At 36.9% G+C, this 72,089-nt stretch overlaps 1 protein-coding gene across 1 annotated transcript; it reads left to right on the top strand.

Moving 5' to 3' along the window:
• The first annotated feature begins 25,252 nt into the window (after positions 1-25,252).
• On the top strand, positions 25,253-30,529 carry LOC119770761. The gene has a single exon (XM_038266235.1). It carries the CDS (start codon positions 25,253-25,255, stop codon positions 30,527-30,529), a length of 5,277 nt encoding a protein of 1,758 aa, XP_038122163.1.
• The last annotated feature ends 41,560 nt before the right edge of the window (positions 30,530-72,089 follow it).

Below are 72,089 nucleotides of genomic sequence, written 5' to 3'. Positions count from 1 at the left end.
AAGCGTTGATAGCTCAGTTGATTAACGGGTAGCTAAAGAAGTGTCTGCACCTTCCCTGTCATGAGTTCGATTTTATTACTCCTCTAGTTTTCCTTACCTGATATTTTTTGGCTCTCCAAGCAAGACTTCGTTTTCCTGTCTGTTCGAAGGATTTAAATATAGCATCAAAATTCTACCCATTTCTCATTGCAATCTCATTGACCAAATTGAATTCCCGCTGTAATCCGATAGAGAATTCTCATTGTTTTTTGTCCAATGAGATTTATATTTACCCGGAAAGTTGTTATTTGTCTGGTATTAATTTACCCTTGAAATGGCACGTTTTGGTATTGCTTTGGTCTTCCCCATACAGGTTTTTGGTATGATTTCATGGTATTATACTATCTATTGCTGGGCAACCAAGGGCACATTTTTTCCCTTTTTTCAGGATAGCTTTGGAAAAATGGTTCCTGACCACTGGAGATATTTCGGGTTGATGGTTTTGAGGAGCTTTTTGCTGATTAAGGTGCCTGAAACCCGATATTTTGGTTTATTGCAGTCAAGGTTATAAATCTTTGAATGTTTGTAAAAGATGGTTTTACAAGCCTTAAACTAAACCGAATTCATTTAAACCCCTAAACGACTCCTCAAAATCTAGGAGCCAGTAGAGAAACCTGAAGTTGCAGGTTCTCTAGTCGATAGTAATAGTTACAACAGCAATCAGCAAACAACATTCACAGCGTTTGGGAAACAAGTAGAGAACACCACAAGTACAATCTCAAATGTATTGTCTTTCTAATTTGATGGGAGGACCGTCCGGGGCTCGACACTCCAATATTGTTGTTTCTTTTGTCCCTGGGACAAAAAGGGCAAGCAGGCTAAACTACTCGGCGTATTCGGCAATCCTCAGCCAAAGCGAATCTGCACAGAATCATTGCAACCGCGATCGTGCTGGTAAAAGGTCGTCACGGGACGAAGCTTTTCGAGCGCTTGGTGTTAGATAGTTGTTCTCAGTGCAATATTATATCGAAAGCGGTCGCCACCAAGGTCCGTCGGACTAAGACAAACACGGATTTCGCGGGAATAGGCCCAGGTAAAGTGCATAATCGGTCAGTGTGAAGCTTCGAAACATCGGTCGTTTGCTGTTTGTTTGGTTGTCTCCGAAATTCCGTCAATTTTACCAAACCTAAATGTCGATATTCGTGACTGGCCGGTTTCGCATAACTTTAAATTGGTTGATCCAAAGTTTAACAAGTGCGGGTGTGGACACTTTTACTGGAAACTGTGTTTGGACATATCGTGTTAGATCTCTTTCTAAATATTTTATTCGTTGAATAAATGCGCTAGTATTTTCCTATGATCTTATTAAAATAATTGTTTTCGACTGCTGAAATATAAAAAAATGCATTATGTTATTCAATATGCAATCAACTATTAAAATTAGACTAAAATCAGGTCACAGAAATCGAATTTGATGCTTAAAACAAGAAAATTAACAAATTTGAAAAAAAATATATTTTTGTGTGATTCAATTTGTGATTTGCTTAACAATTTTGGACTTGAAATGTATACTTCTTTTATTTAAGAAATTCAGGTATTAAACTCGTTGTTTGCAATATTCTCGAGAACTGCTCCGATCAGGCGCAGAGTAAATAAAAGGCTGCGAGAAAGCTTCGGGTGGTGGTGGTATAGAAAGAATCCGGTTGTGGTTTGGGGGGGCGCACAAGTTTAAGCATTGTGGCTGGGGCTTTTTATCAGCAGCAAAAGCTGTCGAACACCTGTCGTTATTATGCTCCTCTCTCCGCCCCTCTTTAGTACGGAGGGGGTGGTAAAAACTTTTTCTTGTTCTTTGCCCAAACTCAAACGAAAGCTCTGCAATCCGGTGGTGGATGACAAAAGTTAGCATGTGGTCGGTTTTTTTATGGGTGAAAAAGCTGGTTTGACATATTTTGGTTGATTGGTGGGGAGCTTTCTTTTTGTTGTTGTAGCTCCAACGTCGTCACCTTTGCCAGTGAAACCAATGAATCCAATTAGGACTTATTGGGTTTCGTGGTACAAAGGTGATTGGCTGTATGAGAACACTTAAGAGAAGAAAGCGATTAAATTAATTTGGGATTGGTTACACCAAGAAGTCCTTTCGACTTCATAACATATTCTTTTCGGTGTCATAACCCATAAAGCTCTTTCAAAACTTCCCTAAATAACGTATAGCCTTAAATGCTACTTATTTTGACGTGCGTTGAAGAAAGTGAACCTTCTCGTCCTCGCCACTCTTTTTCATTCATCCCTCGAAGGAATAATTAATTTCCATTTCACTTTTCCCTAAGCTCACCACCAACGAGATAGAGAAAGAGAGTGCCTTTTCCGCGTCCGGAAGAGAAAAAAGCTTCTTCCGATTCTGCCAGCCGTGGCTTTGGTAAAAGGAAGCATACATTTGGGGGGAGAGCGAAAACGCTGCTGCATAACAATGAAATCCAATTTGAAAGTACAATAAACAAGCTTTAATTGATTTGCTTTCGCCGAGAACGACGACGGTTTGTGTGATGCTTTGGAGCCAACACGAATCTGGCTCCAACTTCTTTGCTGGCCTCAGATGGAGGAGAGCAAAATTTTCTCAGATCTTAAGTTTGATGTTGTGTTCTCTTGGCAAAATTGGCAAAACACAAAAAAAAAGACCAAAAAGACAAAAATGACAAAAATGAAAAAAATGAAAAAAATGAAAAAAATGAAAAAAATGAAAAAAAAAGAAAAAAAATGACAAAAAATGACAAAAATGACAAAAATGACAAAAATGACAAAAATGACAAAAATGACAAAAATGACAAAAATGACAAAAATGACAAAAATGACAAAAATGACAAAAATGACAAAAATGACAAAAATGACAAAAATGACAAAAATGACAAAAATGACAAAAATGACAAAAGTGACAAAAATGACAAAAATGACAAAAATGACAAAAATGACAAAAATGACAAAAATGACAAAAATTACAAAAATGACAAGAAAAACAAGAAAAACAAGAAAAACAAGAAAAACAAGAAACAAGAAAAACAAGAAAAACAAGAAAAACAAGAAAAACAAGAAAAACAAGAAAAACAAGAAAAACAAGAAAAACAAGAAAAACAAGAAAAACAAAACAAGAAAACAAGAAACAAGAAAACAAGAAAAACAAGAAACAAGAAAAACAAGAAAACAAGAAAAACAAGAAAACAAGAAAAACAAGAAAAACAAGAAAAACAAGAAAAACAAGAAAAACAAGAAAAACAAGAAAAACAAGAAAAACAAGAAAAACAAGAAAAACAAGAAAAACAAGAAAAACAAGAAAAACAAGAAAAACAAGAAAAACAAGAAAAACAAGAAAAACAATAAAAACAAGAAAAACAAGAAAAACAAGAAAAACAAGAAATACAAGAAAAACAAGAAAAACTATAAAAACAAGAAAAACTATAAAAACAAGAAAAACAAGAAAAACAAGAAAAACAAGAAAAACAAGAAATACAAGAAAAACAAGAAAAACTAGAAAAACGACTAAAACGACCAAATTAACCAAAACGACAAAACGACATTTTGTTTAACCAAAATGACCTCTGTGCCAACAGTGCACTTACCCCCCGGCAACAAACAGTTTGTTATTCCGGCACACGAAACTTGAAGCGAGCCTGTTGATGAGGACTCCCGAGGATACGAAATAATGGGGACGACGCCGAACTGCATCCTTCTCACCACCGATGTCTGATGTCCGTCTGTCTGTCGATGGCTCTGCGGGCTGTTTTCGTTCATCTCGGGCCCGAATGTTGATTCAGGCCTTGCACGTGAGTAAACACGCTGTACCCGTTTTGGGGGCGTCCAGACGGAGCCTGCCAACTCTACTTGAGGTGGGTACCGTTGGGTGGTGTGAGTTGCGGTTGAAGCTGATCTTGGAACTGGAAACGATCGATGCAAGGTTTTGTGTATTGTATGACGTTATTTGGCGTTTGAAAGTGTTGAAGTGATCGTTCAATATCACTCCATGAAACTGTATGTTTCATTAATCCTAGTGGCTCTTGTGGAAAATAACTCGGCAAACATCTTGCAACTTTTGGATTGCTCCTTCTTGTTCTTCCTTGAAGACATTTACCGAAAGAAGGTGGGCTGAAGGTATGTATTTCATGAAATCAAGAAATGTTCTACCTTCAATTAATTTGTTGTTGTTCAAACTAAAATGAGAATAAAATGTGATTTAACCAATGTTATAAATTACAACAATTAAATCAAGGTATTTTTTTCGAACGCAGCAATTCCGGAGACATATTTGGCCAGATTTATCGCACCATTAGGTCTCATTTTCCCTGTCCAAAATCCGGACTGATTGCCAGCGACAAATAACACTCGGCGGAACCAATCCTGACGGTGCCATATACAGCTTTGGCGCAAAGTGAATTCGTCTTCTCTTCCCGCCCATTTGTCGTCATCGTAAATCCAGCCATCATTATTGGCACAATTTATTTCCCCCGGAACCGCGCAGTTCCAGATTGCTCCCGGAGGTGTCTTTACAGTGTCCAACGATGACGACACGTTCCAAGGAGTGCCAACTAAGACGTTTTTCTGGGTTGTTTGATTCGGCCACCACAGTGTCTGGCAAAGAAGCTGGTCACGTTTTCAATTAAAAGTATTCGAGTTGGGGATCCTTAAGGTAGGATCCAAAGTGGAAATTCGTTTATTGAAGGTAAATAAGTTATTTTAAGAACTGAGTTTTCATCCGTTGCAAAAATTGTCCCTCTCAGCCTGATTTAATTAAAACATTTGTTTACGAATCGACAGCTTTTTTTGTATTATTTCGATCTCATCATCACCCCTGGGAACAGTTTTCCCAGTCCGTTAATCTTTTAATTTATTTTCCCAGCACCAAAGCCGCAATCAATCCGGGATGCCGGACAAAAACATCCCAATTTAATGGACAACAATTAATCACTGCGCACAGCTTCAATCGAAGTCCCACACAGTTTTTCGCCCCCCGGGTGGAACTTGGATGAGGTATTGAAACGGTAAACAGAGTGATGGAAAAGTGTGGGAAATTCTGTTCAATTCAACGATGATGAAATTCAATTTAAAACGCGTGGGAAACGAGAACCCACTTTGTTTGTTTACAATAACAATCTTATTTAATCAAAATCCGAGAGATTAAATATCAAACATCATATGGATTCTAATATTATTATGTATCTCTACGCTATCTAGTTCTGTAATTTTCCAAAATGAAAAAAAAGTTTAATTCAACCGAATTTTCATCATCTCTTCCTAAAGTATCCTGAAGAAATCCGCAATAAACGTCACAGCCCGACAGAAACAAAGTCACATCTAGACAGACAGCGGAAAAAAAGAGGTCACCAAACTCCAATAAACAGTTCGCCAACAAATCATCGAAACGTGCTGATAAACAGCCCATTATTCTATCGCGAGTGCACCCCGCACAGTGTCCTTCCCCTCCCGTGACAGCACTTTAAGGAGAAAAACTTTTTCCCCCCTGCCCGGCTGGCTGCAACTCTGGGCAAAACTGCACCGAAACTTGGCGCACCCAAACTGACTCGCCCAGAGTCAGTCACTTTTTGCACACACAAATTTTCCGGTCGTTCCCCCAGACCGCAGCACCCGTTTCCACAAAAAAAAGAAGAAAAAAGTTACGGGTGAAAAACAGGCAAAAAGCCGTAAATTGTTTTCTCAACATTTCCACTTGATACCTTCCGCCATTTTGTTCCGACTTTTGGTTGGCTGGCGGGGCCAGTCGCCGCGGGTAAAGGGCTGAAAACTTTTGCAAACTATAAAGATTTATCTTCCAGTTGCTTCCTGGTTCCTCACCATCGGTACCCTCTCTGAATGCGCCCGGACGCATTTGCTCATTTTCACCGGGCACCTCTTTCCCTTGGACGGTGATTGTTGTAGAGCACACTTTAAGAGTGCACCGCAAGAGGGCACTAATGGATTCTTTTCTTTGTCTGGAAAGTGTGGTTTGATCAGGGTTTTCGTGCTGCGGGTTCGCAGCTGTAAATGAAGCATTATTTTACTTGAACTGGTAAATAGATTCAACATGATGGAAAAATAGAACAGAAACAGCAACAGCAACAGCAACAGCAACAGCAACAGCAACAGCAACAGCAACAGCAACAGCAACAGCAACAGCAACAGCAACAGCAACAGCAACAGCAACAGAAAAACTAGCTCTATTTTGTTTACATCTTGGAACAGCTTGCAACGATGCGAGTGACAGATCTCTCGTGGTAGAAGTGTCGCTAGTTTTGTAGTTTTAGATGTCTGTACTTATTGTGCAGTTATGTCTGTAGGCGGTTTATGCATTTGCAGGTCGGGTTCGTTTGTTTGTTTGAAAAGGGAAGAACCTAACAAACTTTTCAACGCCTACTACGTTTTTTAACCTTCTTCAAGTTGGTAAAGACCTCAATCCCAAACCGCCAAAACGCCGAAAAGGTTACATTTGACAGACGCGTCTGCACATTGGGCGGTTGTTTTGAGCTTCTGCTCCTTTTTTTTCGAGGTTAGACGCCCGGCAAGACTTGTCAAGATAAAAGACGTGCTGACAGCTTGAGGGGTTGCCGCGGCGGCGTGGCAGAGGGAGGTGGCGAATGCTTTACCCAATAGACCGCACAAACGTAATAAATTATTTATGGCAGCGGCGTCTCACAAAATGGCTAAAAAATGAATGTCACCCGGGTGGGAGTTGTCACTTGCGGCTGTCGTCGTGTTTGGAATGAAAGAACCAAGGTGGTGGAGGCGTTTGGGTTGTATTTTTTTCTTCTCGGAAATCAAACGATGGAAACAATCAACACCCAAAATTCACAAGCCTGACACACATGCAATCCAAACAATCAATTTATCTCAAACTTCAAATCACGTACTCTCTTCCAGGACAAAACCCCAGATGCAATTATAACCCTCTTCAGTGTAACGAAAACCCAACAAAATTTCATCGGTCAAGCCGGGGCCGGCGCGCCATCATCATTTGCCCAAGATTAGACACCTTCCGGGCATCAATCAGCACACTTTCACTGCAGGCCGCTGACAAGTCCTCCGTCGCCGTACACACAAACGTGGTCCGGACACACTGATTGGAAGCTGCGGCTCAGGGTGCCCCACTCCGATTTGCATAATTTGGACGGAACGCCCTGGGTGTTCCATCGAAGTTGTGGGAGGCACGTTCTTGTCCATTGTGTTGCGTTGGTGAGGAACCTCTAAATTGCAACAGTTGACTGCATTGACTACCGTTCCTTTGAGATGCAGAGGTTCCCTAGCGCTCGGTTCGGCTACCGCTGATGGATGACCCTTGCAAGCCCTTCACACTCCCCTGTAGCTAGTTGGCCAGTTGGCGAAGTGCGTTAATTGAACATCGATCCATCGGTGACACAAGTGCACTGCACGATCCAGAGTGTGAGGGCAACCTTTTTGAGTATAGATACACAAAACAGTTGAGTTGCACTTTGACACATGATGCACTCTGCTGCTGGTATGGTCATCAACCAGTACGGAGGTGTGAGGAGAGTGATACTCCGAAAGAATGGACTCGAAAATCACTTTTGGGATGTTTCCATTTTCGAGGGCTGGTCAATAGTGATGACTTGATGGACGTGTGCAATTGGCTTGATTTGGGGTTTAAATGAAACAGTTTTTGAACAGGGAGTTTCGAATGAGCGGTAATAAAACTGAAATTTAATGGTTTCAATTTAAGACTAGACCGTTTTCCATACAAAGCAAATCTTTGCTGTATGGAACGTGTAACATGGCTATTGCTATTATCTTCTTTTGCTGGGCTGTCAAAGGCACAATTGGCAGCAAACTATCCCACAAGTAAAAGCTGTCAGAAATTAAGAATCAACAATAAAAACAAAAACTTTAAATACAACACATTCCTAAAAAAATAGCATGGCATAGCATTACGGGTCTGCACCACGCCCCCTTCAGCCACTATGGTCAGTTGAATATTCTTAGACAATTTGATTGCGGCCCGGTACAACCAAAATTATCTAAAAACGTAAATTTCAACACTGTGCTCGAAGGCTACACCCAGACAGTCCCGTAGGAATTTGGGGCACACATTTTATTTTGATTCAGAACAGTAACATAAACAATAAGTCTTTGAAAAATAGCCGAAGGCTTTACAACACTTATAATTTCAATGATTATTTTTTTAAATTGGCAAACGATACTTTGTTTCAACTGGAAACGGCAAAAAGTTAAAGATATCTGAATTGAAAATTGTATTCTTAATTTTATTTTACTTTCAATTTAAGAACGCTTCAAACATGATTGCTATTATTATGTTTTTTCAAAGAATTAAAAAAAAGATCTAGGAATTCGTTGAAAAACGGAACTTGGTAAGCCTTATAAATTTTGTAAATTTTGATATTAAATTTTTGAATTATTTTTGGTTTGTCTAGTTGACAGTATTTAATTGCTCTATTTTTTCAATTTAGAAAAATAAAAAAATCAAGCCCTCGACTTTAACGATTTCGTGTCTTTTTGTGGTCTCTATTGCAAGTTTCTGATTGAACTAAGGAGTCCAAAGGCTTGAATGGGGAGAGCACCCAAATTTATGCTAACTCCAAGTAACCTTCTACTCCAGAATAAGAACTGACGACCATTGGATTGCGAGTCCAGCCGCGTGGAGACGACTCTTACACTTGGAATGCCTTAACGGCCTAACAACATCCAAGGCTGGGATCAACGTTTTACTTCCCCATCCGATGGAAGGGTGGAACAGATACTACTAAGTGGACAGTTTAACTATTCGGTCAAGACTGCTGCCAATTTCAATTTAAAATTCAGGTTGATAAGATTCCATGTTTACTACTTATTTATGTGAAATGTTTGAAGAGACATTTTAACATATTTGCAATAACTTAAAAAAAATGAATTTGTTTTTGGCAATTTAAATATTTTTTGCATGATTTCAAATCGAAAACATTCGCTGATTTAGTTTTCGAGAAACAGCCCTTTTAAGATGTTACATCCGATTTTCAACAAGAAAACCAAAACAATCTATTCAATTTTAGCATTTCAAAGAATATGCAATTCGAGATAATGATGTTTTGCCTTCCTCACCTCACTGAGGCAAGGCTATAAAATCACTCGAAAAATGAACTTCTTAAATACGACTCCTAGATATACCTTCACGTATACCTATCGACTCAGAATCAAATTCTGAACAAATGTCTGTGGGGATGTGTGTAGACATGATTTTTTTTTCCACACGATTATCTCAGAACTGGCTGTACCGATTTTGGCAGGATCCGCCTTATTCTGTTCGTTTTGGGGTCCCCTAAGACCCTTTTAAATTTTATTCTGTTTAGTGAAGTACTTTTAAAGTTATGCCAAGAAAAAGTTTTTTTTTGTAGCTACAAAAAAGAGTGATTTTTGCATAACCTAAAAGGCCGGGTCTTTTTGCTTTTTTGAGTTTTTAACCACGCAGGGGATTGGCAGCCACACCCCCTTGCATGCGTATCGCCCGGTTGCCACATCGCTTAAGCAGTGTCTGCGTCTCTTCTGAAAAAAATCTGTATTAATTATGTTGCTGCATCATTTTGTATCGACAAAGATTTACACGAACTTTTTACTAAAATATATAACTCATGAGACTTTTCACCTTTATTTTGAAGAGTTGGTAAAAAAAAGAATTGAAAATTGCTGTTCAAGTAAAATCAATAATTAAAAAAAAAACAAATGAAAAAAATTAAAAAAAAAACTAAAAAAAAACTCTTAAATTAATTTTTAAATACCACCTAAAAAACAACATGAATGCGAGGAAGGCACCAACCACCTTAAGGTGGATAAAGTAACGTTTTTTGCTTCAAAAGACTGTCAAGTATCTCTGGGCCAAGTTTCAGAAGGTTTGCTGATGTAGTTCTCGAGATACAGGCATTTTAAAATGTTATTACCGACATTTTCTAAGAAAATCTATAAAATCAATACAATTTCGAGATAATGATGAATTTCGCGTCATAAGACTGCCAAGTATTTCTTGACCAAGTTTCAGAAGGTTTGCTGATGTAGTTCTCGAAATACAGCCATTTTAAAATGTTATTTCCAACTTTTTCTAAGAAAATCTATAAAAACTATAAAATTTCAGCACTAACATTTTAAAATGGCTGTATCTCGAAAACTACAGCATTGTCTTGGCGTCCTCGATTGAGAGATTCCTACTCAAAACTAGGTGTCCGAAGGCTTGATTGTTGAGGCAATTGCAAACCTCTTTATACACCTTAACTTCCATCCACCCCGGGATGTGAACTGACGACCTTTGGATTGTGTGTCCAACTGCCTACCAGCGACTCCGCCGAGACAGGATCCAGGGACACGACTCCTACACCTAGACTGAACTAACGACCTAACCCTCTAAGTTAGACCGGGGCCAACATTTACTTCCCCGTCTGACGGAAGGCGTGTTCAGACAAATCTCGTCTCGAAAAATGCCACCGGGACCGTCTGTGATCGAACCCAAGCCGACTGGGTGAGAGGCAACCGCGGTCCCGGATCTGAGTCAGATGAATCCAATATTTATTAGGATTTTTATTGTCTCAAATAGCCTTTTCATTCCCAAATAGATTAAAATAGTTAAATTGAACCTTTAATATGAAGTATATTAGTAAAGAAGAATTAAGTGAATTTAATTTGAAAATTTTACAAAATATTACAAAAGTATTCAACTAAGAAAATAATGTTCAAACAAGTATGCTTGGGATTCCCGACTTTTATCCACATTTTGACAAAAAAAATCCAAATTACCCATTTTCCCGATTTCCTGACTTGAGTGGCCACCCTGAGACTGGATTAAGTAAGTCTTTTATTGAAATTTTGTGCCAACCCGAGATCCTTTCGTCGAAAAATCCACCGGCTTCGGAACCGGTTGACCAATTGACTTTTTATTAATGTGATATCTGAACAATTGGCCATTATTATTTTTAAATAATGACTTTCTCATAAAATTTCACTTTTACGTTTTTTTTTTGCTTTTATAATTTCGTATTTTTGCCCGATTGATCAATCATCCTAAAAATCTCGACTCCGGCTTTCTGGGATTAGCCAACTCCGGCTTCGGCTTTTAGATCCAACCGACTCTGACTCCGACTCCAACTCCGGCCCACCAACTCTAGCCGACTCCGACTCCAGCTTTCAAAAAATGGTTGGCTCCGACTCCGACTTCGACTCCACATATTTTTAAATATTTCAAAAGTTAGTTTACTATTATTTCGAAAACATTGATGAATAGGATTATTTAAAAACTCATTAAGTGAAAAAAACGGAAACAAGTTTCTAGTTTTTCAAGTTTAACACGTTATTGAAATAGAAATAAAAAACGCCGGTTTTGAAGGCATTTTCAGAAGAACAGTTTGGTAAAAAATTATTATTTTTTAATGATCATTAAAAGAAAGCTGGCCCTAATGATTGATTTAACATATAAATTCAATTTGCTCACTTTTAAGTTGACATTTATAAGAAGCACATTGACTATCATAGGCACCTTGTATTTTTAAATAACAATTTTAAACGAAACTTTTTTGTAAAGCTCCATTGAAATTTTGAAGACATAGGCTAAAAAAGTTTATTATTACAAATCAATGTATCTAAAAAAATCGTCGTGGCAAGAACTTTTAAAGGGTCCTTTACAAATATCCGTGACCTGGAAAATATCTTACCTCGGAATTTTGGATTTATTTGAATTTTTATTTATTTTTTTTATATATTTAAAGGGAGGCGCGCGATACTTCTTGCACCTTCACCTAAAACGAAGTTTTATGAATGGTCGTGTGCCTCCATGAAAATATATGAAAAAACTTAGAATTGGATAAAAACCAAAACTCCACAGGATAAATATTACGGATATTTTTTTATCTTGAAATCCTGTCCTATCCTGAAATCTTGAGATTTGTTCAACGATAATTTGCAACAATATCAAAATAGTTTGCCTAAGAATCAACATTCTCAGACACTTTTAATTTTTTTGTACAAAGTGATAAACAAAATGTGCATGTTGAGTTCCAAGGAATAGATTGTTATAATCGTTGAATTTTTGTTGGAAGAGTTATCCTGTCATCCTGTTTTGTTTTTGATTTCCATAAGTAGTGATTGTTATTTATATTTTTTGATGTACCTCGTAACTTTTTTCCTGAACATTGATTTACTTTAAACCACCAAGACATTCGCTATCGGGGTATAAGATGACTGTGTGTGTACTTTTTTCAGAAAGAACTAGATTAAGTTTGGTCAAAATTGAGTTTAAAGGGCACATAAATATTGGCAAAAGGATGCAGTCAAAAATCAATTAAATATTTCTGACTACAAAACTAATATTGTTTTTTTTTGAGTTATGATGATACTACAAACTTGGGTAAGAGCTGATTAACTGGTTATCATTTAGTGATCTCTAAAAAAATAAAAAAGAGAACGCAGCGCATGCAACTTGAAAAAAAAATTAAAACATAAAAAGTTTTGTAAATTAATCTGCAAATACTAAAAAATAAAAAATAGAAATATTTTTTGTTGAATTTCAGATCACTCCGACTCCGACTCCAACTCCAGGTAGTCAGAAATTTTCGACTCCGACTCTGACTCCGACTCCAGCTAATAAAATTTTGCCGACTCCGACTCCAGCTGTTCGAGTTTTTACGACTCCGACTCCAGGCTTCCCAAAAAGACCCGACTCCACCGACTCCGGCTCCGACACCGGCTCCGACTCCGTCTCCAACTCCGGCTCCGACTCCGACTCCACAGCCGTGCTAAAAATGACATTTTTCTTTTGATAATTGTGAGAAAGGTTAGGAGGCGGGGGAAGGGTCCAACGCTTTCGTCATTCAATTCATATTCATAGAGCCCGGAAGTTGACAGAGCCGGCCACTTTCTGGTTGTAAACGTATATTCCTTCCATACTCCCTTGTCACAGTGCCAAGTTCCTTTCCCTGATACGTGCAATCACTTCCCTAGTTCTGCTGTACAACCCAGAGGGACCGACTTCCACACTCACCGAGAGGAGTCACTTAACAATGGATCCCGGACGAGGACAAGCTTCCCAGTGTGTCAGAATCGGAACATCTCCCCATCTTGAAAGGGAGCGGGGGGTGTCGAGATTCTTGATGCGATGAAAGGTCTCAATATTTATTAACTTACCGGGGAGGTGGAAAAAAAAGCTGAACTTGGCGGCGACAATAGCTCGACGGGTTGGGCGTGGGGGGGGGGGGTGTGGGGGGGGTACTTACTTTATGGCGCGTGAAGTTTATCGCACCGAAACTAGCAGCCGCCGCTCTTGTGCTTTTACTTCCACGGTGCGCTAGCGATGCTTAAGAGCGGGATAAAGCAACGAACGACGGTGTGACGAGTTGATTGCCGCATTTCAGGAGATAGGATAACGTGTGACGGCAAGGTGTGCACGAAGGATCCAGTGTTGAAGCGAGAGGGGGTTCTTTATTTTGTCAAGTGTGTCAAGGGTAAAATCGGGGATGAGGGTATAAGGCCTGTGTACGTGACAGCAATCGATTATTGATTTCGTGACGCCGAAGCATAACGTGTGATAAGTGGATCAGGGATTCCCCGGCAACCGTTTGGACCAGGCTTGACAAGTGTGTAACTTTTGAGAACGCCTGCAGAACCACTTAACGGCTCTGGGAGTGTCTCGCGGAAGCTACGACGACGGAGAGCAGAACAGAACAGCTGCCGGTCGAGAGTGATGATAACACACGATAACGACACGCGCGCCAGGCCTCTTTTCGCTTTTCGTACACAGCAAAAAATCCGATGGTAAAATCGCATGCAAAAGCATGCACATCACCTTTGTGAGAAAAAGCATGTAATATTGTATGAGAAAACGTGTACACAAAAAGCATGCACCGAAGAAAAAAAATAGGTTTGCTCATCCAAAAAACAACATCAATCCGGCGAGAGTCATATTCAAATTACCAAGTCCGCGCCCCAACCCACTCGGCTATTCCGCCGCTATGAGATAAGACGGATCTTCACCGATGTAGCTCTAGGTTCCCCATACATCGCATTCAGTTAACACAGTATACGACGTACGGAAAACCTACTGTTACATAGGGACGTGGCGTTACATCGTGCTGCCACCTGGTTTTTTTAAGCGCAAGAGTGTAAAAGTGCTGAGTCATCGTCTAAAAATAGACGGCGTCCTATCTCGCCCAGCAAAATTAGGTCGATAAAGTAGTCGGTTTCGATGAGAAAAAGTGGAAAACGTGGTCTAAAAATAGCGACGCCATCTCCCTATTGGCATTGATCCGATTTTTTTCATAGCGGCGAGATAGCCAAGTGGGTTGGGGCGCGGACTTGGTAATCTGAACTTGACTCTCGCCGGATTGATTTTATTTTTGCGGTGAGCAGACCTGATTTTTTTTTCTTCGGTACATGCTTTTTTTGTACACGTTTTCTCATACAATATTACATGCTTTTTCTAACAAAGGTGATGTGCATGCTTTTGCATGCGATTTTACACAGAAATTTTTTGCTGTGTACGACGTCGATGATGATGATGATGACTCAATAGATGGCGCTGGTAATGACTTATTCACGTGGTGGTAGTAGACGAGCAGTTGGTGGGAACTTTAAAAAAGAAGAGAAGAGATGTGGCATTTTCGTGTGAAGTTTTGAACAAACTTGAATAACTAACAACTGTACCTTTAATTTTGTTGCATGTCTCAGCAAAGTAAAATGAACGAGCTGGTTTGTGTCTTAGCTCACCACTGTAGAACATCAGAGCAAGCCAAATTGTCGTTACGATGGATGAGCTCGGTCTATTCGGAACGCGTATCGCTGCGTGCTAGTTCACTGGCTCGATTGAATGAAATTTGGTTGAATTGCGAAATGAGTCAGACTACGTGATTGATTCCATTGTTAGAGTTTGATTGTGCGTTTCATTGCAAGAAGTGGCACGCATCTCGGAATAGATTTTCATCGGGCATATATTCAACAAGATGTTGTGTCTTCATTGTGTCCTCCAAAATTGTAATACTGATGTTCTTTGTATTCGGCAAAATGTAAAAAAAAATATGCTCATCTTATTATCAAATATGTGAGACTCCGACAAACCTGCTGAACAAACGGGCATGTATCCTAATTAATCGCATAGTTTTAAAATGCTTATTTATGTAATCAAAAATGATTGTATGACAAAATCCCATTTCTAAACATTTTTTTATTTGGTGCTATAAACAAATGTAAATATTGAGTGTAACCCGCTTACCCATGAAGTGTAGGAGCGATACACTAAATATTTACATTTGTTTACAGCACCTAATCAAAAACGTTACTAAATCTACCTTTAGGTGGTTGGTGCCTTCCTCACAATCATAAAGTCAATACATTCAGTAAAAATAGCAACATTCCCCCTTAACATGTTTCACAAATCCACTTTATTACGCATTTCTTTTGAAAGGGCTCGCAGACCTCCAATATTTCTGGCTCATCGGCAATATCTGATAAAAAACCTATTCAACGATAGTTCGCATGGCAGATTCAGACAATATTTCTATCACAATATCTGAGATCCGGCCTCCAAAAAGTGTATAAATAACACTTAAGTGCTAATAACTTTTGATAGGGTTGCAGATCTTCGATGTTTTAAACTCATTTGAAAGGTATTTCAATTATCTAACTAACGACGGGTTGCATAAGGGACCCGGACATCATTTTTATTGAAATATCTGAGATCCGGCCTCCAAAAAGTGTATAAATAACTCTTGCTAATAACTTTTGGCAGGGTGATCAGATCTTCAATGTTTTGGGCTCATTAGAAAGGTCTTATTGATACCTTTCTGAAAATGTATAATATGATAAGTTTTCTTGCAAAAAACACACTTTTTACAATCTTTCAGACATACGCCAAAATCGTTTTTTTAGCATAACTTTTGAAGTACTTAACTAAACTTGCTGATTTTAAATAGAGACCTATGGGACCCCAAGACGAATCGAATGAGACTAATACGGTCAAAATCCGTTCATCCAGTCCGGAGATAATCGAGTGACAATTTTTTTGCCCACCCACCTACACACTTCCACACAGACATTTGCTCAGAACATGATTCTGAGTCGATATGTAGACGTGAAGATGGGGTCAAATTAATAAGTTCATTTTTCGAGAGCCTTTCCTCAGTAAGGTGAGGAAGGCAAAAAGAGTCAAAATTTCTATATGAATCGCAAAAAAAGGACTTCAACATCCATCAACCTACACGGAAAGAAATCATGTCGGCGGATCCATTTACATTGTAAACGATATGTTCCAAAATTTGTTTACGAATGTAAACAGTTCGTCGTCCGTTCACATATGCAACAAATTAGAATACAATTGTAAACGGATCTACAAACATAACGCCATTTCGATTTGGTAACGCCTGGCCTGCAGTACGCAGCCACCTCAAATATTTGGGTTTCAAATTGACCGTTACAAAGCAAAACAAAAAGGGTTCGTAAATAAGAAGAAGAAGATTGATTCAAAACATCACATATTTTTGTTTATTTATTTATACAAAAACGCTTTCACTGTGTTATTTTATTATAACTTTCAATAGTAGTCCACTCAATTTCCACTAGTTAAAGTAGCTAATATTGCCGATGTGGTGTGGGTGAGATTATCGCTACAAAAAAAAAACGTTCCGTTTAATGGTACATCAAGATAAAATGTCAGGTTGCGCGCCCAGGAGGAAACTCGACGACCTTCGTGGCATCTTCTGGTGGCACGCCCAGGAGGAAAATAGTCACGGTTGTTCTTCGCCGATCGGGATGGCCGGGCAGATTCCGTCCAACGGTTCTCGCTTTTTCTCCTACGATCGAGATGGCCGGGCAGATTCCGTCCAACGGTTCTCGCCACGCGTGCCGGATACTAACAAACCTCGAAACCTGACTAACGGGATTTTTGTTACGCGTGCCGGATAATGCGGATAATGCTGTACAGATCAATTCTCAATCTTTTCTTATTAAATGTAATGATAATTTCACTCGGACAAGTTTCACGCTTAGCTGCAAAGTGAGGAAAAACCACGTTGTTTTTGACAGCTCGAAATGTAACGAGAAGCAGAGCAAGGTTTGACAGATCGGTAACGCAAAGTACGCATCCTAAAAGCACCCAAAAAAATCTCGTCGGCAAAATCGTGTATTGTTGGCACTTTGGAATACAATTGTTATCAAATCTGATAACATTCGATGTTAACGGTTCCGTTACAAAATGTATTCAAATATGCGGACATGATTTCTGGCGCGCAAAGTCAATTCAACCGATCCCGAACAAGGCTTGCTATGATCGCGCCAGCACAGGTCACAGTCACCACAACCAGGTACTGCAAAAACTGTTGCACCGAAAAACTCACCCTTTCGGATCCTCTCCTTGCCAGTTGAGTCTGCTGGGTTTTTGATACAAGGACGGAGTGGATGAACGCAAACCGATCTAAAAGGGACGATCACATTTTTCAACGCCGCGTAAATACGTGCTCAAACGATATCATCCTGAGATTGGCTGTCATCGAGACAGCTGAGTGTCAACTTGACAGCTTTTTCGTCGAAAGGAGGGTTTTCTGACGAGGGGGGTTAGTTGTGTATACAATCACGAAACAAACACTCCATCCAACAAAGTTATCATCGTATCCCAGATTAAACTGGTTTTGAAGTTCGTGATGGCCAGTTATCTCATAACTTACTTTGCGGTAAAATTTACAGCCGTCTTTGTCGACGATGAACTTGCTTATCGAGATTGATCTTTGCAATGCTATCTGGATAACAATGTAACGAGAAACAGGTCAAGATCTGTGGAGAGGTTGGTTTCCCGCAGCGTGCCGACCAACCTACTCGACGGTTGACTGATGAAAGAGGCCGACCGCTGACTCTGACCCACGAACTGTCAGATCCATTTGGCTGCGTCCATGCACTGTCACTCGAAGGCTGCGTCTGGTGCGCAACCAGATCGAGGGGACTATTCGGGCCCACACATCTTCCCCCTTCTCTAAAATAATCAGTGCCTCAATAAGTTATGATTACGTAGAATGTTGACGTTCATAAACAAACATTTATTTTGACAAGCACCAACTCTTGCTAATCCTGCTACATGTTAATTTCCGTTCCCGGAAACCACTAACAATCCAATAACATTTTTTCTATCTGCCTCAACAGACATGCAAACACTTTTTTTGCCTATATATATTCTGTTAATCAATAAAATCTTTAACATTTGCATATTAAAAAGTAATACAAATTTATATCCTTAACTTATTTCGATGTGTTCTCCATGATGCCAACAACCATTTTTCCCTTTTTTGATACATACTTTCATATTTTGAAAACGTGTTCTTTATCCTTTCTTTCTGCGATTTCATGCCAGGCATATTAAGTGAACATCCACAAGCCTCTTCTTCGCCGGGCCTTTTCAGTGGATATTCACAAGCCATCTCTCCGCCAGGCCTATTCAGTGAACATCCACAAGCCATCTCTCTGCCAGGCCTATTCAGTGGATATTCACAAGCCTCCTTTTCGCCAGGCCTATTCAGTGAACATCCACAAGCCTCCTCTTCGCCAGGCCTATTCAGTGGATATTCACATGCCATCTCTCCGCCAGGCCTATTCAGTGAACATCCACAAGCCTCCTCTTCGTCAGGCCTATTCAGTGAACATCCACAAGCCATCTCTCTGCCAGGCCTATTCAGTGGATATTCACAAGATCTATAAGCTGCAATTACATTTGCCAGTTCTTCCATTCCCGAATTGAAAAGTTGGCATCCTACACAAAGATTTGCCTAAAATTTCAATGTTTTGCCTTTCTTACTAAAGAAAGGTATAGTGTTTGCTTTTGGCTCCGACGCCAAATCAAGCTTCGTTCCCAAATCATTTCTCGAGAAATATTCATTCGAAAAATCTGCAAAAAATCATGGACGATCGATTTTCGACGCCCGATCGATTGACAATGACAGAATTCGTCAACCTCCAATATCCGAATTTTGGCGCTTAATTTACTGTAGTGCACGCGTGACGTCCGTGTGTGGTAAAAAAGTGCTCAATTTTGTGGTAGGGGGTTTCTCAGAACCCACATTATGGATTTAAGCTCTCTTGGGCGCATTTGAAAGGGGATGTGCTGAACCTGAACCAGTTCCATACCAAATTTGAATTTATCCATTTTTTATGGGGACTCGGAGTGTGTTTTCACCAAATCAGGCGGTTTTCAAATGAAAATTCGGTCGAAAATTGAAGTATTGAAATCGTTTATTTGTCCAAAAATTGCATTTTTCCAGCCCTACATCCTCCCAAATTTTCATCCATGTCGGTAATGTGGTTTTGATTTACAGCTTGTGGACTAATTCACTGTGAGGGGAAAACCCCTAAAAAGGTAAAGCCAATTTTCACCAAATGCCAAAACTATTCCTTTGGCATTTTATCTAATTTTTTTTCTCCACATCATAACCTAGACCATACTCGATGTTCTGAAACAAATTTGACCTCATTTGGATTTACCGTTCAGATTTTAGAAAATTTCCATTTTTGCCTTTCTTACTAAAGAAAGGTATAGTGTAGTGCGTCCATCCCGGGAATTCCCGGGACAAAAATCCCGGGATTTTTCCAAAACCGGGAATTCCCGAATCCCGGGATTTTTCATATTTTGTCCCGGGAATTCCCGAAATTGAAAACATATCAAATTTTGGTCTAGAAATTCAGATTTGGTTGTGGAAATTAGTAATCGATAAGCATTTTAAAGCATTAAAATTTTTATTCGGCATATACTTACTTTACTTACTTACTTACTTTTACTGCTAGTACAACCTCCGGGTCATGAGCTGTCTCCAGATGCGTTGCCATCTAACTCGGTCCTGGGCTGCTTCTCTCCAATTCCGCTGCGGAACTCCCACACTTTCCAGATCTTCCTCCACTTGGTTCAACCACCTTGCTCGTTGCGCCCCCCTCCGCCGCGTTCCAACCGGCTCCGAATTGAACACCAACTTCACCGGATTGATAGTCTGGTTCGGTTGGCGCGCATCCAGCGCGTCCGGCATTCTCGCGACGTGTCCGGCCCACCTGATCCGGCCAGCCTTGGCGACCTTCCGAATACTTGGCTTGCCGTAGAGTTGCGCCAGCTCGTGGTTCATCCTTCTCCTCCATACAGTGTTCTCACGCACGCCGCCAAAGATCGTCCTAAGCACTCGCCGTTCGAAAACTTCAAGCGCTTGCAAGTCCTCCTCGAGCATCGTCCACGTCTCGTCACCGTCGTCACCGGTCTTATCAGCGTTTCGTACATGGTGCACTTTGTACGCCGGGAAAGATGACCAGACCGTAGGGTCTTGTGGAGTCCGTAGTAGGCACGACTACCGGTGATGATGCGCCTCCGAATTTCTCTGCTGCAGTTGTTGTCCGACGTTACCAATGATCCGAGGTACACAAACTCCTCCACGACCTCGAACTCGTCGCCGTCGATCGTCACGCTCGGTCCTATTCGGCATATGACAACATTAATTTGGCAGGGAAAATTGTTAAAATTTCTGTTTACAGATCCGCAAAATGCTTTGCGCCTTAGATATTTTCTACTAAATTTTATTTATTTAAAAAAAGACTTATTATTATATTCACGTTCATTTATGACTTTAAACTTGAAAAAAGCATAATATTTTAAAAATTATTTAACTTTTCATCATAAACCGGCATCTGGAGCAAATCAGGAAAAAGTAACGAACTAAGACAGCTGTTTAAGCTAATTTGTTTTTGAATAATGTTCTGATTGTTTTGATTGATTTCGATTACAACAGGAACAGATCAAAACAATTAGTACACAAATTTCCAAATTTATTGCTCTAAAATCTCCTGTACCTATTCAGACTGTAGTCCCGATTATCCCCAGTTGGTAGTTGATTGGTAGTGACTTAAAGATAATTTTTAAAATATGTTTTTAAATATAAAACATAAAATTCGAAACTTATCCAAAGTGTTACATTGTCTGGTATAATTTTATTTCTTGTTGTTTTAGACACTTTCAATGAAATTGTATAAGCTTTTGTAGTTATATTATATAAATAAAAAAATAAAAGAAATATATTCAAAATTCTGGTTCAATTAAATTCCAAAGCACATCAAAGAACACATTTTTTAAATTGTGTTTTACACTATCTAAAGACTGCTGTCCATGTTCAGATTGAAGTGTAGCTTATCACCATTAACAGTTTTGAGCTAATTCTATGATTTAAGCTAGAAAAACGTAACAAATATAATGAAAACATAGATTTTATGACTGCTGCAAAATTTTCCCGGGATCCCGGGAATTCCCGGGATTCAAAAAATATTTTTCCCGTTTCCCGGGAAATTCAAAACCCGGGAAAATTGGACGCCCTAGTATAGTGTTTGCTTTTGGCTCCGACGCTAAATCAAGCTTCGTTCCCAAATCATTTCTCGAGAAGTATTCATTCGAAAAATCTGCAAAAAATCATGGACGATCGATTTTCGACGCCTCGTCGACAAGTTGCCAAGTTGAGCTTCACATGCAGACGCGAGCAATGCTGGCGCGTGATGCTGGCGCGTATAGAGTTTTGATACTAGATTACCCCCTTTTAGTGCAAGTTGCTTTATCGATTGCTCGTTCATCACACATCGCCTATCATTATTTTCTATGCTAAGCTTCAGTTAACGCAAACTAGACGCAAGCAGCTATCTGTTCTGAAGCCTCATTCTCATTCTTTTGCCTTTCTTTTTTGTTTTGCTCATTCTCTGATCGATATCTGGGCGAACGAATTTCTGGGAAGCGTCCAAGCTTCCCATGTGCCGGTGACAATGCACATCGCGGATTTGGTTTTCTAGCTTCGGTACTAGCCTTTTTGTGTATTAGTATTTTTGTTTATCGTACCAGCGCACCAAGGTGGTTTTATTCGGTGTCAGTGCGTTTCTAAAGCTTTCAAGAACATTTTGCGGCATTTATGCGGCTTTACCCATCGTTGTTTACAACACGGCAAATTCTCGGGTGTTGAAACACTTTCTGCCAGTTATTTTGTAACCACTTTAACGCATTGGAGCAAGACGGAATTATTTTGTTTTCTCGTTAATTTTTAATATTTTGAAAAGTGCAAAAACACTCAGAGAATACGAACAATTTAGCGATATGCAGAAAACATTACGAACATCGCAAATTGTGAGCTAATTCTCAAAAACAATGTGTTCTGATTTAAAAAATCGAAAATGCTTGTGTGCGAGCACAGCTTACAACCGGCCATGGCAAATGGGGCAAAAACCAGCGCTTTTCAGTTATATGAAAAAATATGGTTGAGTTTCGAATTGTATTATGAATGGACCATTCTTTATATTGCTATTTCTTTGAAAAAAAAAATAAAAAAAAAATCAACTGCCGTTAACTTCCTTTTGTAAGAAAGGCTCTATCTCACCCCAGGTGGGATTAAATCGGGTTTTTTTTGAACGTGTTGTGATTCTCCAGCCATTTCCCAAATTTCAAAGATCCTTCTCTGTTAAATCCAAATCTTATTTTGTTACTTATGATCACTCGGAAACAACATCCGCTGTCTTTTCCGTATTTTCATTGTCCATATTTCCGTTGTCTTTAAATGCCTTAAAACACACTTTTTATAAATTGCCAAAGACTCGAAAAAAGATGACCAACAAACTCACAATTCAACGTAGGAACCCTTATTCAAACTACAGTTTTAATCTCACTTCTCACAGCGTTCCACTCAATTTGGAAGCGAACAAATCAACATTCCTGAACCACTAGGTGCAATTCACGGGCTTCCCGACTCTGCCACGAAATTGTGCGCCACAATGGTAGACGGCTTCACGGCTGAAAGTTTCCAAATTCGAGCGAAGCTTTCCCCGTCAAATCCGACCTCCCTCCCGCTCGAAAACGACTCAGCTGGGAAATCAACGCACGACCCAACATCAACGGCGAGCGTTTTGCTCGAAACTTTCTCGACGCGCAGAGTATGAAGGGGGTGTGCGTCTTTGCTAAAAATGTTTATTGATCTTTGAGAAGCTCAATTTCTGAATTACAAAAATCATTATGCGAAAATGTGTCAGTCGAGACACACACCTCAACACTGTTTAAAGAAAGCATGTGAAAATTCCCACTTTCAAAAAGCTTCGTCTCTCCTCATTTGACCTGGCCCAACCTGGCAGGTAGCTATGATGAGCGGTTTTTGGAACTAATCCTGCTAAATGGAGTCATTCTCGGTGCTTCGTCGACAGCGGACCGCTTGCAGCCTAGCCTCTTGAAAGTGCCTCCCACTTGAAGCCTTGTGTCAATCGTTCCGGTACTCGGCCGAACAATCCTTGGGATTTGTGAGCACGTTGGTGGTCTTTTGAAAGCTTGGCCATCTCAGGGTGAGTTGAACCTTCAAATTTTTTTGCAGAATTTGACAAATTTCTAAAATTTTGAAGCCAAAAAAATATCTTAAAGTTTCTTATCCAAAACAAGTACCCGGGCAAAAACAAACTTCAACGACCACTAATTGCTTTCAATCTAATCCCTCCTGCGAACCCCCGCAAAAACTTGCTTGCAGCAGATTCCGACAGTATGACCCTACCGTTGGAGGGGCCTGTATTCTTGGGTCGGTGTCGAGTGTTGGGTTGGGCCATTTGGGTTCTCCCATTTCTGGTAGCTGGTATCATGTTTCACCCCACAACCAAAATGGGGTTAAGCTCGGAAGCAGACTTCAGTTAGCCAGCTATTCGCGATTTTGCGGTTTCCTGGACTAATCTCTTTGTAGCTCTGGTAGCGTTGAAGCATCCTCAAACGGACAGAAGGAAGGGAAACGTTTCATTAGTGGCAAAAGGTCGTAAATTAACATTGTTCATGAGGGAGGTCATCGGTTGCAAGGGGTGTGTTGGATGATTTTTGATCCACAGTCAGATTTCCCCGGATTGCACTGCCTCACTAATATTTGCTTTCCATTACAAACAAATGGGTTCATTACATGTTTTTGTTAAACCTTTATCATGCAAATAAGCTAACTTTACAAAATTCTACTTAAAAAGACAAAGCTTTTAAAAATATCTGCAACAGCCGCAGCATTTTAATTTAGAGTCATTCACAGTTCTTCATTCGTATAAATTTAAATTACTAATTTGAAATTTAGGATGGCTACTCAAGACAGGATATAGGGAAATATACCCATTTTAATCAGTCTAAGCCGTTCGACCAATTCTCATCACTTTTGCCGTTTTGCGCTATTAAATCAACATTTTCAGATGTATCAACAACGAAGAGTTGCTTGCTCACTTTTGTTTGAGCTATTTATTACTTTGGAACAGTCAAAAACACTTTATGAAAGCTGTAATTCATGATCAAAGTGCTGATAGGCCGATAATAGAAATAGACTGAGAAATGGTATATTTCCCCTATTTGGAAACCAGTTTTTTCTCGAGTATTTACACCCGTATTTGCCAATGTATCCATGAAAATTAACTAATAAAACCAAAACCAAAACCAAAACCAAAACCAAAACCAAAACCAAAACCAAAACCAAAACCAAAACCAAAACCAAAACCAAAACCAAAACCAAAACCAAAACCAAAACCAAAACCAAAACTGTTGAGTCTTCAACGTCTGGCAGTAAATTGGCAACACTTGCTGTCACCGCAGCCAGTTTGCTTAGATCGACGAACCACCCTGTAAGGAAAAACGCAACCGTTGCTGCGATCGGCGACGGAAGAGGAAGGAGAGAAACGCGCGAAACCGAGAGTTTGAGAAGCAGCAACTTGGCTCGGGACCAGTCTCGCGCCACCAGTCGTTGAAAGCAGTTCTAAATCGCTTGTTAAACTAAAATAAAGTTAGTGATTAGTATTAGAACCGCGTGTGTAGGTTTCTTTCCAACGCCCACTGCCAGTTCAAGTCCACCATCTTTTCGGAAACCCAATTCCGCCGTTTTTTCGTGGGGCCAGTCTGTGGCCCGAACATTGGTCCTTCAACCCAGATTGGACCCCGGCGTGGACGCTGGAAAGAAAACTGGTGAAGTGAGGAGGCAAACCGGCCTCAGCGCGAACAGTTACCGAGTGTCACGGGAAGCAAACCGGCTTCCGCGTGAAAACAAAAGAACATTCGCGGGGTGCAAACCGGCTTCCGCCGCGAGTGTTAGTGCAAGGCAAACCGGCCTTGGCACACGAACCGTTCCGTGGAACCATCGGGGGAGGCAAACCGGCCTCAGACCGACTGCGGAAGAACAAAAAGTGCCACCCAGCGTGGAAAAAAGTGAAACAAACACGAAAGAACAAAGTGAAAGTACCACGTGCTGTTACTAACCTCAAAAGTGTGCAAAAGTGACAAAAAATGGGCCCCAAAATACCACGCACACCGCTCAAAAAGGAAGGCGAGGAGGAAGAAGACCTGGAGAACCTGGTTTTCCTCCGGGAAGAGCAGACGGAGGTGATTGATCGGCTGAAGGCAACAATCGACGCGACTCTCGTCGAGGAACGCACTGAGGCCGCTGCGAAGGTTCACCGATGGAGGTTGGACACGTGCTTCGCCGAGTTCGCCGCCATCAAGGAACGCATCTACAGGGCTGATCCGAAGAAGCGGAACGACCACAAGAAGGTGGTCGTGGAGTTCGAGGCCTTGTTCGACCAACTGGCCATGACGCTCGGAGGTTGGAACGCCGGTGCCGCTCCAGCTGCATCGTCCGCCCTCGTTGAACGACACGACCGGCCCATCGTGATCCAGCAACCTCTTCCACGTGTTTTCCCATCCTTCGATGGGAAGTACGAGAACTGGGAGAAGTTCAAGGTGATGTTCGTCGACGTCGTGGACAAGACGAACGAGTCGGCGCGCATGAAGCTGTACCACCTCGAGAAGGCTTTGGTCGGCGACGCGGCCGGGTTTATCGACGCCAAGACCATCCAGGATGGGAACTACGCCCATGCCTGGAAGCAGCTGACGGATCACTACGAGGACAAGCGCCGGATGGTAGACCTTCACATCGGAGGTCTACTGAGTGTGCAGAAGCTGGCCTGCGAGGGCCACCTGGAACTTCGGGCTTTGGTGGATTCCGTCGTTGGGAACGTCGAGAACCTGAAGTACCTCGGCCAAGCGTTCACCGGCGTGTCGGAGCAGATTGTCGTCTATCTCCTGGGCCACGCCCTAGACGACACCACCAAGAAGATCTGGGAGTCTACAGTCGCGAGAGGTGAACTGCCCAAGTACGAGGACATGATCAAAACGCTCAAAGATCGTATCTCGGTTCTTGAACGGTGCGAGACCAGTTCCGACTCCATCAAGAAGCAGCAGCCACGAACAAGTTCCAAACCATCGACTGGCAAGCAGCCGTTCCAGAGGGCCAACGCGGCGACCACTCCGGCCCAACCGGAGTTCCAGTGTGGAGTCTGCGGAGAAGGCCACCTCACCTTCCGATGCGCCAACCTCACTGGCCTAACGGTGGCCCAGCGCAGAGAGAAGGTCCGGAACAAGAACCTGTGCTTCAACTGTTTGCGCAGTGGCCACAGCTGGAAGAGGTGCTCGTCGAAGAACTCGTGTGGCAAGTGCCAACAACGCCACCATTCCCTGCTGCACGATGAAGCGAAGGCTGAACCCGTGCCGAAGTCCACACCGCAGCAGAGTGCTGCCCCACCAAAGAACCCGGCGCCAGTGGTCCAACCCGCTGGCCAACAGGCGCCGCTGACGACCGAGGCGACGTGCAACCACACCCAGACGACGAAAACCGTCATGCTCCTGACGGCGGTGGTCCACCTGAGCGACACCCAGAACCGACCTGTGCCGTGCCGAGTCCTGCTGGACAACGGTTCGCAGGTCAACTTTATTTCGGAGTCCATGGCAAAACGCATCAACATACAGAGAGTGGCTACAACCGTCCCAATTTGCGGCATCGGCGCCGTGAAGACGTACGCCAGGGAAGCGGTCACAGTCGAGCTCCAGTCCCGGTACAACAGCTTCGCGGTGAACGTTGAGTGCCTGATCGTGCCTAAGGTGACTGGACTGATTCCGTCGTCGCCGGTAAACATCGCTGACTGGCCGATTCCTGAGTGTATCCAGCTGGCCGATCCCGACTTCCAGACTCCGGACCGCATCGACTTGCTGCTCGGAGTGGCCATGTTCTTCCGGCTCCTGAAAAGTGGACACATTGAGCTGGGGAACAACCTGCCGGATCTACGCGAGACCTACCTGGGCTGGGTCGTCGCAGGAGAGGTCGGGGACACCGTCCCTGGTCCACAGTATAGCCACACCGCAACGCTGGAGGACATCAGCGAGGCGATTCAACGCTTCTGGCAGGTCGAAGAGATCGAATCTGTTACGCCTATCACCACCGAACAGGAAGATTGCGAGACCTTTTTCCGCTCAACCCACAAGCGGGACCCTACCGGTCGGTACGAGGTTCGCTTGCCGTTCCGCCCCGTCGTCGCCAGACTCGATGACAACCGCAGCCTCGCCCTGCGGCGTTTCTTGTCGCTGGAGAAGCGACTCAACCGAGACCCGGACCTGCGGAAACAATACGGTGAGTTCATCCAAGAATACCAATCCCTGGGGCACTGCAAAACGGTTGACGAAACTGTTGACTCACCGAAACTTGGCCGCTACTACTTGCCCCACCATGCCATTCTCCGCCCCTCGAGCTCAACGACCAAGTTGAGGGTAGTTTTCGATGCCTCGGCCAAGATGTCTCCCTCTGCCACCTCCCTGAACGACGCGCTGCAGATCGGGGGAAACGTTCAAAACGATCTCTTCTCGATTCTGTTGGCCTTCCGCAAACACCCTGTCGTCTTCACCGCGGACATCTCAAAGATGTACCGCCAAATCCGAGTCGCTTCAGCTGACACCAGCTACCAGCGGATCTTCTGGAGGAACGATCCGTCCGACTTCGTCCAGGTCCTTGAACTCACAACCGTGACTTACGGGACAGCGGCGGCTCCTTTTCTCGCGACGAGGTGTCTGGTCCAACTGTGTGAAGACGAGGGTGAAAATTTCCCGTTGGCAGCCAGCATCGTTCGCAACGCCTGCTACGTCGATGACATATTGGCAGGTGCTGACACACCCGAGGAGGCGATCGAATGTTTGCGACAACTTCAAGGCTTGCTAGGTCGTGGTGGATTCCCCATCCACAAGTGGAGCTCGAACACGCCGGCAGTGATGGACCAGATTCCAGAAAGTGACCGGGAGAAGCTGATCGACCTGGACGGGCTATCCGGTGGCGTGGTCAAGGCTCTGGGACTGTACTGGTGTCCTGGAGATGATGATTTCCGGTTCACCGCAACTCAATCCGACGCCGAGGCCACCAAGCGGCGTGTACTTTCCGAGATTGGGAAGTTCTTCGACCTCCTGGGACTCCTGTCGCCAGTCATCATCATGGCCAAGATGCTGATGCAGAAGGTGTGGAACGAAGGCCTGACGTGGGACGTGCTTCTCAACGGAGAACTGGGCACCACGTGGCAGCAGTTTCAAACCGCACTACCGGACGTGCGGGAAATTCGTATCCCTCGGTACGTAATCGGCGCCGGCAGCGTCGGCCTTGAGCTCCACGGCTACAGCGACGCCTCGAAGCTGGCATACGGTGCGGCGATCTACATCCGAAGCCTTCTACCGAACGAAAAGACCGAGATGCGGCTGCTCTGCAGCAAATCCAAAGTGGCACCCAACAAGCAGCTCGACATCCACCGTCTGGAACTGCTCGGCTGCAGACTGCTGTCGCGGTTGGTGGTCAAGGTCATCGCTGCGCTCAAGCTTCCGTTCCGCGCTGTGGTGCTTTGGTCGGACAGTCAGGTGGTGCTGGCCTGGCTCAAAAAATCACTAGATCTGCTCCAAACTTTCGTGCGCAACCGCGTCGCAGAAATCCTCCAAGAAACGGCCGGTTTCATCTGGAACTACGTCCGCACCAAGGACAACCCGGCCGACCTGATCTCGCGCGGAATGTTCCCGGCTCCGTTGATGAAGTGCAAGAAGTGGTGGGAAGGACCGTCATACATGGCACCCGTCGTGTACCCCGTCGAACCTGCAAGAGAAGTGCCAGATGAAGAACTGCCTGAATTGAGGAAGGTCAAAATGGTCGCGATGCTTGCCTTCAACTCCAACGAGCTGCCAATCTTCGAGACGTGCAGTTCTTTCCGGAAGCTGCAGCGCGTGATGGCGTACGTCGTGCGCTTTGTGAACAACTGCAAGCAAAAGAACCCGGCGGACCGAGTTCACCGACGCCACCCGTCCATTCCGGAGCTGCGGGCGGCGCTTAACTTGATCGTGAAGGTGGTGCAGCACGACGTGCTGTCCAAGGAGATACAGCAGGTGGCCGAGAACGATTCGGCCGGAAAGCTCCAGTGTCTGGTACCTTTCTTGGACAACGGCCTTCTGCGAGTAGGAGGTAGACTGCAGCAATCGGAGCTGCCGTTCGGGACGAAACACCAGCTGATTCTACCGAAGCATCGGGTCACGGACTTGATCATCCGAGCTTACCACGAGGAGCACCTGCACGCGGGGCCGTCGGCCTTGCTTGCCATCTTGAGAAGGCAATTCTGGCTGCTCGACGGACGGTCGACAGTCCGGAACGTCACGAGACGTTGTGTGACCTGCTTTCACGTGAAGCCGCGCAACTCGAGTCAGCTGATGGGGATGCTGCCGTCCAGCCGGGTGTCGCAAGCGTTTCCGTTCGAGGAGGTCGGCGTGGACTACGCTGGACCCGTCTTCGTGAAAGTTGGACTCCGGAAGCCGCAGATGGTCAAGGCGTACATTGCGGTCTTCGTGTGTATGACGACAAAGGCGGTACACCTGGAGCTCGTGTCCGATCTGACGACAGAAGCGTTCTTGGCCGCTCTCCAACGTTTCGTCAGCCGACGCGGCGTGCCTAGACAGATCCACTCCGATAACGGCACAAATTTCAAGGGGGCCAAGACCGAGCTGCACGAGCTGTACCTCCTGTTCAAGCAGCGTGCCTTCAACGACCAGATCGAAACGTACTGCCAGCCAAAGGAGATTGCTTGGTCGTTCATCCCTCCCGGTGCACCGAACTTCGGGGGGCTTTGGGAGGCGGCTGTAAAAAGCACCAAATATCACCTCAAGCGGATTTTGAAAAATGCTCAACTCACCTTTGAGCAGTACGCCACCGTGCTGGCCGAGGTTGAAGCCGTGCTCAACTCCCGGCCGCTGTTCGCGATGTCGTCCGACCCCTCGGATCCGGAGATCCTGACGCCGGGACATTTCCTGATCGCGCGGCCGCTCACGGCCATTCCTGAGCCAACCTACGATGAAATCCCGACGAACCGGCTGTCCAAGTGGCAGCATCTTCAACGTCTTCGAGAGCACTTCTGGAAGGTCTGGAAGAACGAATATCTCACCAGTTTGCAGCCAAGGGGAAAGAACCTGAAAGAGAAACCAAACGTCCGTCCGGGAATGGTGGTTCTACTGGAGGACAAGGAAGCGGCGCCGCTGCAGTGGAAACTGGGAGTCGTAACGAACACCTACCCGGGGCCCGATGGCCTCGTCCGAACTGCTGACGTGAGAGTCGGCGGCACTACGGTTCGGCGGCCAATCACCAAGCTGGCCATCCTCCCGATCCTGGACAACGAACCTACTCCTGCTGGGTCTGCCCCCAGCCCGGGGGGAGGATGTTGAGTCTTCAACGTCTGGCAGTAAATTGGCAACACTTGCTGTCACCGCAGCCAGTTTGCTTAGATCGACGAACCACCCTGTAAGGAAAAACGCAACCGTTGCTGCGATCGGCGACGGAAGAGGAAGGAGAGAAACGCGCGAAACCGAGAGTTTGAGAAGCAGCAACTTGGCTCGGGACCAGTCTCGCGCCACCAGTCGTTGAAAGCAGTTCTAAATCGCTTGTTAAACTAAAATAAAGTTAGTGATTAGTATTAGAACCGCGTGTGTAGGTTTCTTTCCAACGCCCACTGCCAGTTCAAGTCCACCATCTTTTCGGAAACCCAATTCCGCCGTTTTTTCGTGGGGCCAGTCTGTGGCCCGAACAAAAACCAAAACCAAAACCAAAACCAAAACCAAAACCAAAACCAAAACCAAAACCAAAACCAAAACCAAAACCAAAACCAAAACCAAAACCAAAACCAAAACCAAAACCAAAACCAAAACCAAAACCAAAACCAAAACCAAAACCAAAACCAAAACCAAACCAAAACCAAAACCAAAACAAAACCAAAACAAAACCAAAACCAAAACAAAACCAAAACCAAACAAAACCAAACCAAAACCAATAAAACCAAAACCAAAACAAAAACCAAAACCAAAACCAAAACCAAAACCAAACCAAAACCAAACCAAAACCAAAACCAAAACCAAAACCAAAACCAAACCAAACCAAAACAAAACCAAAACCAAAACCAAAACCAAACCAAAACCAAAAGAAATAGAGATAAAACCAAATAGAATAAAATAGAATGAAAACCAAAATAGAACCAGAATAGAATAGAACCAAAACCAGAATAGAAACCAATGACCAAATAGAACCAAAACCAAAATAAAACCAAAACCAATGGAATAGAAACCAAAAGAAAAGAAAAAATACCAATGAAAACCAAAACAAAACCAAAACCAAACCAAAACCAGAATAAAATACCAATGAGAATACCAATGAACCAGAATAAAACCAAAACCAAAAGAAATAGAATGAAACCAAACCAAAACCAAAACAAATAGAACCAAAAGAATAAAACCAAAAGAATAGAACCAAAATAAAAACCAAAACCAAAACCAATGAACCAAAACCAAATAAAATAAAACCAAAACCAAAACCAAACCAGAACCAGAACCAATGAAAACCAAACCAAAACCAAAAGAATAGAATAGAAACCAAAACCAAAACCAAAATAGAATAAAACCAAAACCAAAAAAACCAAAACCAAAAACAAAACCAAAACCAAAACCAAAACAAAATGACCAAAACAAAACCAAAACAAAACCAAAACCAAAACCAAAACCAAAACAAAACAAAACCAAAACCAAAACCAAAACAAAACCAAAACAAAACCAAAACCAAAACCAAACCAAAACAAAACCAAAACAAAACCAAACAAAACCAAAACCAAACCAAAACCAAAACCAAAACCAAAACCAAAACCAAAACCAAAACCAAAACCAAAACCAAAACCAAAACCAAAACCAAAACCAAAACCAAAACCAAAACCAAAACCAAAACCACATAGTGAACGCATGTTATCTAAAAATGTTCGAGTTGTTGATTTAGGTAAATTATGTCTCGAGTATTGTTTTACTTCAACCTTGAATGCCCAAACAACATCGTTTGCCTCGTTCAACCACTAATTCGCCAATTTATAACACAGTCAACGAATCTGGATCCACCAATACTAATGCTAATAACGCTAAATCCTGAACAACACACACCTCGTTCCACGTTTCACGAACTCCCACCCGTGACGTGAGACCATCCATTATGCTACGGTATCGCATAAATCCTTCAATTCAGCACGGCTGATAAATTGTTTATGTTTCTCTGCTCAGCCGAATGGCACGAGCAGTCTCTCGTCCTTTCTGACTGACTGACTGACTCAACTGACTAGGACTAAGTCACCAATGCAAAAGAAGAAGAGAACCCGAAAAAGGTCTAGAAATGGGAACAAGATAATAGAGTAAAATATGATAATGATCAGCAGGAGGAAAATGCTTTCACGCAGTTTTTCCCGGTCCACAGCTTGAAAGCTCAAGCGCCTTGGTTCGAGGAGACGGATGGAAATGGCTTTTTTGGACTTCTTGCTGTCTTGTTGGTTGGCTGGTTGGTTCTTTTTTTTATGCTACCAGCCATGTTACAGGCCTAACCCCATTCATATTCATAGACATCAGCATTATCTTCCCCCGTCGTAAAGGCCGCTTGCACATCCGTGGAACTTCAGGTTCAAAAACGAGGATATGCACGGTGCTGCCTCTAGCGGTGGAGAGCTCCAACTTTTCGACAAGTTTTTATGACACTTTTGCATCGACGGGTCGTCCATAGTGCATGTAATTAGAATATTTCGAATTTTATTTTTAATTATGATAACAGCATTTATTTCCATCGAGAACATAATGTTGACTTAGCAGTAATTCGGCGTGCAGTTAAACTTAAACAGCATTTTCAACAGAACTCTTTTTACAAAACTTGCCTCATTTGAAAACAATGTTTTCGGCCAGCCAAATAATGTCATAGCCGATTACGATTATTGATTTCAATGTGCACAATGCCTTGGACAATTTCTCACACACATACACTGCCGTTCTACGCATAACTGTCCCATGTTCAAAAAAGGGCAACTGAAAAAAACGCGATTGAAATTTTTCGACGAATTTCTGTGTTTCTACGCATAATTGTCCCGTGGGTTCCTTTTCGCCCTGTGTGTCCCTAATCACCCCAGTTAGCATTTTATCACCCTTATTTCTGGAGTTTTTGAAAAGGTCCAATAAACCAAATTTTCATTTTTTGCTTTTTGGGTGTTTTTAGAACCGCCTTGAGTCAGGGGTATTCAAAAACAAAGCAAGAGAATCGCTATACAACAGGTAAACAAGAAATAATGCTTAATAAAACTAATGATTCCGCGTAAGAACATACTTGGTGGGACAATTATGCGTAGAAGTGTTACGATGGGACCAACAGACTTGGTGTTATTTGGTGTTATTCAAACTAAACTTAAAAATATCATAAAGTCAAAATCGTCCAAAACTGACATGGGACAATAATGCGTAGAACGGCAGTACACATCCCTTGATGTTGTCGTTGTTCTGTAGATTCTAATAATTATTGTCAGTAGATGTAGATAGTGAGTAATCCTTATTTTATTTTAATCTGGTCCCATTTGTTGATCACAATTTTATTCTAATTCTATTTTCTTTTTCTGTGCCCAATCTCTTAAGAACGCTTATAGTAGCGCAGAATATCATTTGTTCGATTGTTGTTCATAATATTATTCGAGATATTTTTCATAATTTTCTGCTACATGCATATGACACATTCTCTAGCGACAAAAACGACCCGTTTTGACTGATAGGACTTACATTTTAATTATTTCTCACTCCAAATTTTAATTTTCTAGCTAGTTTTCTTATATTCCAAATTTTATCCTTTTTCGATAATTTTTTTAAATCATGCTTCTAATGTTTTAAGTTAAATCTTCGTTGATAATTTTATTTAATCATGCACCGGCTACATGAAATATGCATTGACCCCTCGTCCGATCAAAACTGGTATACTGAAACATTGCCTCAAGTAAACAAAATCGCAGCACTCCATGATTTGAATTTTCGTTTTGCCTCTCATGTTGGCCGTTTGTTTTTGCGATTCTTTAACTTTTCCTGCTCAAAAATGCCGGAAAAACTGTGCATTAAAAACTGCATTTTCAGATATCATGGCTCATCTTTTTATTCGATTGCAAACAGGTATTTAGGTAGTGCATGGCTTGAATTCTTTGACATCGAACAAACATATGGGAAGAGGAGGGGATTCGCAGCTCTAAAATCTGTCCCTCTCAATTTTCAAATCAACGACGTCATTAACCCATCGTCTATCAGTGAATCACGAGGGAGAGCTTTAATTGTTGAGGAAGAGCATACAAATTGAAGCATTAGAAAAGAAATCGCGTCACCAAAGCAGCATAAACTCCTTCATTTAATGAATGAATGCTTGAATTACGCATGGTACTTTTGTGCGAGTTTTACTAATACTCTCATGATTTTCCAACTTTATATTCTGGAGCAACATTTGAAAAGGGCACATAAGCATTTTGAGAGCTAGAGCTATTTTGCAAATTCCGAGATAACATTTCACTATTTAACAAAACCCGCAGCGTTAGAAGGTAGCTGGGAAAGCGAGCTATTGTTTTACACATCGAGTTTTGAGAAAAAGTTAACTGTTGGCTCGGAATTTGCGAAATAGTTCCAGCTATTAAAATGCTTATCCACCCTTTTCTCGTGTTGCTCCAGATATTTCTGTACGATTGATCGCTGTAATCTAAGCTTCTGTCAACAAACAAGTGGTATACGTGTTTTGATCTGTCAATTTGCAAGAGGTATAATAGATTCAAATTTTACAGTTGTTGATGCTGAGTAGGCTGTGACAAGCGTGGACAAATTTCCACTATACCAGTGACAGAACTGAACAATCGTCCCACTTTTTGAGCTAACAGGTTGTATGGAGTTCCATCTATGTGCCGCTTGGAACGACGGCCGCCGCCACCAGTTTTCGGCCTGATGTCCCTTTCTGTGTGTGCATAAAATGTCCATCCCAAAAAGTCACTCACTTTCGTGGTCCTCGTGGTTTTGAGGGGGCAAACTTGCGGTTGAGCTTTTGAGGGGCTTGTTTACAGCAAACACTGCGAGGGGGATTATGGTAAACTATGCTGGTTTTTTTTACAGCTTTCATGAGAATTTTTCCTGCGAATTAAACCCTAAATTACAAAAAAAATAACTTTTGCTAATGATTCCTGGTGGCACGCCATTTTCGTCATTGGCTCGTTTTTTACAAGTTTCCATACACATTTGCTCACCCAAGTAAAAAAATTTTCCAGGAGTTCTACAAGAGCTCTTCAAGATAGCTACAGCATAGCAGTTTGGACCGCGGTAGGATAAAACTCTCTTCAAGTACTCTTCCAAGCTCCTGAAGAAGTTTTGAAGAGAATTTTATCCTACCGCGGTCCAAACTGCTATGCTGTAGCTATCTTGAAGAGCTCTTGTAGAGCTCTTGCAAAAAAATGTTACTTGGGCACAGCAGTTCATACAAAAATGGTATCTAAATATTCTAGAAACTGTATCTTGAGAACGGAATATTTGATGGATTGTTACCCAAGAACATTTTTTTCCAGGAGTTCTACAAGAGCTCTTCAAGATAGCTACAGCATAGCAGTTTGGACCGCGGTAGGATGTAAAACTCTCTTCAAGTACTCTTCCAAACTCCTGAAGAAGTTTTGAAGAGAATTTTATCCTATCACGGTCCAAACTGCTATGCTGTAGCTATCTTGAAGAGCTCTTGTAGAACTCCTGGAAAAAAATGTTACTTGGGATACTCTTTTAGAAAAAAAATGTTAACAGTAGAATGTGACTTCCGCATTTTTATACATTATTTTAATTGAAAAATGAACTTTATTCAACATTTCATTACCGTCATTTTGGCCGCCATCTTGGACTAAAAATTTTAAAATACTTTAGAGCAGCGATTCTCAACCTTCTTCTAGGCTGGTACCCCCTACCATGTAAATCAAGTAGGCCCGGTACCCCCGTTGAGAATCGCTGCTTTAGAGTAGTTACGAGGTCATACAAAAGCTCAACAATCAAAAATAAGACAAAGAAATAAAATCGTGATATTTTTATTATATTGATAAAATCGTTGCCAAGCATTTAAACAAACTTGATTTTTTCTTTCATATTTCCGAAACAAAAATTAAAGAAACTTCAAACTCAAGACTAACTTTTGAAAAGGGCTCCCTATAACCAAAGAAGCTAAGACCTAAGAAGTCATTGGTTCATCCCGGGCAGACGGTAATAACAAAATTAATAATATTTCAATAACAAATCCTGTTAAAATAACAAAAAGTGTTATTATTTTATCCTGAAGTTCAACTTCAAAAAGAAAAATTAATAACAGTTTCTGGTAAAATAGCAAAATTTGGTATTGAAGTGATATTATATTGAAAATGTTTAATAACACGCTAATAAGAGGAAATGTTATACATTTCAATAACCCTCCCAATAACCAAATTTGTTATTCGTTTGGTATACTGACTTAGAAATAAAATTACCATAAATCGCACAAATGGAAAAGTTTCTAAGTGTCCATAACACAATCTGCTATTATTTTTTCTTTTGTTAAATATGTTTCGATCTTTGGGATAATTTTGTCTAATTTCTTCGGGGTCATTATTTTGGCCATGAAATGGGGTCCTTAAGCTAAAATTATTCTAAAAAATTGAAATTTTGGAAGTTGATTTCTTAAATTATTTGAAATACTTCCTAAGGGACTTTGCTAAAATTGGCTAGAACTATGGGATAATTTTGACCAATTTCGTCGGGGTCATTATTTTGGCCATGAAATAGGGTCCTTAAGCTAAAATTACACAGCTAAAAAAGTAGTAATCCAGCTGCGTGTAAAAGGACGCGGTGTAAAATAAATATTGCATTATTTTATGCAATTTTATGTGATTTTACACCCTGAAATATGTAGCCCATCAGTATGGGAAACCTACTTGACTGAAATGTCAAGCTCATATATGCGTTTATCCTTACAAATTTTCATTGGTCTGATGGCCGAGTGGGCTAAGGCGGCAGTCACTGTTGGTGCTGGGTTTGAATCCCGTCGGTTGCAACTTTTTTTTTGTGTTTGCAAAAAATGTACATGCAGTGTGTAATATTAAGTGTTTATTTTGACGAAGGTGATGTGCATGCTTTTGCATGCGATTTTACCATCGGATTTTTTGCTGTGTATTCTATAAGTTGAAATTTTGAAAGCTGATTTTTTAAATTATTTGATATATATATACCCCCTAAGGAATTTTACTAAAATTGGCTAGAACTATGAAATTATTTTGACCAATTTCATCGGGGTCATTTATTTCAGCATGGAATGGGGTTTCAGGCTAAAATTAATCCGATAAAATTAACTTTTGAGAGTTCAATTTCTTTTAATGTTGTTATATTCCCTAACGGAATTGATTTATTTATTGAGAATTTTTGAAGTGTGAATAACAAAAACTGTTATTATTTTCACAGAGCCAGGAAGTCGGAGCTGACGTTGAAGTTCGAGCTGGAGTGTGACCTCGGAGACTGCATCGGATTCAGCAAATTTTCAGCAACTTTCACTTGGAGTCGGAATCTCTGAAGTCGGGTATTTTTGGAGAGCTGAACGTCATATGGGTCATTCCATCTGAAGCGGAACAGCATTTGAAAATTACCCTCTCCGATCCTGCTCAAATTTGGCAGGGCTGTTGATACTATCAAAACATGCAAGAATCCCGAATTTCATCCAAATCGGACCACCCCCTCCATTTTTGTACCTCCTCAAAAAATCGACTTTTTGGCGATTTTTGTCCAAACCTCCTAGTTTCAAATGACGATAACTCAGGAACCACAAATCTTAGAGGGTCGGTCTTAAACTCAATTTTGAAGAAAATTGGATGTAGAATCCATTTCCGTGATCAAAATGTTGATTAATTTGTTTTTTCTACCTGTATTGCGCAGTTGAAAACTTGAAACGGCCGTATCTCAAAACACCCCAACTTATTTTTTTATTTGACCTCACCATCGTGTTCCCCGGCCAATTTTACATAAGAATCACTTATCGACAGAAATGAATATGTTTCGTTCCAGAGATATCGAATTTTAAAATTTTGTGTTTTCGAGATTACCTACATCAGCTTCATTCGCCGCATCTGCTAGAAGCACACAGGCTTCAATAACTGCTACCTGGTCATGTATTGAAATAATATTTTATCATAAATAATCTTTACCCAATTGGGCAAAAATTAACTGTATAACACTGTAGGAAACTGAAGTTTAATCGCGAATAATCTGCGATCGCGAAATATCTGCTCAAAAAAATTAATGAAATGAATTTCTGTGCTAACCCACAGGACAGAGCAATAACGACACACACACCAGTGCACGATACATTATTGAGCAAAAAATATGAATTAAAATGAATAAAATTTGTTGATACGTTGTATTCTAGTGAAGGACGATCACAAGGAGTAGGAAAAGGATTTCTGGAAAGTATAAAATTGAAAAATGTAAGCAAATCACAAAGTTTGATCTGCTTCAAAGCGGCTAATTCCCCAAATTTATTTGCGATGATTTCGACACCGTCCGAACAACAGTGTTTTTTTTCTTCTTTCATGGCTGCTGTCCTCACGTATGAAGATTTTTTTTAAATTAAATGTAGGGGAGAGTGGGGAGACTTGATCCCCGGGGACACTTGATCCTAAGCCTGTATCTCGTCAGCATGTGGGTAAAACAATTAGCTTTGTTCTAGAAAGTTGTGCGAAATTAACTAAAACTCATTGTAGAAAACACAGAAAAAAAATTAAAAAATGTTTAGATTGAGTTACACACATTTTTCTGAAACGAGCTGCAAAAAACTTCCAAGAGATCTTTTTTTCTTTGTTTTGATATGTATAGAAAACACTCAAAAATTATTCAAAAAAATATTTTTCATACATGAATTGTTTGATAAACTTATCAACTCCAAACCCCTTACGCATTTGATGTTAAATTTATCGTCATACTATTTTTACAATCAATTGTTTAAAAAAGTGAGTTTTTTACAGTCACTGGAATCAGCCTCAAGATTAAATAATTGGGCTGGGTTTTCATACATGGTTTCCTTTAGTATAGTTGTACATAACTTACTGCAGTTTGTACCTTTTTTCAAATATTTTGTAAACAAAAATTTCCAGCTTTTGTTAACATGCTTAATTTTGGTCTAAAAAATAATATTTTAAGTTTTTAAATATTTTACATACTAAACTTGTTATATTTTGAACACAAACGTACAGGTTTTATGTGAAATTGCTGAGAATTACAAGTTTGAATGAATAAGAAACATTTTGCTTAAGATTTCTTCAGAATGTTAAAAGGGGGATCATGTTACCCCTAACATTTTTAAAATGCCCGTTTAAAATATTTTTTTAAAACGCTTGGCATGATTCGAAGAGTTAATCTGATGAAATACCCTCATTAGCCAAACATAGATGAATGTTTAAGCTTTCAACTCATGCAAAAAGTTTATAGTTTTGTGAGAAATTGACAGAGTTATGTGCGATACAAAAAAAGGGGATCAAGTCTCCCCACTCTCCCTACTTTGACCAAAATCATCTTTCAATCAAATGGAGCTGGCTAACAATATAAAAATTGATTTAATATAATCAATCTTTTAAACCATAAATCAGATTTGCCAAATTTTGGTAAAGTGTCAATAGTAAACTATAATAATGATAATAATAATAATAATAATAATAATAATAAAGCTGGTTTTAGGGTTTTTGCTGAATGGCACTATTTTGCTACCGCCCATGATAAAGGCCCTAGTCATGGCCTCGGAGGTACTCTGAAACGGTTAGCAACACGTAAAAAACGGTGCATTCAAAATAACCCAATAAATATTCCTTTCACAAAAATAGATTGATCAAGGTAGTTATCAGCCATTTGAATAAATATTTGCGTAATTTTTTTTAAAATTTAAATTAAATTATTCATCTCCCAGAACACCAGGTAGCTGTTATTGATCGGCCCGCCTGTGTGCTTCTAGCAGATGCGGCGAATGAAGCTGATGTAGGTAATCTCGAAAACACAGAACTTTAAAATTCGATATCTCTGGAACGAAACATACTCATTTCTGTCGATAAGTGATTCTTATGTAAAATTGGACGGGAAACACGATGGTGAGGTCAAATAAAAAAAAAAGTTGGGGTGTTTTGAGATACGGCCATTTAAAGTTTTCAATTGCGCAATACAGGTAGAATAAATAAATTAATCGACATTTTGATCACGGAAATGGATTCTACGTCCAATTTCCTTCAAAATTGAGTCTAAGACCGACCCTCTAAGATTTGTGGTTCCTGAGTTATCGTCGTTTGAAACTAGGAGGTTTGGTCAAAAATCGCCAAAAAGTCGATTTTATGGGGAGGTACAAAAATGGATGGGGTGGTCCGATTTGGATGAAATTCGAGATTCTTGCATGTTTTGATAGTATCAACAGCCCTGCCAAATTTGAGCAGGATCGGAGAGGGCAATTTTCAAATTTGCACTTTTTCGTGCACAGTTGAGATGGAATGACCCATCCCGAACAGACGGTAATAACTAAATTCATGCCATTTCAATAACAAATACTGTTAAAATAACAGAAATTGTTATGGAATGTTCTTGAAAAATCCATTGTTGCATAATAGTTCAATAACAGTTTATGTTATCATAACAAAATTTGTTATTAGTCTGATATTGATTGAAAGCCAAAACAACTTTGGAATAACGTTATTTGTTATGGACGAACACCTCCAACTGTTATTGGGATGATCGGATTAGTTGTTAAAATAACAAAAAATAATAACAAAGATTTGTTAGAAGAATAACTAGAAATGTTATTAGTCTGTTATTACAATAACAATCCAATAACAAAAAAATCATAACGACGAATAACAAATCCTGTTATAAATAACATAAAATGTTATTTGCCTAGTATTTTCAAATATCAAAAAACGTTATTCCCAAGTTATTTCCGTCTGCTCGGGATATCCTGCATCCAGAGTCGGAGTTGTCTTCAAAGTATGGTTTCAAAGTCGCTTGGAGGTACCCGACTCTGCAGCCCTGATTAGTACAGAGGAGTTATGGCAACTGCAGGTTTATTTGCAAATTACAAATAAACCAAAACAATAACTTTTTTTGTTAAGGAACCAGTTCAATAACAATTTTAGTTATTAAGCTGCTCCACCTCTCCGCACAAAATAACAAATCTTGTTATTACTTCATGATTCCTTCTGTGTTATTGGTTTGTTATTGCAATAACAACATAATAACAGTTTAAGTTATTCTTCGAATAAATCTTTGTTATTGATTTTTGTTATTTTAACAACTAATCCGATCATCCCAATAAGATATTTCGATCTTCTCACAATATCAAAAACTGACCTTCCCAAGTTATTTCCGTTTGCTCGGGCAAGCATACAAGTCTTCATGCAATTTTGGCAGCTTTCCATACAAAAATGTACGTAAATCTTCAAAAATCTGTAACTTTTGAGTGAATTTTCTGATCAATTTCAGTAAAGTAAATTTGCTATAAAATTGCCGAAACTCCAAGCACCTTTCAACTAAGTAGTTCAATAGTTAAAAGCTTAAAAATCGTTCAGGTATGTGTGGTCATGTCTGTAAAATGACTAAGAACTTTGAAAAAGCTTTTGAAATCGATGCCCGTGTGCTCTCTTATACTAAGCACGCTGGGATTCCTATCTAGATAGAATAAGAGGGTACATCGAAATGTTGTCGATGCAAATAAATAGTTTGGTAACAGTTTGACAACAAATGTTAATTCGGCTTATTTAGTTCATTTATTTACTTCATAATCTGTTTTTTTGTCAATTTTTAGTAAATAAAATTTCACTCATGAATTTTTAGATTGTTTTTGCATTGCAAAAAAATGTTCTAAGTTTTTTTATGCATTCCACATTTCCGCCTACCTACCATAGGGTAGCAAACGGTTTACCCTAATCAAAGGTAAAGGAATTGAACTAGAGGTAGCAACTTCAGCCAGTATAAAATCCTCGACATGCTGACATCAAAGCATCATTCCTTACCAACGAAGCTTGTGAGCATGCAGCCTACTATGCAAGTGCCGCTGAAATACTAGTAATGTGAAGATGTGAAAGTTGTTTCTTTTGCGTGAGATTAATCTAATGCAGGTAAGATGATTTGATCATTTGTAAGTTTCACCGTAGTTATTACAAAAATCTCCTTTGTTACAGATCAAAACCACCATGTAGCCTCAATCTCATCAGTAACTCTCTAAATTAAGTCTTCGTCTATAAACCGGTCTGAAAACAACACAAAACTGTTCACTCTTTGACAGTCGCACTCAATTGCATTTTTTCGGCTGATGAACCTTTGAATGTCTTGACCAGAGCTGAAAATGTCAGGGGTCCTGACTTGAAAATCGGCGACGCATACACGATTTTTTCAGATCCATTCACTGAACCACAAAACCGTGACATAAACAAACCCGACTCAGTCGTGAGTGCCCTAGTTCACTGAGCAGCTGCAATGCGAGCCAGTAGTCGACCAACGCTCATTCGACGTTGCACGCACACACATAAAGAAACAAGTTTTTACACAAAAGTTGGTATTTATGAGTGAAAATATAATTTTGAATATAAGTTATGGTTGTTTTAAGTGTTTTGCACAGTCTAGAACCATTCAATTGTTTAAAAATAGTCAAAATAGTGTTTAGAGAGGATTTTACGAGTCAGTCATACGACACGAATTGAGTGAGTGTAGCTCATTTTTTCACGTCTCTCATTCTCCAGCAGCCGACCGGCACGAGTCAGGCGGCAGTGGTTGAAGGGACACAGTAGGCTTACAGTCAAATGCTAGCAGTGAACTGACATTTTGGTTTGCTTCATGTGTACGCTGGGTTGGAAACATTTTGCAGGCCTGGTCTTGACCATTCTTTATTTGAAAAAGACTACCACTGTTATTTCACAATATTACAATATGCATTACAAGTTTGTAATGAACGGATGTGAAACTATTTGATTAACTAAACTGAACTATCGTCTCGTTGGTCTACACAGCAACTGCCCAGTTGCTCGGGCAGCACTACTTTATTAGTTTCCAAATCATAATCTTACTTCTGACACCAATATGTTGAAGTTCTCAACTCAAAGATCAACAAAAGCTGAAAATGTCTCGTTGTCTTGAATGACTTATTCCTTTAATTCATTCAATGCTTTAATCTGATCCAAATGATCTTTGCATAAATCCCATCTAAAACAGGGACCATGTCTAGAGTCTTACCTATATTCAAACTTTTAATTGAATCCTTATTTCATAATGACTCGTCTGATAATTATTATCTTCCGCAATATCCCAATGGATCAAATGACTTAAACTGATGAATTGACTAGCAAATCTGTTTAATGATTTTTGTAAGCACAATCAGAGCAATTAATCATAGGAGCCTGCTCCTTATTCAATACTGTCTCGTCTCTTTCAGACAACTCTAATCTGAAAATCTGTGAAGGACTTTTACCACTGTCATTTCACAATATTACAATATGCATTACAAATTTTACTTACGAATTGTGTCGAAGCCAGTAATTCCGCTATGGAATTAAATATAATGTTAGTGATTTCTCCTCGTTGAAAACCTCTTCGGTGTTTTGACCCGTGGTAAGACACTGTGCAAACTGGTAGTTTAGACTTCTCAATTCACGTGTTTCTTCAAACTAAAAAGGATTCTAATTTAAATTTAATTCTTAAATTTGTTTCCCTTTTCTGTACACACTAACACCGGTTGTATCATGTAAGTTAAGTTAAGCAAACAAGTAAAAATAAACATGGTAAAAACTCTAACAACTTCTGTTTCCAACATTTGATAACCTGAACTGTAATTCCGAAAATCCAACATTACTCTGTGTTGCCCCATCTATGGAAATTAATCCGTCGAGAGCGGGAGGTATCAAATTGCCCAACGAAAAATCCAAGCATGCTATTTGAAGGGACTGTAACATTTATTGTAGATGAGGACAATGAAACGTTGTTCTCGACTGTATTACACAATTAGGTTGTTTTTCGGCTCAGCAGTCAGAGACAAATTCAAAAACTTGTACCGCGGGATTCGAACCGGCGACCTCTGGATTGTGAGTCCAGTGCGCGGTCCGATTGATCCACACGGGCGGGACAATACCATATACGATCAAATCAAATAACGGCACATAATAAAACAACAATGGAACCGACTGAAGCATTTGTACTTTCAATTATAGTCATTTAGTTTACAGCTTCCTGGTACCATCTCAATTTCGTATTGTGGAATTTTAATCTTAAGTTTTTATTTGTTTGTACTGAAAGCTGCTGCGAATGTTCCTGTTTTTTCGTTCATTTTATGATGTGTTTATTGTATATTATTTAATTTCTTATTTGTATTTATTTATTCACTATATATTTAACTTTAATTGCTATATCATTCCTTATCATATTCCTTTTCCTACTATTCTTCCATATCATATACAGCCATCCCACATATTCGGAACACCCACAAATTCGGGACACTTTTGTGGTAATTTGGCAATAGCATGCCAAATGCAGCTTTTCTCTCAACCCTACTATTTTTAGGACCTTTATTTGGACATTTTCTTGCTATTTCACTAATAAAAGTAGTACTTTATGAACAAAAAACTTCACTTCAAGACTATTTTTTCGAAAGCAGCAAAACACTGCCTCAAAATTGCCTGTTCCATGATTTTGGGATGTTATTGTGGCTCCCACAATTGTGGAACACCTGAATTTAACTGATATTTTCACAAAAAAAGTTATCAGACCATGGATAAAACATCACTAAGCTTGAGTTTCACTGGTTGCAGTGTGTGAAGTCATTATTTTGTTACAAATATGTACTCCTGGAGAGATCCATAGTTTGTTTACATCCGTAAGAAAAAAAGTGTTCCAAATTTGTGGATTTCAAGGGTCAAAGTTTTTCTTCAAAAACTTGATATAAAAGTTAAAATTTGCAGTTGTTCGATACAGCATTCGAAAGATCGCATGAAAAGCCTTCAAATGAAGGTAAAAGCGAATCATTAAGTTCAATTACCGATTCGCTATGATTTTTTGAACATTGGCCGATCTGTAAACTGTTCCAAATATGAGGGATGACTGTAGGTTCAAACTACATAAACTGCAATGGAACCATTCTAAGCGTTTGCGTCTTTAAAAATAATTTTTCATTTTACAGCTTCCTGGAATCATCTTTAAATATAATGCTTTATGTATTTATCTATTCACTATATACATTATTTTAATTTCCTTATAATTCCTTATTCTGTTCCTTCATCCTACCATTCCTCTGTACCATATATGATAAGATTGCTAAAACTCACGGCACTTACAAAAAACTGCACACACAAAACACCATATCAACTGACCCGAAGCGTTTGGTACGGTATGTCCACGCATCCTTCCTCCCCTGTAGATTCTGTGAAATGTGGTCCGAAGCATCCCAATTGGTTGAATCTAAAGGCATTTTAGTGAAAAAATAGCATAATTTTCAAACTCAAATAAAAAAGTGTTCCATCTAGGTATCAACTCGGTTCTCAAACTCAGATGGTAGTCCCAAATGTCTCCTACAAGCTGCAGGTCGAACCGAGTTGATATCTGGATGGAACACTTTTTTATTTGAGTTCGAAAATTGTGATATTTTTCACTAAAATGTCAATAACCCTTTAGATTTAACCAATTGGGATGTTTCTCCCTGCATTTTGTTGCATTTTTTAAGCTCTTTCAGATGCATTTGAAATTGATCGAGTCAAAGAATTGGATTTGTCTCTTTGTTTCGGCCTGGATTGTTTCGTCGGATCCCGGTGAGCTCTTTCCTTTTTAGATCTTCGTTTAATTTTCACGGAACGGAACGGGTAAAAATATGGGAGTGGCCGTGGCTGACTGGTAACGGTGTTCGCTTTTGTAAGCGGATAGTCCTGGGTTCGATGCCCGTCTGCTCCCAACGAAAATGTTTAAGGCTTTAAAATACTTGAAATACGCAACATAAACTAAAACCAAAGTCGCTCGAGGCGGGGTTCGATCCCCGTCCTTTGGATTGGTAAGCAAAAATGCTAACCACAATGCCTTCGCAACTTTGTGAGCTATGACTGGAATTAGGAATACTGTTACTACCAACTAAATACGCGCTGGGTTTTTGTCCATTTGGCAGAGATCCGGAAGTTCTGAATAACGTTTGAATCCGATTGGTCCAAACGTTCTACAGGGCGGGGCTTGTCGATAAAGCTGAAGTACCTCGCGCTCGGCTAGCCAGCGTAGAAATGGGTCACCGAAGCTCGGCAGAGCTAACACCTTCCAAATGCCTATGCGAGTTATTTGCATGTATAGAATGTAGATCTAAAAATACATGGAAACAACTCAATTTGTAAGAAGCGACCGCGTGGTCCCGTTTGGTTGGTTGCACACACACACACATGGGGCAACACAGAATAATGTTCGATTTTCGGAATTGCAGTTCAGGTTATTAAATGTTGGAAACATCAGTATGTTAGAGTTTTTACCATGTTTATTTTTACTTGATTGCTTAACTTAACTTATATGATACAATCGGTGTTAGTGTGTACAGAAAAAAGAAACAAATTAAAGAATTAAATTTAAATTAGACTTTTGGCTAAGCCAGATCTCACATCGGAAAAAGAGTCATTTTTAGTTTGAAGAAACACGAGAATTGAAAAATCTAAACTACCAGTTTGCACAGTGGCTTACCACGGGTCAAAACACCGAAGAGTTTTTCAACGAGGAGAAATCACTAAAATTATATTTTATTCCATAGCGGAATTAGTGGCTTCGACAAAATTGGTATGTCACATTTGTAATGCATATTGTAATATTGTGAAATGACAGTGGTTAATGCCCTTCACATGGTTTTGGATTAGAGCAGTCAGATTAAGTCGAGACAGTATTGAGCTGGATGCAATGTTTATAGCTCTGGTTGAGCTTCCAAAAGATTTTGTTAGCAAATTCATCAATTTAAGACATTTGAACCAGTGGAACTATTGTGGAAGTAGCCACATGGTTTCTTATTTAATAACCTTCATTACAAGGCGAGACATTAAGGAATAAGGATTCAATTAAAAGTAAGTGACAAGGAAATAAACGACAGTCTATAGTCAGAATCCAAAGAGTACACATCATCTGAATATCACAGCCGTAAAGGACTGGCCATGCCGGCCGGTCCTAGCCTCCACATAGGTATGACCCTCGATAAGGTCCCTGTTTCAGTTGTTTTATCTTTGAGTTGAGAACTTCAACATGTTGGTGTCAGAAGTAAAAAAATAGGTTGAGTTTTAAAAAGTAACAACAGCCAAAGACAATTGCGTGTGACTGTCAAAGAGTGAACAGTTTGGTGTTGTTTTCAGACCGGTTTGTAGACGAAGCGTTACTGATGAGATTGAGGTTAGCCATGGTGGTTTTTATCTGTAACAAAAGAGAATATTTGTGATTACTACGGTGAAACTTACAAATGATCAAATCATCTGACCATGATTCCAACTTACTCAATCTCACATAGTCGAGCAACTTTCACATTACTAGTATTTCAGTGGCACTTGCATAGTAGGCTGCATGCTCACAAGCTTCGTTGGTAAGGACTTATGGCTTTGAAGTCAGCATGTCGAGGTTTTTATACTGGCAGAAGTTGCTACCTATAGTTCAATTTCTTTACCTTTGATTAGGTGAACCGTTTGCTACCCTCTGGTAGGTAGACGGAATTGTGGAATGAAGAAAAAAACTTAGAACATTTTTTTTGCGATGCAAAAACAATCTAAAAATCATGAGAGAAATTTTATTTCATAAAAATTGACAAAAAAACATATTATGAAGAAAATAAATGAACTAAATAAGCCGAATAAACATTTGTTGTCAAACTGTTACCAAACTATTTATTTGCATCGACAACATTTCGATGTGCCCTTTTATTCTAGCTAGATAAGAATTCCAACGTGCTTAGTACAAGAGAGCACATGGGCATCGAATTCAAAAGCTTTTTCAAAGTTCTTAGTCATTTAACAGACATGACCACAAATACCTGAACGATTTTAAGCTTTTAACTTTTGAACTACTTAGCCAAATATGCTTGAGTTTCGACAATTTTATAGCAAATTTACTGAACTTGTTAGAATAAACCAAAATGATCAGAAAATTCACTCAAAAGTTACAGATTTTTGAATATTTACGTCCATTTTTGCATGGAAAGCTGCCAAAATTGCGTGAAGACATGTAAAGGTGAAACAAAAGCACAAAATAAGGTCATTGGGAGCACTTTTCAAAGGTTAGTCTTGAGTTTTAAGTTCCGATAATATTTGTTTCGGCAATATGAAAAAATAATCAAGTTTGTTTAAATGCTTGGCAATCAATATAATAACAGAATCACGATTTTTTATTTTTTGTCTTATTTTTGATTGTTGAGCTTTTGTATGACGTCGTAGCTACTCTGATGTTTTTTAGATTTTTTTAATCCATGGTGGCGGCCAAAATGACGGTAATGAAATGTTGAATAAAGTACATTTTTGCAATTCCGCTGTGAAACTGTTAACTTTTCCTGTCCTTCTGAAGAAATGAAACGGCCTACTTTTTCCTACCAAAAATAACAGAATCGAATAGCAACACTTTTCAAAATAAATGCTGAAAAGTTCTACTTTTCAGCACTGAAATGAGTGCTGAAAAGTTGAACTTTTTAGCACTCGTTTCGAAAAGTAAAACTTTTCAACATTTTTTTATTTAAACGATTTATTGGAAAAATACATGAAAATTTTACTTAAAATTCCACTCAATGGGTGTTTTTCAGAATTGCAAAAAAAAATGTATGGAACTCGTTGCAAAACTTGTTTTTTTCAACACTCGTCGTATTTATCCAACTCGGTTCACCTCGTTGGATAAATGTACGACTCGTGCTGAAAAAATCCTCTTTTTGCAACTTGTTGCATAAACTACTATTTTCAATTTAAAAATGACAATTGTCATTACAAAATAGATTTTTTGCGCAAATCGCGTTCTTGTGATATTAAATGTTTTTCTATAAGGCCGATGCAAATATTTAAAAAAGTTTTTGTCCCTCGGCCCTGGCCGTGGTCAAGGGCCAATTTTTCGGACCAATTTTGAAGGGGGGAGGGGGGGGGGGTGACAAAAACTTTTAAAAATATTTGTACCAGCCTAAGAGTATAACAATTTTACTCGAATTGTCCTTACCAAAAACTTTGCCGAAGCTGCCAAATTCATCAAATATGTATTCCGCTCTCAAGATACAGTTTCTAGAATATTTAGATATCATTTTTGTATGAACTGCTGTGAGCAAATGTGTATGGAAACTTGTATAAACGAGCCAATGACGAAAATGGCGTCTTGACCGGCATTGGGGACAGAATAAGTCATTGCCGAAAATGTATTAAAAAAGTTTAACAAATAATGTACGCATTTTTAAATTGTATGTGCATTTTAGCTCGGAATGGGATTTCCGTATAAAAATTCACCAAAATTCATTTTTCAGCCAATTTTTGATCTTTAGAAAGCCTTGGAAAGAAGAATGTAAGAAGTAATGTTTTTCATAGAACAAAATTTGTTCAAAACAATCTTCTAAAATGAGAAAAATAAAATAAAAAATTGAACAAAAAATAATTTTGATGACTTTTTTTCGGAACATCATCAATAGAAAAGAGACAAATTTTAACTCTTTGCTTTACGTGAATAAAAAGCCCGAACCAATCTGCAACCCTACCGAGACAATACCTCAGCACAATGGAATGTTTTATCATCTCTTCAGTTCATTGTGGGTTCATTAAGGTGAACGGAAACAAGCCCAAAGGGGTTTTTTTTAGAAAATAACGCCACAGCCCGTGAATTATTTTACTCTCCTGCCTCCTTCCCTTTACGATGTGATCCACCAACAACGTCTGATAAACTTTGCTGCCTGCTTCATTTTGTTGCTTTCTAGGATGAGTGCAAAGAAAAAGTTTGGCTTTTAAGGTTATCCATCCTTTTAGCCAATGTTTGGTTGCTTAGAGGAATTCTAGCACTGAAAAAACTATTCTTTAATTAATAGAATGAAGCCTTAAAAAATATGTATATGGTAAGGCGTTCCACACAACAGCAACATCCGCCCTGTTTTACAACCCCGAATTTTCCGATGCCCGAGAACAGCATCTTTAAGAATTTGATAAAGTTGCTCTGGGCGACCCAACAATGGAAGAAACTCTGAATGAAAGAGGTGGAGCTTCTTCATTTTTTTCTTGACAATGTTTACGAGCCTATCGACGTGGAGAAATTTTGAATTTTTTTTCCATCGTTGAAAGCCCCTTAAACGGTTAATCCAAAGGAGTGTGCGGGAAGAGCTGTTTAAAGTGTCATCCCAGATGCTTCCGCGAGTTGAACGGATTCTTCTGGGAAAAGGACGAGAAAGTTGTTGTCGTGTGGCAAATATTGTTTCTGCTATAGGGAAAGTGATATGCTTCTTGTTAGCTCGGAAGCCAACATCGTTTTGGATTTATGTTGAGGAAATCCAGGAAAAGGCAGACACGTGCTGAAAATTGTACAATGTTACATCGATTTCAAGAATATTTTCATTTGTTCCACAGTTTGAAAGTATTTTGTTTGTTAACGTCGGAAATATTTTTTCCTGCGGACACAAATCAATCCAAAATACTGTTTGGATTTGCTTCAATTCAAATGAAATCATCCTAACTAAATGAAAAAAAAATGTGCAAATATTGAGTCATGTTGTTGTTCTGACAATTTACATAGAGCAATACACTCAAACCCCGATGGTTTGCCACCAACTGTTGTCAAACGAACGGGGTCACGTTTTAGTTTGACACCCCTTTTACACAAAGTTCACACACACTACCAAACGTTTGTTTTGATAGTGTGCGTGAGCGCTGTGTAAAAAGTGACAGTTCGTCACTTTTTAGTTTGACTTTGACCAACCAACGGGGTACAAACTAAAAAAGTGTCAAACGAAAAAGTGACCAACCACCGGGGGTTGAATGTATATTTATTTTAATGAAGATTTCAGAAGGTAAAGTATCTATTTTACGCAAATTATTAAATTTATGTTTAAAAGGCGAAACAATCCATGAAAAAAGTTAAGGCACTAACCTATTTTAAATAAAATAATCTATTGAAACTAACCAATTTGAACTAACCCTTAACAGACTTTAAAAGCTTTCTAATCTAATCTAATCTAATCAAACCCTAGCGCAGCCAATCTTTCGAAGGGATCCTGGAGAGTGCTTTAGGTTAGATGACGCCTAGCACTCTTCACGTCATTTTTTAACATGTGTAAAAAACTAACATTAAAAAAATAATTTTGTGCATTCATGATTTACAAAATGGGTACCACGCAAAATTTCGTTTGGATTTTTACCATCTTAAAGTTTTTGGTATAAGTAAGCAAAATTCTAAACAAAATTTTGCGATGTTTGAATTGAAAAATGAAAATTAGAAAAAAAATGCAATTTCCTCAACAATCAAGCCTTCGGATACCTAGTTTCGAGGAGGAATCTCGTAATCGAGAACGCCAAGGCAATGCTGTAGAGCGGAAAACTTGAATTTAGGCTGAAATCAATATAAAATGCATTTCCCTAAGTTTAGAATCACTTCTTTAATATTTGAGTTGATTAAAAAATCTTTGGTATTTTTGAAAATTTTCAATGTTTAAGTTTTTTTTTCGCAAAAAAATGTTTTCTTCAAATCTTGAATTTTTGAAAATAAATGATTGCAAAACAACTGAACTAGTGTAAAATACATTTTAGAACACGTTTTCATTCAAATGCTGAAAGTATGGCTTGTCATTCCAATATTTATATTTTTTTATTTATCAAAGTTTCATTGAAAACGGAGAGGGTATGGTGCAACCGATTTCCTATTGGACATGGAATTGCTCTATTTTTATTTTTTTATTCATGCCTTATATTTGAGACGCATTGAAAAACCTTTTTGACATTTTTTGCTGGGTTTTTAAAAATAAAATTGAAAGTGAATTTAATCAATCGAATTGAAATTTTACAAAAAAAATATTTCAATATAACAATTTTAAGAAATGTATTTTTCTTACATTTTGCTGGCTCTAATAGGTTAAAATATTATTTAAATTTGATGTCCCTCGATTGTGGTTGAAATGGAGAAGGAGGCAAACAAATAAAATTCAAATTGCATGCCAATTTTATAAAATTTTGCTTCAAAGAGTATTACAAAATTTTATTTTATAAATCATAACAGATACACAGCAAAAAATCCGATAGCAAAATCGCATGCAAAAGCATGCACATCACTTTCGTCAAAAAAGACACTTAATATTACACACTGCATGCACAATTAACGTAAACCGACGGGATTGAAATCCAGCACCATTAGTGAGGACTGGTGAATTAACCTGCTTGGCCATTAGACCGTTGAAGAAAGGGAAGAATAAACGCATATATGATCTTGACATTTCGGTCAAGTAGGTTTCCCATACTGATGGGTTAAGTCATCGATCATGGCCGTTCATGGTCACCCGCGACAGATACGGACGACGAAACAAAGAGAATCGCAAAAAGTTACTTTTTCAAAACTTTTTTTCGTAAAATCGCGATAACTCTTGATGTTTAAAAGCAAACCCTTTATGTCTATATATCAAAATTTTTGTAATTGTCTGCTCTACAGCTCTGTAGAACATTATTACACTCTAAAAAATAACCCTGCAAAGTAAGAAAAAAAACACGAAATTTTAAATTGAAAATTTTTGTTCTAAATGAAAAAGTGACCCTTCTGGGTCAGTGTAAATTTCCCATAAAATGACATGTTCCAAAAAATTTTACAGTCAAGTAACGGAAAATGGAAGAATTTTTAAAACTTTTTTAGTGATTTTTCGATGAAAAATACGTTTTTTCGGAATTCTGAGTACGCCATCAAATCGGGCGTCTAATTTTACATAAAAGTCCCTTTATCACCAAATTTCTATCTCATCACCGTTTCAGGCTGCAAATTGTTGAAAAACACCTCTTTTTTCGCATGTTCAAAAATGGAAGGGGGTACCGCCCCTCCGTCACGAGATATCAAAAAACGGACCTCGGATTCGTGATCAAGGACAAAAGTTACCCCTAAGAACAAAATTTCACGCAAATCGAAGAGGGGTCGGGGCAACTTTTCCCGATTTCGTGTGAGTTGGTAGAGAATTACCCATATTACCGCCTGACACAAAATATTTAAGACAGTAAAAATATGACTCAGCCAACCTAATTTTATTGAGATTTGCTAAAATATCTTTAAAACGAAGTTACATCCTTCAATATCTGAAAAAACCATGACTAATCGATAAATTCAAAAAATAAAAACTAGAATTTGAAAAATAAGAGATATTAAATTTTGTTTGCCAATGGTTTTCAGGAAATTTACATTTTAATCAGTTTTGTGTACAATTAGTTATTGACAAAATTATAAAGTGTTACAAAGTGCATTATTTTTTTTCTAACAAAGTTTAAAAAAATATGTATGAACAGAATTGTTGTCGTACTTTCTCTGCTTTTTTTTCATTTTAATAAAAAATAAATTAATAGAAATTTCGTGGCATGTCGCAGTACTCACAAAATTTCACGGTCAATGGCAAATTTCTCGGATTACGCGGCTTCCCCAATTAAAACAAATGTTCGAAAATCAAAAGCAAACAAAACATCAATAAATTAGGGACGATAAATTTGCACTGAAGTTTTACGGCTTTTTCCGATTTGATTTTCCTCAATTCAACATTTGTTAAAAGCTTCTTTTTTTTATCGAAAATGCAAAATTTAACATAAAATAAAGTACCGTCATCTGGGGCGACACATGGGGTTGATTGGGACAGCAGTTTTAGCAATGATGCAGCCTAATATTTTACTTTTTGAAGTGGTTTCGGTTACACCAAGAGCAACAAAATGTGTTTACTCATTTCCAAATATGAAGTTTTTTTAGTGCTCTTAAACGTGTTATTCCTATTCAGATTGTTGTCCTGATTCACCCCAGTTGACGGTATTCAAAATAGGTTGCAGTATGCAAACTTTAAAAATTTCAGTGAAAATTTCTATTCATGGTACAGAAATTTTTGATGTTTTATTAGGTTCAAAATAAAAAGGAGAGGAGAAAAACTTAACGATTTTGTTTGATTTATTCGTTATATTTTGCAACAATAATTTAAAATAAAAACTGTTAAGAAATTGTGTTATTATTTTCATGATGAAAGATTTCTTCAATAATTTGAACAAAATAAAACATAACGTAAGGTTCCCTAAAATAACCATGTCTTATTTACGATAAGAATTTTTCCAGGTCTAGCAACTGCAATCACAAATGAATGAAATCCCACGCTTTTGCCTCGCAACAATCTGGTGGAATTTACGGTTCTCGAGGGAAATTTACCCACGCGGTGCCTCGTGGTCTTCGTATGACGGCAAAATTAAAAATGATCCATATTTTACCGAAGCTACTTCCAGGGAAATTTCCCAGAAAATGTGTATTTGAGCGTTTTCTTTAGCGTTGTTGGCTGATATGTTTCTTGTCTCCAAATTGATTTTAATCGAGAGTGACGAGCTTTTGACTCGTTGTTTTTTCATTAGAAAACAATAAAAAAAACTTTTAAACGAAATATTAATTGATATTTCTATTCTTATTGAGAAAGAGCTTAAATAGTTGGAAATATTTTTTGGTTTAAAGAGTTTTAATCAGGGCTGTGGAGTCGGAGTCGGAGTCGGAGCCGGAGTCGGTGGAGTCGGGTCTTTTTGGGAAGCTTGGAGTCGGAGTCGGAGTCGGAGCCGAAGATTTTTGATAATCCGGAGTCGGAGTCGGAGTTATCTTAAATTCAACAAAAAATATGTTTTTTTTTACTGTTCAGTATTTCCTTTATAACAGCTTAATTTACAAATCAACTTATATTTTTAATTGATTTATCAAATGCCATTATGTTTTTGAAGCTTTTTATTGTGATTGAAAAGCTCTAATTGTATTATTACACTATAATCACTAAATGATAACCTCTTACCCAAGTATGTAGTATCATAATTCAAAAAATAATAAATAAAAAATTGTTTATGTACTCAGACTATATTTATGTGCCCTCTGAATTCAAATTTGACCAAATTTCATCCAGTTATTTTGATACTTGATACTTGATACTTGATAGACTCAGAGTTGCCCTGAATGCATGTGTTCGATATGTATATAATCTTTCAAGATATGATAGTGTTACAAACTACCAAAGTAATCTCTTAGGATGTCCGTTTTCCCAATTCATTAAATTTCGCTCTTCAGTTACACTTTTCAGAATAATTCATAGTAAAAACCCAACTATCTTTTACCAAACTAGTTCTTTTCGTAATCAGAGAACGAATAATTTTATTATACCTAATCATTCCTCTGCTTATTATAATGGTTCACTGTTTGCAAGAGGCGTATCTACCTGGAATTATCTACCTACAAACTTAAAATCATGTAGAAACATTCCTTGCTTCAAGAGACAATTGCTAAACTTACTCAACGATTAGGATTAACAAAACGCATTCGAGATAAAATAGTAAATATAAATAGTATTAGTGTTAAGGTTACGAAGCTGTGAATTTATCATACTAAATCAAGATGTAATATTTTATAAGACTGTGTCTTACATTACATGAATAAACAATAATAATAATAATAATAATATTTCTGAAAAAAGTAGACACAAAGTCATCTTTTACCCCAATAGCGAATGTCTTAGAGGTTTTCAGTTAAATCATTTTTTAGAAAAAAATTACGAGGTACATAAAAAGATTATAAATAGTAATCACTGTTTTTGCAGATCGAAAAAGAGTCACAGGCAGTTTAACTTTTGTAACAAATAATCAACGATAATAACAATCTCCTACTTGGAACTCAACATGCGCATTTTGTTTATAGCTGAGTACAAGAAAATCAAAGTGTTGCATTTAAAATAATTGAAACTAACAAAAAATGTCAAAAGAAGTTGCAACAAATTTGAAATAATCATTGATTGTTGATGTTGATGTTGATTTTAGGTAAACTATTTTGATATCGTTGCAAATTATCGTTGAACAAATCTCAAGAATTTAGTACGAAAATGAACTAATAAAAAAATGTACAGAACAAAATATAGGATTTTAATGTATTTTTCAAATATTATAGATAAAAAAACAGAATCAAAATATTATCAACTGATACGAATTGATGTGAAATATTTGTGATCTAACAAATATTTTACTTGTGGATATTAGTTTTTTATTATATTTTATTTTTTTAATATATTTTGATGGAGGCGCAAGATCATCCATTAAGCTTCGTTTTGGGTGAAGATTCACGAAGTATCGTGCGCCTCCTTTTAAAAGTATTTAAAATAAATTAAAAATATCCAGGTTAAAATATTTTCCATGTCACAGATATTTGAAAATTACATCTTAAGCGTCCTTTCCACGAAGAAATTGTTTAGATACATTGATTTCAAATAATAATCTCCTTCAGCCATTGTTGTGATGTCCATGTACGTCTTAAAAAAACAAAAAAAATGTTTCGTTTGAAATTGTCATTTAAAAAACAAGGTGCCTGTCACTGTGCTTCTTACAAATGTCAGCCTGAAATTGAGCAACTTGAATTTTAATGTTCAATAGATAATTAAGGCCAGGTTTATTTTAGTAATTCATTCAAAAATAACAGGTTAATATTTCAATTTATTAGCTTTGAAAAACAAATTTTCAAATTTGAGGTTAAGCAAATAAATCCAAATTTACTTACAAAACTGTTCTTCTCAAAATGCCTCTAAAACTGAAGATATTTTTTGATTTCTGTTTCCATAACGTATAAAACTTGTAACCTAGACACTTTTTTCCGTTTATTTACTTTACTTTTACATAACTAATTTTTTTTTTAGAAAAACATGACGCTTAGAGAGTATTTAAATAGTCCTATTTATCAATGTTTTAAAAATAATTATCTAATTTTAGTTAGCTAACTTTTGAAACATTTAAAAATATGTGTAGTTGGAGTCGGAGTCGGAGCTAACCATTTGTTCAAAGCCGGAACTGGAATCGGAGTCGGAGTCAGCTAATCTAAGAAAGCCGGAGTCGGAGTCGGAGTTGGAGTCGTTTGAAATATGACCCGACTCCGCAGCCCTGGTTTTAATTAAATTTAGCTATATCAGCTACAAAACTGTAGGTCACATGCGGATTTAAATCGACAAAATCAAATGTTGGGGTGGAAAAAAGGGATTGTTGAAAGACTAGAAAGATTTGTGGGCAATTGTTGCGTATGGTTTGTTGATTTTCCCATCTAGGCTTTTTATAGCAATTTCCTAAACAGATTATTGTGTTCGTGACAATTACCATGCTCAATTGAATCGAGATATTTTCAAAGATTTCTTTATGCAAGTAATTTGCTTAATCTTACGCTTGAGCTGATTTTTTCAATGCAACAAAGAAACAATGCACTTCATTTACAATTTGAATAAAAAAATATCATTCTCATAACCTTAAACCTCGTCAAACAAAGCCTTCACCGTAAATTAATTCATTGTTTCGCTTCACTGATCCTGGCGGGAAAATCTCCTCCAAGAAAAAGAGAGATTTTACCCTTGACACGGTTACTGCACCAACATCCCCAACTCTCCCTTGGGACGCGATCAACTTTGCTAATCTTTTTCTTTTTTTTTGCATCTCCCGTGAAGTCAGCGCAAGTAAGTTATGCTCGATTCAGTGGATAGCGCTCTGCATTACTGACCGCCTTCATTCATCATCACGCCCCGTGGGAGGGGGTGGAAGGAGATAGAGGGGGGCAGCGCAAAAAAGTGGAAAATTATAATCTTGGCAGGACAGAAAGGGCACAGAGTGATGGACATTACATTTGTTGGTTAAATTAATTTAAATTTACTTGATGATGAACATAAAAATTTATAGCAAAACAAATATTAAAAAAAGAAAAACTTATTTCTGTAAATAATAAAACGTTTCGATTGAACTTGTCTCAGACCTAAGTGATAAAATTTCCTTCTAAAGAAATGCTAGAAGAAATCATAATAACGAGAAAATAACTTGTTCTCCAGTCACCTTAAGGATCACAGGATGATGGCAGGATGCGCAATCCTTGCCGTTTCAACGCTTAACATTTATTTAAGCGTGAAGATATTGGCAGTGACACCTCTTTCATCAAGAAGCACTTAACATCCCTAGAAGAGGGATTTTTGTTTTTGCAGAGTTGGTTGGTGATTTATTATTTATAAATTGGTGATTTTTTCGTTTAAACGAAAAGAAAAAAATTGACAAATCTCTAAGCAGTAGGTCTTGACACCCAAAGTAAGTTCTCGAACTAACAACAGTAAGTGCATGTGCATGTGTCCTACGATTAATCTAGCGCAATCGTATTATTTCCTATGATTTGAGATATTTCTTTATTTATTTTAAGTCTGGTAAATTTACTCTTATTCGCCTACTTTTTTGAATTATGATTTTGAAAAAATGTCAAAAAATGCCAATTTTAGGCCTTGCAGCGACTCCACGTCAAACTAGCAGATCCAGACCAAAAATACTATGTTTCTTTGTCGAAATGAGTTCCCAGTCGATTTTGATGGAGACGCATGATGCTTTGTGTTCAATTCTTATACCAAATTTCGATTTTTTTGAAATCTTGTCTCAGAGATCTTGTTAATGGATATTTACCATTTTTGGATTTTTAAAACATCTTGAAAAAAAATAATTTTTTTTTCTGAGAGCCCTTCAAATCAGCAAACAATGTTTTGATTTGATCTAATAGTGTATTTAGCAATGCTTAAAAAATGACTAAAAATAACTAACTGATAACTTTTCTATTTTTTCTTTCTTTTCAAACGGAATGAGTTGAAATTGGTTCAGCGGATTCAGTGATATTATTTTTCAAAAAATGATTTAGTTTTTTGGAAATCGTTAAAATTTCGAATAGAAGCACGCTAATTACCAAACTAGAATAATACAGGTCTAATTATTTTGGCCAAGTAGGTAACTCTCATGCCATATTTGAGGCAAATCGGAGCACTTTTGATCTGGATCCAGCTGTACTGTGTGACTGAAGAATTATGTTTGGACAAGTTTTGAAATTGTGAGAATCATCTAACATCATGTTTGGATCTGAATAATATTTTCATTCAAAAAATTTATTCAGGAAACCGTTCTTGTTCATTTCCCGAACAATAGAATGGTTCAAAATATTATATTCATCTGACTGTTTATTTCAGAGATATTTATGTTCTTGATCGGTACAAAATTATCAAAAATGAGTTTTTTTTTGGTGATATCCGTGTAGTTCTCAAATTTTATTAAACAAAATCTTGGAAAATATTGATCCAATTTCAAGTTAAGCAAATTTATTAAATTTAATTTAATCTTATTAATTGAATCAATTCAATGAAACATTTTTTGATCATTCAAATATTAAATAGTTGATTTTATGAACTGATATTCATTTCTAAAACATATATATTGAATAAGTTTTATGACTGTTTCACCATTCTTTTGAACATTTATGTTATTTCTTTTAAATAAGGCTGATTTAAAAAATTACAAAACAAGCCAAAGCTTCAACATTTGAATGCAAGAAGTGATTTAAAATGCATTTAAAACTAGTTCAGTTGTAATGTAATCATGTAATCAGTTGTAATGTTTTCAAAAAAATTAAAATGTGACGAAAACTAAAAGAAAAATGGCGAAAGAAAACTTTTGCGATACTAAACATCGATTTTTTTTATGAATTTTAATTCGACCCAAACATGCTAACAGTGATCCAAAACGCAGGGAAATGCATATCAAATTGATTTCAGCTGATTGCACTTAAATTTTAATTGAATATATGAAGGTTGTTGAAACAAATGTTTTTTTTACCTCATGATTGTCGTCCTGAGAATTTCGTCTCAAGATACTGCTTTTTGAAGTTTTACATGCTATAGTTTCCAGTTTGCCAAAAAGTGCTAAATTATGTTTGAAAATTATTTAAATCATGAAAGTTTTTAGCTTTACATTTTTGAAATTAATAACATGATGATGATGATGCCACTTACAACATGTCTCTTTAGATTTTAGTTTTGGCCAACTTGGACAGTATCCATTAAAAAATAATGTAAACTTTCGAAAATCTTAAAGCAAATCTCAGAAAACAAAATTTATTATTTTTTTTATTTTTAAATGTTTGGAACAAATTGGTTTTTTTTTGAAAATCCTTTTCAGATAATCAAAAAAATACGAAGTGTTTCATTTCAGCATTGAAAATCAGACCGAAATATTTATTCAAAGCTTAAATTCACCATTAAGTAGCTTTATCTTGAAAACGTAGAATTTAAGCTTAAACAAAGTTCTTTTCAAGAGCAATTCCATGGCAAATATGGAATCGGTTGTACCCGACCCTCTCCGATTTCAATGAAACTTTGTAGACATGTTATCCTAGGTTTATAAAAGCCATTTTTGTGTATATGGAGCCAGTTACACTCGATATTGACATTTGAGAAGGGCGTAAGTGTTTTAAATATTTTTGTATTTTGTAATTTAAATATTGCTGAATCTCGAAGCCATTGCACCGTATCAAAAAGGCGTCAAAGACAAACTTGTAGAAAATTTGACGGGCTTTCCGAAAAAATACACTGAAAGAAAAAAGCACTCCAATTTTATGATTTTTTTTTGATTTTTAGGTTCAAAAGTCAAATTTGAAGGTGAGCCCACAAACTTTTTTCGTTCAAAATTTTTTTGAAAATAGCCTAAGATGTTACAAAAAGACTCACGAAAAATGCAGGATGGAGCAGCTCACCTAAAAAAATACAAAAATCAAAAATCATGTAACTTCACAAGGAATGGACTTAGGACAATGGTTAATATGGAGACTTTTATGTAAAATTGTCTGGAAAATTGATTCCCACTATCGGTTTTTGCATATTTTGATGTTTACAGCACTTTTGAAAAGCCCAGTTTCAATAAATGATTTTTGTATTTTTTTAGGTGAGCTGCTCCATCCTGCATTTTTTGTGAGTCTTTTTGTAACATCTTAGGCTATTTTCATAAAAATTTTGAACGAAAAAAAATCGTGGGCTCACCTTCAAATTTGACTTTTTAACTTAAAAATCAAAAAATCTCATAAAAGTGGGTTTTTTTTTTTATTTCAGTGTATTTTTCTCAAAAAGCCAGTCATATTTCCTACAAGTTTGTCTTTGACCACTTTTTGATACGATGCAATATGGCTTCGAGATACAGCAATATTTAAATTACAAAATACAAAAATATTTAAAACACTTACGCCCTTCTCAAATGTTATTATCGAGTGTAACTGGCTCCATATACACAAAAATGGCTTTTATAGGCCTAGGATAACATGTCTACAAAGTTTCATTGAAATCGGAGATGGTCGAGAAAAAAGTACCTAAAAAATTCCTGTTTTTGGCTGGAATTGCTCTCAATAGAAAATTCAATATTCAATTTTATAACTGATAATTTATAACTGATTTTTTTCGCTTTTTATTCATTCAAAAGAAGCTCAAAAATAATTTAAAAAAACTCACGCTAATATAACTTTATTTACAGTTTTTGTCCCTCGGCATTGGTTAAGTCCGAGTTACCTTTCAAAAATGTTAAGCAAAATTCACAAAATAGGCTTTATGAATTATTAAAATTTTGCTTTAATCAAAATGTTGGAAAAAATGCAATTCATTATCCCAAAATCCAAAACTTGCTTAAAGTCAAAAAGGGATCACGATGTATTTTTCCGAGGTCATTGAGATAAAATAAATCGTGATTTGGTATCATGAAAAAGGGTCTTTTACCCGACATTTTGTTGATGCCCAGAGATTTTTTTTTTAAGATTTGTTTCGATTTTATAGGATATTTTTTCAGATACCGTAAAACGGGGTGACTTTGATAGCCGGGGTGACTTTGATAGGTTTGCGATTTTTCCGCAAAATGAAGAGTACAATTAAAATACGTAAGGAATGGTTCAGAAACATACTGACCGTGGTAGAGAAGTGTTCAAAGTACCTCATGAAGAACTTTTCATAAATTTTTGAAAAGTTTATAAAGTTAGTTAACTATAGTTAAGAAAATGTGGATGAATGTCATTATTTTAAACTTCTCAAAGTGTCATGATTTTCTCAATGAACATGATTTTTAATCGGAAAACGGAATGCATTTTCGGATTCTTTGAACAATTTTCCACTAGGAGAAGGTTAAATAAGTTTGTAAATAATAAATAATATGTGTTTTTGAAACACAATTAAAAAAATCTCCAAATTTATAGGCAAATTCAGTTAAACAAATTTCAAGTAAAATGTGAAAACTTGTGATTCGTGCTTCGAATTCAGTTTAAAATGCAATATAAATCGATAATTTTATAAACAAAACTATTTTTAACAAATTTCAGGCAAAATTCCGACTTTTTAACAATTTTACCTAAAATTTATATGTATTTTGTTAAAAAGCTTATAAACTAAGTTAAATTAATATAAACATTGATTTTTTTTTCTTACAAACTATATCAGCTACTTTAGTGATAGTACATTTAACGTACAAATAAAGTTTGAACATCTTAAATATGATTTTAACAAGAAAAACTATGATTATCAAAGTCACCCCGGAATTAAAACCAAGAATGTTTAACGTAACTATTTTTCTAAACACTATTAAAAAAAACTTTTTTTCCAAAATAGTGCATGGACTTTGTGTGGCCTACCCCAGTACATGTTTTAAAAATAATACTCTTGAGAAAACCTTACCTGTTGGAAAATATTCTAAAACAAATTGAAATCCTATCAAAGTCACCCCGGTTTACGGTACATCGCTGAATATCAATGGATTCACTTACAAATCCATTAAATGCCTTATGAATATGTCTAGAGGACTTTTAATTAAAAATTTGACCTTAAATTAAATGTTTTGAAAACAAAATTTACCAGATTTATTTATTAGCTTTCTTTGAAATTTAAAAAAAAAATCATAGTTGTAAGAACCAATGCAACGGAATAATTTTGTTTTCGTTCTGTAATAAAAAAAAATCAATCTTCCTTCAAAGAACTCTAAATATTTTTAATATTTTGAGAATCAATTAAAACATATAACATAGTAGGGAACAGTTTTCAGAAGTTTCCATAAAAAATAGTTTTGGTTGCTTTTTTTGTAATAGAAAAAGTGCTGTGATAAACACTGCCTACTCAGACGATTGAAATATTGATATAATTTGTTAAACATCAATAAACTATCTAGTTTTAAAAACAAATCAAGTTAATCATATTATCAGAATAATGTAAAAGCTCATAAGGTGATGTTTATTGTGTGCAAATGAAATAAATCCAGTATTTTTTTCAATCGCTTTTCATTTAACAACGTGTTCAAAACCAGTCATCTACAATCTGCTTACGTCAATTATGTTTTCAAATAAACGGCTGAAATAAATCTAGAAGTCTTAGTAGTTCATGCAAAAGCTGCGAAAACAAAATCGTACATTTATCCAACGAGGTTTACCGAGTTGAATAAATACGACAAGTGCTAAAAAAATCAAGTTTTCGCAACGAGTTGCTTACAATTTTTTGCATATCCAAAAAACGCTTTTGAATGGAATTTTACGCCAAACATTCATATGTTAAGTAAGTTCACCGTTCAAAACAAAACAAAAATGTTACTTTTCGATACAAGTGTTGAAAAGTTCAACATTTCAGTTTTAAAGGTATTGATTTTCAAATCTGTTATTTTTGATGGTTAAAAGAAGGCCGTTTCGTTTCTCCAGAAGCACAGGAAAACTTGACAGTTTTACAGTGGGATTGCAAAAAAAAATTATTCCTGTGATTTGAAAAGAAGGTCCAACAAATTCGTTAAAAATATGAATCAGCTTTTTCCCAAACTGAGATTTGACGTCCTAATTCATGACTCGAAATTGAAAATCCGAAAAATCTGCTCACTTTCAAGCCATTCCTGCAAGCATTGAAAGGATTCGCCAGCCCCAAGAAAGGACCCAGATCGAGCATGGAATTCCCGGTAGGACAGATTTGATTTAGAAACTGTGGGGGAGAGCGTACAACTTGCGAGGGTGGGGACAATAACTCTTCCTCCTCGTGCAATGATTGTGGTAGTTAAGGAGAGGAATGGGGGGGGGGTCTCCCTTGGGTCAGACAGATGGTTACAGAGCCGGGAGGGGTCAGTCAGATTCCAATATGTTGGACATTAATTTCACTGGAAGGATTTGGTCTGACGTGGTTGAAATGAATTCAAGGAATGTGCACGGGGTGTGAAAATTTCCTTTGAAATATTATTTTGGGACACCTTCTGACTGTGAAATATGGGTGCTTTATTTGGGAGGGTGCGATAAAATTACGAGAATATTTATTGATTTCAGAAAGGTTGAATTTGATAAAACGAAATTTGGGTTTGAGATTGAGATGAGATTGAGATGAGATTGAGATGAGTTTGAGACGAGATTGAGATGAGATTGAGATGAGATTGAGATGAGATTGAGATGAGATTGAGATGAGATTGAGATGAGATTGAGATGAGATTGAGATGAGATTGAGATGAGATTGAGATGAGATTGCGCAAATTTCAATATAGTTTCTAGAATAATGAACCGAATAGTGCGTTTGGAAATGACAACCAATTCGCGTGACAGAAGGTTTGATTGATTGATGTAACCTCAATCGCTGGCATAATTTCCACGGGAAAACGTCACTGAAAAATCGCCAGTTGCCACTGCTGTGGTGACATTGGCATTCACTTTTCGAAATTAAATTCCCGTCATATTACGCAGGCAGCTCGAAAATTCTTTCCTCTCGACAGTTTTCCAATAATACACAACACAAAAATGTGTTCATTCCATTTCCGCTTTTCTGCGTTACGTTCGTAAAATCATTCAGTAAAAACGCTTCCTAGCAGGAGGGAAAAAATGAGATGCATTCTGCCTTGTGGCGGTTTTGGCGGTGAACCTAACCTCACCCAGTTTGAAATTGTTTTGGCCAGGGCTTTGGCGAGCTCGCGTTGGTTTGGCGGAGTCTTGCCGCTTATTTTTCAAGTGATTTTTTCCCTGAATATTTGAATGAATGGAGGAAATTCTTTAAGAAAAAATAGACAATTTCTAATGCAAGCTTTAAAAAGCAACAATTAGTCAAAACTCTTTTTTGTACGACATTTCGAAAAAAAAATAATTCGTAAAAATCAAAAAAAATATAATCAGTTTCCAGTTTCCCTTCAGAATTCCACCAGTCTCAAAGAGAAAAATGTAACACGAAGATTTAGCAGTACGTGAAGGCAAAATTTATTGCTCCTGGTCCCAAGACCGGAATCAACGGCGTCGGTCGAAAATTTGCTCATGTGTGTACATTTTTGTACACACAGCCAGCCAAAAGTCATTTTACTGCTGGGAAGTTCAAGCTGTTGAGCATTTGCGAGGGTCCCAGCCCAAATTGTTAGAATTTGGATTTGGGTTCTACTCCCCAGCCCTTCCCCCTTCATCCAAGTTGTCCCCAATTCCGGGGCCAAACTGCCGCCAAAGATTTGTTTTCCCCTCCAAGGATTTTCACTTTCCTCCTCATGGAATGAGAGGGGTGCCACACCGCCTGACGAAAAAGAGAAATTTACGAGCACTGGATGAGTAATTTTTTGGCAAGCATTGGCTCTGTTGCGTTTTCCCTCCCGAAATCTCAGCTCCCCAGCAAAAACGACATCCAGGCGAAACATGCTTGGAATGACAAATAAAAGAAAGGGACTGGGAATTTCCCAAAGTAAGGTTCGTGTGTGTGTATGTTGACTGGGTAAGCATTTTAATCTAAACAAATTCAAACAAATTTGTGAACCCTGCAAACGCTCTCACTTCGTCACTCCTGCTACTCTGGTGAAATCATATTACGGTAATGTGTTTGTTCATCAGGTTCTGGTTCCATGTTCAACAAGGGTCCATAAAGCAAAATCAACTTACACAACTCGCTTTGATTCCATTTGCACCTGGATTCCTCTTTGCATCAACAGGTTCGAGTTACAAAAATTCAAAAATACAAAAATACAGAAATGCAAAAATACAAAAATACAAAAATACAAAAATACAAAAATACAAAAATACAAAAATACAAAAATACAAAAATACAAAAATACAAAAATACAAAAATTCAAAAATACAAAAATACAAAAATACAAAAATACAAAAATACAAAATAAAAAATACAAAAATACAAAAATACAAAAATACAAAAATACAAAAATACAAAAATACAAAAATACAAAAATACAAAAATACAAAAATACAAAAATACAAAATACAAAATACAAAATACAAAAATACAAAAATACAAAATACAAAAATACAAAAATACAAAAACAAAAATACAAAAATATAAAAAATACAAAAATAAAAAATACAAAATACAAAAATAAAAAATACAAAATACAAAAATACAAAATACAAAATACAAAAATACAAAAATACAAAATACAAAATACAAAAATACAAAAATACAAAATACAAAAATACAAAAATACAAAAATACAAAAATACAAAAACAAAATAAAAATACAAAATACAAAAATAAAAATACAAAAATACAAAATACAAAATACAAAATACAAAATACAAAATACAAAATACAAAAATACAAAAATACAAAAATACAAAATACAAAAATACAAATAAAAATACAAAATACAAAAATACAAAATACAAAAATACAAAAATACAAAAATACAAAAATAAAAAATACAAAATACAAAAATAAAAATACAAAATACAAAAATACAAAAATACAAAAATACAAAAATACAAAAATAAAAAATACAAAAATACAAAATACAAAAATACAAAATACAAAAATACAAAAATACAAAAATACAAAAATACAAAAATACAAAAATACAAAAATACAAAAATACAAAATACAAAAATACAAAAATACAAAATACAAAAATACAAAAATACAAAATACAAAATACAAAAATACAAAAATACAAAAATACAAAAATACAAAAATACAAAATACAAAATACAAAAATGCAAAAATACAAAAATACAAAATACAAAAATACAAAATGCAAAAATACAAAAATAAATATAAATAAAATACAAAATACAAAATACAAAAATAAAATAAAAAATACAAAATACAAAAATACAAAAATACAAAATACAAAATACAAAAATACAAATATAAAAATTAAAAATACAAAATACAAAAATACAAAATACAAAAATACAAAATACAAAATACAAATACAAAAATAAATAAAATACAAAATACAAAAATACAAAAATACAAAATACAAAATACAAAAATACAAAAATACAAAATACAAAATACAAAATACAAAATACAAAAATACAAAAATACAAAAATACAAAATACAAAAATACAAAAATAAAAAATACAAAATACAAAAATAAAAATACAAAAATACAAAAATACAAAAATACAAAAATACAAAATACAAAAATACAAAATACAAAATATAAAAATACAAAAATACAAAAATACAAAATACAAAAATAAAATATAAAAATACAAAAATACAAAATACAAAAATACAAAAATACAAAATACAAAATACAAAAATACAAAAATACAAAATACAAAATACAAAATACAAAAATACAAAAATACAAAATACAAAAATACAAAAATACAAAAATACAAAATACAAAAATACAAAATACAAAAATACAAAAATACAAAAATACAAAATAAAAATACAAAAATACAAAAAATAAAAAATACAAAAATACAAAAATACAAAAATACAAAAATACAAAATACAAAAATACAAAATACAAAAATACAAAACAAAAATACAAAAATACAAAAATACAAAAATACAAAAATACAAAAATACAAAATACAAAAATACAAAAATACAAAATACAAAATACAAAATACAAAAATACAAAAATACAAAAATACAAAATACAAAAATACAAAATACAAAAATACAAAAATACAAAATACAAAAATACAAAATACAAAAATACAAAAATACAAAAATACAAAAATACAAAATACAAAAATACAAAAATACAAAATACAAAAATACAAAAATACAAAATACAAAATACAAAAATACAAACATAAAATACAAAATACAAAATACAAAAATACAAAAATACAAAAATACAAAAATACAAAATACAAAAATACAAAATACAAAATACAAAATACAAAAATACAAAATACAAAAATACAAAAATACAAAAATACAAAAATACAAAAATACAAAAATACAAAAATACAAAAATACAAAAATACAAAAATACAAAAATACAAAATACAAAATACAAAAATGCAAAATACAAAAATACAAAATACAAAATACAAAATGCAAAATACAAAAATACAAAATACAAAAATACAAAAATACAAAATACAAAAAACAAAAATACAAAAATACAAAAATACAAAATACAAAAATACAAAAATACAAAAATACAAAATACAAAATACAAAATTTAAAAATACAAAAATACAAAATACAAAATACAAAAATACAAAAATACAAAAATACAAAAATACAAAAATACAAAAATACAAAAATACAAAAATACAAAAATACAAAAATACAAAATACAAAATACAAAAATACAAAATACAAAAATACAAAAATACAAAAATACAAAAATACAAAAATACAAAAATACAAAATACAAAAATATAAAAATACAAAAATACAAAAATACAAAAATACAAAATACAAAATACAAAATACAAAAATACAAAAATACAAAATACAAAAATACAAAATACAAAAATACAAAAATACAAAAATACAAAATACAAAAATACAAAAATACAAAAATACAAAATACAAAATACAAAAATACAAAAATACAAAAATACAAAAATACAAAAATACAAAAATACAAAAATACAAAAATACAAAAATACAAAAATACAAAAATATAAAAATACAAAAATACAAAAATACAAAAATACAAAAATACAAAAATACAAAAATACAAAAATACAAAAATACAAAAATACAAAAATACAAAATACAAAAATACAAAATACAAAAATACAAAAATACAAAAATACAAAATACAAAATACAAAAATACAAAATACAAAAATACAAAAATACAAAAATACAAAAATACAAAATACAAAAATACAAAAATACAAAAATACAAAATACAAAATACAAAAATACAAAAATACAAAAATACAAAAATACAAAAATACAAAAATACAAAATACAAAATACAAAAATACAAAAATACAAAATACAAAAATACAAAATACAAAAAATACAAAATACAAAAATACAAAATACAAAAATACAAAATACAAAAATACAAAAATACAAAAATACAAAATACAAAATACAAAATACAAAAATACAAAAATACAAAAATACAAAAATACAAAAATACAAAAGTACAAAATACAAAAATACAAAATACAAAAATACAAAAATACAAAAATACAAAAATACAAAAATACAAAAATACAAAATACAAAAATACAAAAATACAAAAATACAAAAATACAAAAATACAAAAATACAAAAATACAAAAAATACAAAAATACAAAAATACAAAAATACAAAAATACAAAAACACAAAAATACAAAAATACAAAAATACAAAAATACAAAAATACAAAAATACAAAAATACAAAAATACAAAAATACAAAAATACAAAAATACAAAAATACAAAAAAAAACAAAAATACAAAAAAAAAACAAACATACAAAAATACAAAAAAAAAACAAAAATACAAAAAAAAAAAACAAAAATACAAAAAAAAACAAACATACAAAAATACAAAAATACAAAATAATGTCATCCCTTAAAGTATTCTTGTTTCTCGTTGCAACCCCTGTTTCAATATCCCCTTTTCCAGTTATTGCTAGTATCAACTAGACATCGCGATCAATTTGTTGATGGAACCTCGCAAAAACTGATGAACTAATCAAACTTTTATCAAGAATTTGCTTCCATATTGCAACTTTGCCATCGTTGCTCGTTGTGTGTTGTTGCCCTATATATCGGTGCACTTTCATCGAACGTGAGCTTAATTTTCCCCTTCTAGAAGGGGGGGAAACGTCGGAGGGGGATTCATTTTCCCATGATTGTTTCTGGGTCGATGCACACGGGAGCTTACGTTTTTGTTGCAATTTATGTTGGAACTTTGCTGCTGTTGTTGTTGCTGCTGATGAGCAGATGCAGATGAGTGTTTCGAAGAAATGATGCTCCGTATGTTGAGACTTTGCTTGGAAAAAGCATTGCAGGTTGATTGAATGGGTCCATGGACTTACTCACTAGAAGAAAAATCAAGCTTGTAGTCATCTGAAGAGACTTTTCGAATTGAAAAATTAGTATCTAAATTAGTGAAACAATTGGATCCTACTATCAAAAAAAAAAGCAGCTGAATCATTCTGCAATCATTTGTTCAAAACTCCAAGGCCCATCCAAAGCCGTCAAATTTCCACTCGTTCTAACCCGTCATTCAAAGCTCTATTCCGCCTCGAATCTCCCGGAGGGTTGTTTTCGTTTCAAATCGACCGTACCGAAATTGGCTACATTTCGTTTGTTTTGCAACCTTCACATGAAACTTGTGCAATTCACGTTGTAAAAGACCCCGAGGTGGACTCGTGGATGACCTACTGGTTCCGTTGAACCACATTTGTAACAGAGCCCGTGGATTCGGGAAATAAAGATTCGAACTTTTAAATTGGTGAAATAGCTTTCCAATTGAATTTTTTTCACATTCTGCTTATTTTAAAAATTGTTGGAGCTGCTAAATTTTATTCAAATGAAAACAGGATCGTTCAAATTAGATAGAAACTTTTCAGCATTACAAATTTCTTGAAAAACCAAATTATGCGTTCAAATTGTGTTTTTCCCCTGTTAATCCGAATCTACACTTAGATTTACTTCTAATGGCAAAAATTTTAAAGTAACGTTTTTAATGTTGATATTAACGGTACTCCTGTCACTTTACGGTTTTTGATTTGATTGATTTTTTAAGCAATTAATTTCTCATTTATGATACTTAAAATGTCAAAATATCGTTTTCATAACAAAAAACAAAAAAAAAAACAAAATCAAATTATTTGCTCTACAGCATTGCCTTAAGGCGTTCTCAATTGCGCGATTCCTGCTCGAAACAAGGTGTACGAAGGCTTGATTGTTGAGGCAATTGCAAACCTCTTTTTACACCTAAGCTTCCATCCACCCCGGGTTCGAACTGACGACCTTTGGATTGTTAGTTCAACTGCCTGCCAGCGATATCACCGAGACTGGACCCAGGGAGACGACTCCCACACCTGGACGGAGTTTTCGACCTCACCTCTAGGTTAGACTGGGGCCAACATTTACTTCCACATTCATTTAATTTCCACATATTGTAAAAAAAAAACTTTAATATTTTACAAATCATCAAATAACTTGTGTCTACCCGTAGTAGCTACACCGTAATCGACTATGATCTCCAGGAATTGTCCCATAGACCACAGACTAAGATCATCACCAATTCGCAACTTTCAAAGGTCAATCACGGCGCTGACTATGACCAGTGGTAAGACTACGGGGAAGTGGATAGGATTTTTTTTAGTCCAATACTTGAGTGATGAAGACCGCTAAATCGACTGCGTCTTCAACAACGTATCACGTGAGATTTGAGAGGTTGCGTCTTTCAATTACGAAAATTTTGGTACCCAAACATATATACCCGAGCAGGGGTAAAAAACACGGGAATACCAAATTTTGGTATTACTTGGGCAAATAACAGGGACCAAAATGTGCCCTTGGTTGCCCAGTAATAGATGATAAAATACCATGAAATCATACCAAAGTCTAGTATGTGGAAGGGCACAACAATACCAAACCATGTTATTCCAAGGGTAAAATAATACCTCAAAATAGCACCATTTCAATACCAAGTTGAGGTCTTCTAGATTTTTGAACAATGCTTGAATACCAAAACTTGGTATTGCCATGGTTTTATTTTAAGGTATTCCCGCGCCCTTGGA

This window comes from Culex quinquefasciatus, chromosome 1, assembly GCF_015732765.1.
Source record: "Culex quinquefasciatus strain JHB chromosome 1, VPISU_Cqui_1.0_pri_paternal, whole genome shotgun sequence".
NCBI classification, from domain to species: Eukaryota; Metazoa; Arthropoda; class Insecta; order Diptera; family Culicidae; genus Culex; species Culex quinquefasciatus.
Note: the sequence above shows the minus strand (reverse complement) of the source record. Positions and strands in the feature narration are given on the sequence as shown.

What these genes read in the sequence shown, in the direction of transcription:
- LOC119770761 (XM_038266235.1), top strand. Translation starts at nt 25,253, where the DNA reads ATGGGCCCCAAAATACCACGCACACCGCTCAAAAAGGAAGGCGAGGAG.